The sequence below is a fragment of the Ranitomeya imitator genome, chromosome 10, assembly GCF_032444005.1.
Source record: "Ranitomeya imitator isolate aRanImi1 chromosome 10, aRanImi1.pri, whole genome shotgun sequence".
Taxonomy (NCBI): domain Eukaryota; kingdom Metazoa; phylum Chordata; class Amphibia; order Anura; family Dendrobatidae; genus Ranitomeya; species Ranitomeya imitator.
This window is the reverse complement of record NC_091291.1, coordinates 21,740,758-21,812,846: the sequence shown is the minus strand read 5'-3', so window position 1 is coordinate 21,812,846 and position 72,089 is coordinate 21,740,758. Positions and strand designations below refer to the sequence as shown.

The window sequence follows — 72,089 nt, the reverse complement described above, 5'->3', positions numbered from 1 at the left end:
TACAGTATTATAGTAGTTATATTCTTGTACATAGGAGCAGTATTATAGTAGTTATATTCTTGTACATAGGGGGCAGTATTATAGTAGTTATATTCTTGTACATAGGGGCAGTATTATAGTAGTTATATTCTTGTACATAGGAGCAGTATTATAGTAGTTATGTTCTTGTACATGGGGCAGTATGATAGTAGTTATATTCTTGTACATAGGGGCAGTATTATAGTAGTTATATTCTTGTACATGGGGCAGTATTATAGTAGTTATATTCTTGTACATAGGGGCAGTATTATAGTAGTTATATTCTTGTACATGGGGCAGTATTATAGTAGTTATATTCTTGTACATAGGAGCAGTATTATTGTAGTTATATTCTTGTATATAGGTACAGTATTATAGTAGTTATATTCTTGTACATAGGGAGCAGTATAATAGTAGTTATATTCTTGTACATAGGGGCAGTATTATAGTAGTTATATTATTGTATATAGGGGCAGTATTATAGTAGTTATATTCTTGTACATAGGGAGCAGTATTATAGTAGTTATATTCTTGTACATAGGGAGCAGTATTATAGTAGTTATATTCTTGTACATAGGGGCAGTATTATAGTAGTTATATTCTTGTACATAGGGTCAGTATTATAGCAGTTATATTCTTGTACATAGGGGGCAGTATTATAGTAGTTATATTCTTGTACATAGGGGCAGTATTATAGTAGTTATATTATTGTATATCGGGGCAGTATTATAGTAGTTATATTCTTGTACATAGGGAGCAGTATAATAGTAGTTATATTCTTGTACATAGGGTCAGTATTATAGTAGTTATATTCTTGTACATAGGGGAGTATTATAGTAGTTATATTCTTGTACATAGGGGCAGTATTATAGTAGTTATATTCTTGTACATAGGGGGCAGTATTATAGTAGTTATATTCTTGTACATAGGGGCAGTATTATAGTAGTTATATTATTGTATATAGGGGCAGTATTATAGTAGTTATATTCTTGTACATAGGGAGCAGTATTATAGTAGTTATATTCTTGTACATAGGGGCAGTATTATAGTAGTTATATTATTGTATATAGGGGCAGTATTATAGTAGTTATATTCTTGTACATATGGGCAGTATTATAGCAGTTATATTCTTGTACATAGGGGGCAGTATTATAGTAGTTATATTATTGTATATAGGGGCAGTATTATAGTAGTTATATTCTGTACATAGGGAGCAGTATTATAGTACTTATATTCTTGTACATAGGGGCAGTATTATAGTAGTTATATTCTTGTACATAGGGTCATTATTATAGTAGTTATATTCTTGTACATAGGGGAGTATTATAGTAGTTATATTCTTGTACATAGGGGCAGTATTATAACAGTTATATTCCTGTACATAGGAGCAGTATTATATTAGTTATATTCTTGTACATAGGGGCAGTATTATAGTAGTTATATTCTTGTACATAGTAGTAGTATTATAGTAGTTATATTCTTGTACATAGGAGCAATATTATAGTAGTTATATTCTTGTACATAGGGGCAGTATCATAGTAATTATATTCTTGTACATAGGGGCAGTATTATAGTAGTTATATTCTTGTACATAGGAGCAATATTATAGTAGTTATATTCTTGTACATAGGGGCAGTATTATAGAAGTTATATTCCTGTACGTAGGAGCAGTATTATAGTAGTTATATTCTTGTACATAGTGGCATCGAACCATTTTAAGGGTGCACTGGAGAAAGAACATTTATTTAAAAAAAAACAGGAAAGGATGGGGCTAAAGTTTGCCTATTTTGGGGGTGTCCAGTTGGTGGTTATTTTTATGAGCCATTAAATACTCCTCTGGAAATTATAATTTGCAAAGAACCTTAGTAAGGGGACTTGGACCCTTTTGCCACTTATTGCAATATTGACCCTTTAAAAAAGCCTTTTCAACATGCCTCAGTATAGAAATCAAAGCCAGATGCTCTATTTGTAGACTATTTGTTTAGGGGATTTTGACCCTCGTTAGTGCCAAACAGTAAAACGTATTATTAAATAGCCTAAAGGAATAGCAATAGCAATAAAGGAATTTAATTGTGTTGCCGTTTCATGGCCTTTTAGTCTCCTTCCAAGGTTGGCACTCTCAATAAGGAGAAACATTCTTCTTGGGCCCCTGTCGGATGACTCTCACCCATCCAAATCAGCTTTGCATTGACGAGGGACAAACACCCCCAAACACTTGTGTGTAAAGGCACTTTATGGTTTCGTATCCTATCCTATGACCTGTGGCAAGGCTCGTTAAAGGGTGAAAAGTGACTTTTAACATTGTTACCCCAATAGGTGTTGTTAGAATTTAATTCCTCTTTTTCTTCAAAGAGATTATTTATATGGTGAAATTCCAGGAGGATCATTGCACGGCCTAAAAGTCTCCTTACGAAGGAGAAAAGTTCCCCTTTAAACCCCGTGTTAAGAAGGACAGAATTGAGAAGGAAAAGGAAGACAATGAAAAAAATATAGAGAGGAAGTGCAGTAAGTGAATGATCGGATCGATAAAATGCAGCTCTTTTACTTGCATTAAGGTACCATGAAATAGAAATGAATATTAAGTAGAACGCTTTGTGCACTTAGCACATGGTAAGTACAATGCGAAAACACAATAAGTAACCGTATCCTCTTCAGTCTCCGCTCCGCGCTCAATGGACCTGAACATTCCTCATCGTGTTATTATGGCGATACCGTAGGATGAGAGATGTACAGAGTCTGACCCTTCCTGCCAATGTCTCTATAGCCGAAGTCAGGAAAGTCCGTTCACATTCCTATTGTGCAGCCATTGCCTTGTATAAGGGAAATAAAGCCCCATAATAGAAAAAATGGCTGGTAACAATTGTCATAAATCTATTTAATTAGGTTGCGTAGAAATCTATTTATTAACATAAAGGAGAACACTGACACAGCAGACGCTCTCCTGAAGATAATTAATGTAGAATTGTTCAAAGAAAATATGTTGGGAAATAAGAGCCATAAAAAAAAAGTTTATGTTAAAGGGATGGTTCGGTTTAAAAAAAGCCATGTTCAAATACCTTTTTAGAAAATTTGGATTCCGAGATACAAGAAGGTTACTAAAGAGAACACCGACAGTCTATCAATTGAATTAGGAAATGTGTAATACTCCATCTCTCCTGTGGAGGCAGTGCAGGAGAAATGAACCCTTGTAAACTGTGTTCAGAGATGATCAATGAGGATCGACTCTTTGTGGCCGGTTTTCCGTTAGTTTTGAAAGCCAAAAGGTACATTTTTCCACTGTTTCTTGGTATATGGAAATGCTGTATACAACATGCTGTGCTCCCAGACTTTTCCAAAAGGGCTGACTGGGGGTCAATCAATAGATTTTCACATGATCCTTGAGTTGTCTATTCACTCACTATCAGTGATTCTAAATGTTTTTTTTTTTATTGATTTTAGGACTCCATTTTTGGAACAACTTACCTTATCTTTTAAGGGGAGTTTATGGAGTTTCTGGAACTTTTAAAAGGACCCTCATAGACATGCTTGGCATGAACTACCAATCTTAGCCAGGACCAGGGAATGCTTAGGTCTCTTATCACTCTGCACTTTCAGCCCTATACATTGATGTGATTTTTTCTGCAAAGGCCCCTTGGTTGTGTCCACGGAGTGGCTACTGCTTAGTGGATGTATTAGCAGGAGTAGTCTACTGACAAGATCAATCTCAGGGTTGTGTCCACGGAGTGGCTACTGCTTAGTGGATGTATTAGCAGGAGTAGTCTACTGACAAGATCAATCTCAGCCCCTTGGTTGTGTCCACGGAGTGGCTACTGCTTAGTGGATGTATTAGCAGGAGTAGTCTACTGACAGGATCAATCTCAGCCCCTTGGTAGTGTCCACAGAGTAGCTACTGCTCAGCGGATGCATTAACAGGAGTAGTCTACTGACAAGATCAATCTCAGCCCCTTGGTTGTGTCCACAGAGTAGCTACTGCTCAGCGGATGCATTAACAGGAGTAGTCTACTGACAAGATCAATCTCAGCCCCTTGGTTGTGTCCACAGAGTAGCTACTGCTCAGCGGATGCATTAACAGGAGTAGTCTACTGACAAGATCAATCTCAGCCCCTTGGTTGTGTCCACAGAGTAGCTACTGCTCAGCGGATGCATTAACAGGAGTAGTCTACTGACAAGATCAATCTCAGCCCCTTGGTTGTGTCCACAGAGTAGCTACTGCTCAGTGGATGCATTAACAGGAGTAGTCTACTGACAAGATCAATCTCAGCCCCTTGGTTGTGTCCACAGAGTAGCTACTGCTCAGTGGATGCATTAACAGGAGTAGTCTACTGACTGAGTCAATTCCAGCCTCTTGGTTGTGCCCACAGAGTAGCTACCACTCAGTGGATGTATTAACAGAAATAGTCTACTGACAAGATCAATCTCAGCCCCTTGGTTGTGCCCACAGAGTAGCTACTGCTCAGTTAATGCATTAACAGGAGAGCATAAACCTGTTGGAGACCGACTGGTGTGGTGCACATAAAAGATGAGGCTGGCACCATTCTGGCCTCGCTCTGGTTCTCATAGACTTACATTGAGTTGTGATTTCCGGATCAACCAGCAAACACTGGAGAGCATAGCCTGTTGGAGTCCGACAGGAGCGGTGCGCATAAAAGATGAATATGACACCATTCTGGCCTCACTCTCGATCTCATAGACTTACATTGAGTTGTGATTTCCGGATCAACCAGGAAGCACTGGAGAGCATAACCTGTTGGAGTCCGACTGGTGTGGTGCAAAAAAAAGATGCAGATGGCACCATTCTTGCCTCGTTCTGGATCTCATAGACTTACAATGAGTTGTAATTTCCGCATCATCCAGGAAACACTGGAGAGCATAAGCTGTTGGAGTCCAACATGAGTGGTGCACATAAAATATAAGGATGGCGCCATTCTGACCTCGTTCTGGCTCACGTAGACTTACATCGAGTTGTGACTTCTGGATCACCCAACAAATACTGGAGTGATTCGCCAGGGTCAACCTGAAGAAGGACAAGCGGTGGCTGATAAGTGTAATCCCTAGGGGCTGGGGACTTAGATTAGTAGCACCACTCCAGTGCTGCAATAAAAGGATCCACTGGTGTAATGCTTTAAGTAGTGATCTAGGATTACAAAACATGGCATCTTTCTATCCAAACAGCACCACATCTGCTCAACGGGTTCTCACAAGTAAGGCAACAATTCAGCATGGAACTGAAGTGAATGGGACTGAGTTACAATCTCTGGGCAGGTGTGGCAACATTTTTGGAAGAAAACAGATGTGCTTTTTTTTAGATCCTGGACAACTTTCGGAGCTGAAAGTCAACAATTTCGACCATTGCTCAATCTTCGCCATCCAGGCTGCAGGTTCTCTTCTAAACGAAGACAGAATAATGACCTCCAACATGCTAAACTCAAAATTATGTTTGAATCAACATCTTCTAACATATGTAGAGCTACAGGTTTTTGTGAATCCAGCTTTGGAGATAAAGCAATGAAATATGATAAAGTCTTTCGAGTCTCGGTACGTAACCCGAACAGCAGTCTTTAAGGCCACTCAACCCATGGAGTTTACAAATTAACAAATGCATTTGCACGCACACTGTCCTCATTTACATACAGATTAGTTATTCATTGGTAATAAAAAGAATTGGGTTAAAAAACCCTGAAGGAGGTTACAGACTGCTTACTGTTTCAAGGCTCTTCACTTCACAAACCGCAGAAACCAGGAGAGCCCTGATCTGTATCCAACTCCATCTTTGGCGGGAGGAAGAAGACCACTCCGTTGAGTTGTCTATCGGAGATTTTGTGATGTGTCTAGTTCTATAATATGGGGAGAAATTTGGGTTTTAATTAATGAACGCCTTAATCATTTCAAGGGGTAAAAATACTCTGAGTGTCCGTATGTCATCAACAAGTATTCTAAGACCATGATGGGTTCTCCATCCAATAGAAGGAAAAACCATGAGATGTCTTCGAGGCCACTTTTCGACTATGGTTTGTGTCCCTTTTTTTTACTTTGTTCTTCTTCCTCCCAAGAATTGTCAGGGCATAACTGTTCTGTATCCAACTCCATCTTTGAGTTGAGTTGTCTATCGGAGATTTTGTGATGTGTCTAGTTCTACAATATCAGGGTCAGTGAAGGCGGTCACAAGGGAGTGCTAAGAAAGTATCCCAAGGAAGGAGAAAAGGAGGAAAGGTTGTCGAGCACCACCGCAGCTCCAGCCGAACACCTCCAAGGGAGGATAGGAGCAGATACCAGGAAAAAAGATCGGTCTCAGGAGTGCTGAAGGAAGCTCAAAAAACATGTAATGTTTAACCACAACGTGTTTCAACGGAAACAAACTCCCACCTGAGGAAGATGGTGTTCCCATCGAAACGCGTTGTGGTTAAACATTACATGTTGCTTGAGTTTCCTTCAGCGCTCCTGCGACCAATCTTTTTTCCTGGTATCTAGTTCTACAATATGGTGGAGAAATTTGGGTTCTTAAATAATAAACACCTCAATCAGTTCAAGCGATAAAAATACTCCAAGTGTCCCTATGTCATCATCAAGTATTCGAAGACCATGAAGAGTCCTCCACCCAATAGAAGAAAAAAACAACGAGACGTCTTGAAGTCCACTTTTCGACTTGGCTTGTGTTTCTTTTTTTACTTTGTTCTTCTTCTTTCCAAGGATTGTCAGGGCATAACTTTTCTTGGCCATTTTTGGCCGTTTGCAATCAACAAAAGAATTGCAACCTTGCCAAAGATTGTAAGAAAAATTATACCCTTCAGGTGCATTGTATCAAAGAGTCTAATCAGTAACGGCTTGTACTCGGGGAGGAAAATCACCGCTAAGACTTTTTTCATAGACAAGAGAGTATTCTCTTGCATGAAAGACATTTTCCCCATTGCCTTATTGCTCATTTCTATGACTTGTTACTTTTTTTTTTTAAAGGGGCACATCAGTGACTGTGTGTGCTGGCGAAACCCAAGCCACCATTATGTTTTATGACTATTCAGACAGTCATATATAAAACTCGTGGAAATGCCTTAATTTCCACTTGTAAAGTCATCGGGGCAGTCGTTCTCCCGCTTCCGTCCCGCACGTATTGTACACACCGATAAATGTTATAACCCAATTTTTTTCTTAAAGCTACGGATACATTTGTGTTTTATATTTAATAATAATAACATTTAATGCCTCCATTGTGAATGGACTCCAGCTGGGTTACACAACACTTATAGGCGCCATAAACAGAAAGTGAGCAACATTTCACTTAAAGAACTATTAACTTTATTGGGTTTTATCTTCTCATTGCTTTTGATTATTTGGGATGAGGATGAATTCGCCTGTTTACTGTTTGTTTCATAGGATTCTCATGCATACATTAAAGGCAAAATATCATATAGTCCCAGGCTACTCCATTGTTTCTCTTCTGCAAGGCAAATGTGAATGCCAACTAGAATGGCTTACCATTAAGGAGTCTGGGAAAGATGGGTAATAAAGTTTTAAAGGCAACACTGTGATAATCAGACCGAAAGTATTCCAGGGATATGTATAACGAATGAAGAAGACGAGGATGATTCAGTCTTTATACTTCACCAATAAAGTCGTCTCATACCTTGAAATACATCTATTATATAAATACATGTGCAACAAAATATCAAATTAGACAAATTGGTAAATTATAAGAGGCAGGTGTCTGAGCAGCACTCTCTGAGTTACATCCTGAATTATACTCCAGAGCTGCACTCACTATTCTGCTGGTGCAGTCACTGTGTACATACATTATATTACTGATCCTGAGTTACCTCCTGTATTATACTCCAGAGCTGCCCTCACTATTCTGCTGGTGCAGTCACTGTGTACATACATTACATTACTGATCCTGAGTTACCTCCTGTATTATACTCCAGAGCTGTACTCACTATTCTGCTGGTGCAGTCACTGTGTATATACATTACATTACTGATCCTGAGTTACCTCCTGTATTATTCTCCAGAGCTGCCCTCACTATTCTGCTGGTGCAGTCACTGTGTACATACATTACATTACTGATCCTGAGTTTCATCCTGTATTATACTCCAGAGCTGCACTCACTATTCTGCTGGTGCAGTCACTGTGTACATACATTACATTACTGATCCTGAGTTACCTCCTGTATTATACTCCAGAGCTGCCCTCACTATTCTGCTGGTGCAGTCACTGTATACATACATTACATTACTGATCCTGAGTTACCTCCTGTATTATACTCCAGAGCTGCCCTCACTATTCTGCTGGTGCAGTCACTGTGTACATACATTACATTACTGATCCTGAGTTACATCCTGTATTATACTCCAGAGCTGCACTCACTATTCTGCTGGTGCAGTCACTGTGTACATACATTACATTACTGATCCTGAGTTACATCCTGTATTATACCCCAGAGCTGCACTCACTATTCTGCTGGTGCAGTCACTGTGTACATACATTACATTACTGATCCTGAGTTACATCCTGTATTATACTCCAGAGCTGTACTCACTATTCTGCTGGTGCAGTCACTGTGTACATACATTACATTACTGGTCCTGAGTTACATCCTGTATTATACCCCAGAGCTGCACTCACTATTCTGCTGGTGCAGTCACTGTGTACATACATTACATTACTGATCCTGAGTTACATCCAGTATTATATACCAGAGCTGCACTCACTATTCTGCTGGTGCAGTCACTGTGTACATACATTACATTACTGATCCTGGGTTACATCCAATATTATACCCCAGAGCTGCACTCGCTATTCTGCTGATGCAGTCACTGTGTACATACATTACATTACTGATCCTGAGTTACATCCTGTATTATACTCCAGAGCTGCACTCACTATTCTGCTGGTGCAGTCACTGTGTACATACATTACATTACTGATCCTGAGTTACATCCTGTATTATACTCCAGAGCTGCACTCACTATTCTGCTTGTGAAGTCACTGTGTAAATACATTACAATGAGTGCAGCTCTGGAATATGATGAAGGAGGTAACTAAGGATCTGTACTTGATCAGTAATGTAATGTATATACACAGTGACTGCACCAGCAGAATAGTGAGTGCAGCTCTGTAGAATAATACAGGATGTAACTCAAGAGCAGTAATGCAATGCATGTACACAGTGACTGCACCAGCAGAATAGTGAGTGCAGCTCTGGGGTATAATACAGGATGTAATTCAGGATCAGTAATATAATGTATGTACACAGTGACCGCACCAGCAGAATACTGAGTACACCTCTGGGGTATAATACAGGATGTAACTCAGGATCAGTAATGTAATGTATGTACACAGTGACTGCACCAGCAGAATAGTGAGTGCAGCTCTGGAGTATAATACAGGATGTAACTCAGGATCAGTAATGTAATGTATGTACACAGTGACTGCACCAGCAGAATAGGGAGTACAGCTCTGGAGTATAATACCGGATGTAACTCAGGATCAGCAATGTAATGTATGTACACAGTGACTGCACCAGCAGAATAGTGAGTGCAGCTCTGGGGTATAATACAGGATGTAACTCAGGATCAGTAATGTAATGTATGTACACAGTGACTGCACCAGCAGAATAGTGAGTGCAGCTCTGGAGTATAATACAGGATGTAACTCAGGATCAGTAATGTAATGTATGTACACAGTGATTGCACCAGCAGAATAGTGAGTGCAGGTCTGGGGTATAATACAGGATGTAACTCAGGATCAGTAATGTAATGTATGTACACAGTGACTGCACCAGCAGAATAGTGAGTGCAGCTCTGGGGTATAATACAGGAGGTAACTCAGGATCAATAATGTAATGTATGTACACAGTGACTGCATCAGCAGAATAGTGAGTGCAGCTCTGGGGTATAATACAGGAGGTAACTCAGGATCAATAATGTAATGTATGTACACAGTGACTGCACCAGCAGAATAGTGAGTGCAGCTCTGGAGTATAATACAGGATGTAACTCAGGATCAGTAATGTAATCTATGTACACAGTGACTGCACCAGCAGAATAGTGAGTGCAGCTCTGGAGTATAATACAGGATGTAACTCAGGATCAGTAATGTAATGTATGTACACAGTGACTGCATCAGCAGAATAGTGAGTGCAGCTCTGGAGTATAATACAGGATGTAACTCAGGATCAGTAATGTAATGTATGTACACAGTGACAGCACCAGCAGAATAGTGAGTGCAGCTCTGGGATATAATACAGGATGTAACTCAGGATCAGTAATGTAATGTATGCACACAGTGACTGCACCAGCAGAATAGTGAGTGCAGCTCTGGAGTATAGTACATGAGGCAACTCAGGATCAGTAATGTAATGTATGTACACAGTGACAGCACCAGCAGAATAGTGAGTGCAGCTCTGGGGTATAATACAGGATGCAACTCAGGATCAGTAATGTAATGTATGTACACAGTGACTGCACCAGCAGAATAGTGAGTGCAGCTCTGGGGTATAATACAGGATGCAACTCAGGATCAGTAATGTAATGTATGTACACAGTGACTGCACCAGCAGAATAGTGAGTGCAGCTCTGGGGTATAATACAGGATGTAACTCAGGATCAGTAATGTAATGTATGTACACAGTGACTGCACCAGCAGAATAGTGAGTGCAGCTCTGGAGGATAATACAGGATGTAACTCAGGATCAGTAATGTAATGTATGTACACAGTGACTGCACCAGCAGAATAGTGAGTGCAGCTCTGGGGTATAATACAGAATATAGTAATCCACAGGGTAGGCACAAAGACAGCTAAAACACTCCTTTAGTGTGAATATCTCAGCAGACAGCGCCTCCTATCCTCCCAGCTTCTCTGTAATACGGGAGATTTGGATCGGGGGAGATATTAAGCTGAACTACTGTGACATCTCTAAATTTGTTTTATTGTTCAGTTTGCAGTAAATGGTTGATCGTTCCTACACGACTGCTTGAAATAACTTCACACTGACACAATTTGACACCCCCTCTGCTGCGTGATCCCCCAGCATTAAGTATCACGGGCAGAAAATACAACCAGTCTATCAAATGTCAATCTAAAAAGAAAGAAAAAAATCCAATTTCTGTTTTTTCTTCTTTTTCACGTCATTTTGAAGCTGAATTCCTTTTCCGCCGACGTTCCCCCTGAAATGAATAGAGTTGAAAGTTGGAGGGGATGTTATCTACAAATTGCTATTATAGGTACATCTAGCGTTAATAGACCACCAGGAGACGTCATTAGAATGTGAAGCGCGTTGGCAGCCTCAAAGGTCTGATTTATGTGCACACGGAGCTTTGAAGACCTCACGCGTTTTCCATTCTACAAGAACAGAGCTTTCCGCCATTCTCAGGGCCGGGCGTTCTGTCCATAAAATACGACGATATTCAAATGAATGTATATTATCAAAGACGCAAAGAGCTAATAAATGATTAATATTATTATATGGCTGGATGAAAAGATAAACTAAAATGAGGAGCTTACATAGATATACTCCATGTATGTATCTATAAGGAAGCCAGGTGATCAGTCAACCAGTCCTGCTTCCATAGGGGTAGCCGCAACAATTTCCTACATTCCGGAGCAGCATTCTTCTAAGTTTGTTTCTTCCCTGTTCCTCATGGGCGGAGCTAGTTTCTATATGGTTCCGCCTTTGCACACATATTGAAAGACGAGTAAATGGCCTATAGCTCTTTAAAGGGCTTTGAAAGCAAAAAGGAAAACAAATACCGGTCTCAGATGGCCCTGGTAATATGGTAATCTGACAAGTGGCAAAACTGTAAAAAGCAGATAAACCCCTTGAAGGAACATTATAGGCGAAACGGATCCATTGTAGCAATGATTCCAAACTCTCTTGAAAAGAAGAGACCTTCTGGACTTTCAGAAGAGTCGGCAAATTTATTGGGGAGCCACAAAGCTTCTAGGAAAGCAGGGCTCCCTGAAATTTTTCTCAAACACACATTCAAGGGCCAATAAATAGGTGCGTGAAGGAGTGTGACCTATAAAAGTCTGGTATTGCTAAAGGGGGAAAAGGTTGGCAGTCTTCACTCAAGAGGCTTCCATAAGAGAGTTTAAAAAATATGTTTTTTGTTTTGAGGAGGAGGAGTAGAGGACAAAGAATGTCTCCGCCCCCATAAAAAATTATTATGTTTCGCCCTCTCAAGTCATACATCAAAGGCATTGTCATCCTTTATGAAATCTTTGTCTCCTGGTGCAGTTGGTTTAGGTGATTATTAAAGGTCTGGGGGTCATCAGTTTTTCCTCAGGGAATGTCTTTTAGCCAAAAATGTTAAGAGCAGATAAACCTTTCGGAGAGCAGACAAACCCTTTGAAGGAACATTATAGGCGAAACTGATACATTGTAAGAATAAAACCCTTTGAGGGAACGTCTCAGATGAAACTGATACATTGTCAGAATAAAATCCCTTTGAGGGAACATCTCAGGTGTAACTGAGGAACGTCTCAGGTGAAACTGATACATTGTAAGAATAAAACCCTTTGAGGGAACGTCTCAGGTGAAACTGATACATTGTAAGAATAAAACCTTTTGAGGGAACGTCTCAGGTGAAACTGATACATTGTAAGAATAAAACCCTTTGAGGGAACGTCTCAGGCGAAACTGATACATTGTAAGAATAAAACCCTTTGAGGGAACGTCTCAGGTGAAACTGATACATTGTAAGAATAAAACCCTTTGAGGGAACGTCTCAGGTGAAACTGATACATTGTAGGAATAAAACCCTTTGAGGGAACGTCTCAGGCGAAACTGATACATTGTAAGAATAAAACCCTTTGAGGGAACGTCTCAGGTGAAACTGATACATTGGAAGAATAATTACAATCGTTCCTGAAAAAATAAGACACCTTCCAGACCAAGAGAAGAGCTGGCAAATCTCTTGAGGGCCACAAAGCCTTTAGGAACATCAACGACTGGAGTGAAATAGGTTAAATCTGTGCTGCTGAAGAAAGAGTGATGAGAAGGAGTCAGGAATCCAGAAATGTGGTTTATTAGTCAATACGTTTCGAAATGTCACACTTCTTCATCAGGAGAAACCATGGGTCTATGGTTTGCCCTGATGAAGCAGTGTGACACTGCGAAACGCATTGACTAATAAAACACATTGCTGGACTCCTGACTCCTTCTCATCACTCTTCCTCCGGCAACGCAGATTTAACCCATTTCACTCCAATCTCTGAGGCTCTCATAGGCGTGGGTCTTCAGCAGCCTACGCCTTTTTAGTGGTTGTGATCACACAACACTACCAGGTGACCACGTTTGCCCACATTCTAGTATTTTTATAACCAGATAAGACCTTGCGTTTATTGTCCTTCCAGCTCTGTCTCCTAAAACCTCTGGGAAAGCAGAGATCCCTGAAAGGTTTCCTGTGCCAAAAAACACATTTAAGGGTCAAGAAATGATACCCGAAGGGGGTGTGACCTCTACAAACAGGTTGGTATGGTTATAGGTGGGTAAAATGTCGGCAGTCTCAACTCCAGAGGCATCCATTAGACAAAAAAAAATATGGTTATGCTTAGCGCAGGAGCTGAAGGGCGGAGCATGACAAAGAGAGCCTTCCCCAAAATCCCTATGTTTCGCCCTCTCAAGTCCTAAATTAAAGTAATTGTCACCTTTCAGGAAAACTTTGTTATAGGTGAACACTGAAGGTCTGGGGGTTATCAGCTTATCCTCAGGGGATATCGTTCAACAAAAAATTGTAAGAACGGACAAACCCCCTGAAGGCACATTATAGGCGAAACGGATACTTTCTACCAATTGTTCCTATCTTTCTTGAAAAAAGGAAGAAACCTTCCAGCCTCACAGAAGAGTTGGGAGCCACAAAGCCTGTAGGGAAGCAGGTCTCCCTTAAAGGGTTCCTGTCCTGACGCTGACCCTTCACCCATAAATATTTTACAAGTTTTCCCTTTTAAATGTAACTTTAGGAAGAGAACTAAACTTTTTTTTCAACTTTTTTTCAACTTTTAGATGAGAGCAGGTGTTGGAATTCGGAATTCATCGTGACCTTGGCCTTTAGAAAAGTCGTACCGTTTCCCGGGGCGGAGATTAATTCTTTTTGATCTTGGCTGATTTACATGATCAGGTGAGATGGTGCCACATGGTCTTCAGGGTGACCGCCATCTGAGGAACCAAACACTGAAATTGGAAGCTCATCAGTAGAACTGACTCATTTTTTGGGGGTAATTTTGAAATAAACCAACGTCGATCCCATTAAGGGTCGGATGCTTTGATTTGGGTTTGGTCTCTTTCTTTCCACCCTTGGAAATGGATTGTGAGCAGAGGTGAGTCACGCAGGCTGGGACTTCTCAGCTGCCGATACGTCAGGCCGGAGTGATGTATGGCTGGGGCATTGATCGCAGCTCTTTGTGGCGTGTGCTGAAAGCATTATTTTAGGCTGCCATGTTTATTTATGGACAGAGGAGAAGCATTAAAAGCTCAGAGGTTAAAGGGGATCTATAGCCTTCCCCAAAATTATTAACACTCTCCATCCCACAGGGGGGACATTTCCTCCAGACGTCTTATTAAATGCATGACGGATACAGTAAATTTCTGTGCAAGCAGAAGAACATACACCATGGCCGCGTCTCACTGCACTCGAAAAGTCAGAAACAGCCGCCTACAGATGGCGGCTAAGTCACAGGTTTTGTTCTCTCCTATAGGTGGCGCTAAAGAGACACTTCTCTTCCTGTTTTAGACAGCTAATTTGCATAATATTTGCATCGCCCTCCGGAAACGCGTTTTAGGACGAGCCATTACGTATAACGAGGCAGACGGGGGGTCACTTTGGGCATCATCTGGCCCCCCGTTCATGACCACATGGGAGTTAACAAAACTTTCTGCTCATAGGAGATCAGAAGAAGGCAGAGAAGGGTTACAACAACCTCTCCTGTCTGACCGAGCTCACTAATGGATTCTCAGTTAACTCACTCTGCAGCCAGCTGTATAGATAATGCAACACGGGGGCTACAAGAGGCAAGTGGGGGGCATTGTTTGAATGAAACTCAATTGCTGTGATTAATTTTAATAAAAAAATTAATGCATTTAAATAAAAATAAAAACCTGTCTCTTACAGTCTTTGTATCCTACATAGAAATGTATCCAAAAAGCCACCTAAAAAAATATAAGAAAAATAGGAATGCTCCAGCGGTGAAAGGGTAGAAAACTGCAAATTTATTGGATTGATTTAATAAGTTGTCACTGACAAATCACAGAGGTGAGGGCCGACCGATGCGCTTCAGTGTTCAAGACTCAGATCTATCATCTATCTATTATCTATCTATCTATCTATTATCTATCATCTATCTATCTATCTATTATCTATTATCCTATTATCTATCTATCTATCTATCTATCTATCTATCTATATATCTATCTATTATCTATCTATCATCTATCTATCTATTATCTATCTATCTATTATCTATCATCTATCTATCTATCTATTATCTATTATCCTATTATCTATCTATCTATCTATCTATCTATCTAATCTATCTATCTATATATCTATCTATTATCTATCTATCATCTATCTATCATCTATCTATCTATTATCTATCTATCTATTATCTATCTATCATCTATCTATCTATTATCTATCTATCTATTATCTATCATCTATCTATTATCTATCATCTATTATCTATCTATTATCTATCTATCTATCTATCTCTATCTATCTATTATCTATCCATCTATCTATTATCTATCTATCTATCCATCTATCTATTATCTATCTATTATCTATCTATCTATCTATCTATGTATTATCTATTATCAATCATCTATCATCTATCATCTATTATCTATCTATTATCTATCTCTATCTCTATCTATCTATTATCTATCCATCCATCTATTATCTATCTATCTATTATCTATCTATCTATCTATCTATCTATCTATCTATTATCTATCATCTATCTATCTATCTATCTATCTATTATCTATTATCCTATTATCTATCTATCTATATATCTATCTATTATCTATCTATCATCTATCTATCTATTATCTATCTATCTATCTATCTATCATCTATCTATTATCTATCATCTATTATCTATCTATCTATCTATCTATCTATCTATCTATCTATCTATCTATCTCTATCTATCTATTATCTATCCATCTATCTATTATCTATCTATCTATCTATCTATCTATCTATCTATCCATCTATCTATTATCTATCTATTATCTATCTATCTATCTATCTATCTATCTATCTATCTATCTATGTATTATCTATTATCAATCATCTATCATCTATCATCTATTATCTATCTATTATCTATCTCTATCTCTATCTATCTATTATCTATCCATCTATCTATTATCTATCTATGTATTATCTATCTATCTATCTATCTATCTATCTATCTATCTATCTACCTATCTATCTATCTATCTATTATCTATTATCAATCATCTATCTATTATCTATCTATCTATCTATCTATCTATCTATCTATCTATTATCTATCTATCTATTATCTATCTATCTATTATCTATCTATCTATCTATCTATCTATCTATCTATCTATCTATCTATATATCATCTATCTATCTATCTATTATCTATTTATTATCTATTATCTATCAATCTATCTTTATATTATCTCTCCATTATCTATCTATCTATCTATCTATCTATCTATCTATCTATCTATCTATCTATCTATCTATCTATCTATCATCTATCTATCACCTATCTATCTATCTATCTATCTATCTATCTATCTATCTATCTATCTATTATCTATCAAACTGGGAACCTCTGTCCGAGACGATGTTCTCCGGAATGCCATGTAAACGAACCACATGCTTGAAGAACAATGGCACCAAATCAGAGGAAGAAGGCAATTTAGACAAAGGTACCAAATGGACCATCTTAGAAAAGCGATCACAAACTACCCAAATGACCGACATTTTTTGAGAGACGGGGAGAACCGAAATAAAATCCATAGAGATATGCGTCCAGGGCCTCTTTGGGACCGGCAAGGGCAAAAGCAACCCACTGGCACGAGAACAGCAGTGCTTAGCCCGAGCACAAATCCCACAGGACTGCACAAAAGCACGCACATCCCGCGACAGAGATGGCCACCAAAAGGATCTAGCCACCAACTCTCTGGTACCAAAGATTCCAGGATGACCAGCCAACACCGAACAATGAACCTCAGAGATAACTTTATTCATCCATCTATCAGGGACAAACAGTTTCTCCGCTGGGCAACGGTCAGGTCTATCAGCCTGAAATTTTTGCAGCACCCGCCGCAAATCAGGGGAGATGGCAGACAAAATTACCCCCTCTTTGAGAATACCCGCCGGCTCCGGAACACCCGGAGAGTCGGGCACAAAACTCCTTGACAGGGCATCCGCCTTCACATTCTTAGAGCCCGGAAGGTACGAAACCACAAAATCAAAACAGGAGAAAAATAACGACCATCGAGCCTGTCTCGGATTCAACCGTTTGGCAGACTCAAGATAAGTCAAATTCTTGTGATCTGTCAAGACCACCACGCGATGCTTGGCTCCTTCAAGCCAATGACGCCACTCCTCGAATGCCCACTTCATGGCCAACAACTCTCGATTACCAACATCATAATTGCGCTCAGCAGGCGAAAACTTCCTGGAAAAGAAGGCGCATGGTTTCATCACCGAGCAATCAGAACTTCTTTGCGACAAAACAGCCCCAGCTCCAATTTCAGAAGCATCAACCTCAACCTGAAACGGGAGCGAAACATCTGGCTGGCACAACACAGGGGCAAAAGAAAAACGACGCTTCAACTCCTAAAAAGCTTCCACAGCCGCAGAAGACCAATTGACCACATCAGCACCCTTCTTGGTCAAATCAGTCAACGGTTTAGCAACAGTAGAAAAATTAGCGATGAAGCGCCGATAAAAATTAGCAAAGCCCAGGAACTTTTGCAGGCTCTTCACAGATGTCGGCTGAGTCCAATCGTAAATGGCCTGAACTTTAACAGGGTCCATCTCGATAGTAGAAGGGGAAAAAAATGAACCCCAAAAATGAAACCTTCTGAACTCCAAAGAGACACTTTGACCCCTTCACAAACAAGGAATTCGCACGAAGGACCTGGAACACCATTCTGACCTGCTTCACATGAGACTCCCAATCATCCGAAAAGACCAAAATATCATCCAAATACACAATCAGGAATTTATCCAGGTACTCTCGGAAGATGTCATGCATAAAGGACTGAAATACCGGTGGAGCATTGGAAAGCCCGAATGGCATAACTAGGTACTCAAAATGGCCCTCGGGCGTATTAAATGCTGTTTTCCATTCATCGCCCCGTTTAATACGCACAAGATTATACGCCCCTCGAAGATCTATCTTGGTGAACCAACTAGCCCCTTTAATACGAGCAAACAACTCAGACAGCAGCGGCAAAGGATACTGAAATTTGACTGTAATTTTATTAAGAAGGCGGTAATCAATACAAGGTCTCAACGAACCATCCTTCTTGGCCACAAAAAAGAACCCTGCTTCTAACGGTGATGACGACGGGCGAATATGACCTTTCTCCAAGGATTCCTTTATATAACTCCGCATAGCGGCGTGTTCGGGCACAGATAAATTGAACAATCGGCCCTTAGGAAACTTACTACCAGGAATCAAATTAATTGCACAATCGCAATCCCTATGAGGAGGTAGGGCACTGGCTTTGGGCTCATCAAATACATCCCGATAATCCGACAAAAACTCTGGAACTTCAGAAGGAGTGGAAGACGAAATAGACAGAAATGGAACATCACCATGCACCCCCTGGCAACCCCAGCTGGACACAGACATAGATTTCCAGTCCAATACTGGATTATGAACCTGTAGCCATGGCAACCCCAAAACGACCACATCATGCAGATTATGCAACACCAAAAAGCGGATATCCTCCTGATGTGCAGGAGCCATGCACATGGTCAGCTGGGTCCAGTATTGAGGCTTATTCTTGGCCAAAGGCGTAGCATCAATTCCTCTCAATGGAATAGGATACTGCAAGGGCTCCAAGAAAAACCCACAGCGCCTAGCATACTCCAAGTCCATCAAATTCAGGGCAGCGCCTGAATCCACAAATGCCATAACAGAATAGGATGACAAAGAGCAAATCAGAGTAACGGACAATAGAAATTTTGACTGTACCGTACCAATGGTGGCAGACCTAGCAAACCGCTTAGTGCGCTTAGGACAATCGGAGATAGCATGAGTAGAATCACCACAGTAAAAACACAGGCCATTCCGACGTCTGTGTTCTTGCCGTTCAGCTCTGGTCAAAGTCCTATCACATTGCATAGGCTCAGGCCCATGCTCAGATAGTACAGCCAAATGGTGCACAGCTTTACGCTCACGCAAGCGTCGATCGATCTGAATGGCCAAAGACATAGACTCATTCAGACCAGCAGGCATGGGAAATCCCACCATGACATCCTTAAGGGCTTTAGAGAGACCCTTTCTGAAGATTGCTGCCAGGGCACATTCATTCCACTGAGTGAGCACGGACCACTTTCTAAACTTCTGACAATATATCTCCGCTTCATCCTGACCCTGACACAGAGCCAACAAGATTTTCTCTGCCTGATCCACTGAATTAGGTTCATCATAAAGCAACCCCAGCGCCAGAAAAAACGCATCAACATCACGCAATGTCGGATCTCCTGGCGCAAGGGAAAATGCCCAGTCTTGAGGGTCACCACGTAACAAAGAAATAATGATCTTTACTTGTTGAACAGGGTCACCTGAGGAGCGAGGTTTCAAGGCAAGAAACAATTTACAATTATTTTTGAAATTCAAGAACTTAGATCTATCACCAAAAAACATCAGGAATTGGAATCCTAGGCTCTGACATCGGATTCTGAACCACAAAATCTTGAATGTTTTGTATCCTTGTAGTGAGATTATCCATCCAAGAGGACAGACCTTGAATGTCCATATCTACACCTGTATCCTGAACCACCCAGAGGTAAAGGGGAAAAGAGAGACAAAACACACTGCAAAGAAAAAAAAATGGTCTCAGAACTTCTCTTATCGCTCTATTGGGATGCATTAATACTTTGGGCCAGCTGTACTGTTATGACCTGGTGGTTAGGACAATAATGGACCTAATGATTAAGAGCACCCGGAAAGACCTGATAGCTACAAAAACACAGGACAAGCTCTGGGAAGTGGAAACTCTGCTGACCGCAATCCCCAATCCTATCGCACACACTAGAAATAGCCGTGGATTGCTCCTAACGCTCCCTATGCAACTCGTCACAGCCTCAGAACTAGCTAGCCCTAAGAAAGGAAAATAAAGCCTACCTTGCCTCAGAGAAATTCCCCAAAGGAAAAGGCAGCCCCCCACATATATTGACTGTGAGTTAAGATGAAATCACAAACACGGAGATGAAATAGATTTAGCAAAGAGAGGCCCGACTTACTGAACAGACAGAGGATAGGAAAGGTAACTTTGCGGTCAGCACAAAAACCTACAAAAAGCCACACAGAGTGTGCAGGGAAAAAAAAAACCTTCCGCACCGACTCACGGTGCGGAGGCGCCACACTGTGTCCCAGAGCTTCCAGCAAGCAAGGCAATATTCACAATAGCAAGCTGGACAGAAAAAATAGCAAACAGGAAAATAGCAAAGAGGAACTTAGCTTCTGCTGGAGTAAACAGGTAACAGAACGATCCAGGAGCGAACTAGACCAATAGTACAACATTGACAGCTGGCATGGGGCAAAGATCTAAGTGGAGTCAAATAGAGCAGCCCACTAACGAATTAGCCTCGTCACCTGTGGAAGGAAACTCAGAAACACCCACAGCCACCAGAGGAAATCCATGGACAGAACCAGCCGAAGTACCATTCATGACCACAGGAGGGAGCTCCACAACAGAATTCACAACACTTCAGAGACCGGCAGGACACCTAATTGTAGGTTACCTGTCCGCGCCTACACTCAGGAGGCACGGTGACACCCCACAGAGTCGGGTTATCTAAGAGACCCTATAAACAGGCTCAAGTCACCAGTCATACGGGTATTGTCCTATCCTATATGGGGGACAGAGAGAACGGAACACCACATCTGTGAGGACCTTATTTGAAGCTTATGCAGTAAGGGACTACACCACCACAGCGCAAGGGAAGGCTACTGATTTCCACCTGGATAAGGGGACTCTGGATTTGCCTCCAAACCGGCCGGACTCTGCCTGCCCTGTGATCTGGTGCTCTGGATTGAGGATCCTGAAGTCTTCAGTAAAGGTAAAGAGACTGTAACCTTGTGTCCTCGTTCTTCTCTGCGCCATTCACCATATTACCATCTACATACTGGGAAGCCCTCGGGATATACTTCACCTGTCATAACATCACCCCTTAAAGCAGCGTCGGTCACCCTGACCGAATACCACAGGTGGCGTGACGAACATAAACTTTATCCCTATAAAGACCTTTTCCTTTTATACGGACATCCCAGGGCCACGGACCGGGTCAGCCACCGTGACATCCCCCTTTGAGCCGACCGGACCCGGTATGAGCTTATGACGTCCCTGCCATGCGCTCCCGGTCACGTGCACACCGACGTCAGCAGCTGGCCCCTGATTGGCCAGCAGCATATATCGCTGCTCATGGACCCAGAAACGTCGAAAGACACTTCAACTGGATGTGCATCTGAGCATGCACATCCTGTTGAAGTTTGCGCTGGTTTCAGCAGGCACATCTCCCGCATCGGTCCGGTGGCGGTCGCGACCTCTGTGCCCCTGGGTAAAGGTCCATGGATGACCCATTGCCCTATAATCCTGTATATATGCACATTCGCATGCACTTCTAAAAGTCTTATGAGGATTTTTCCTGCAAGATGTTGCAAGATTTACAAATAGAAGCGTTAACTATTGTGGAATGATAATGAGTGCAGAATAATGCACATATCCGCGGCGGTGCGCTGAGATCAATAGTGGAGCTCAATAATGATAACCTTAGGGGAAATACGGCCTATGACATAAAGGTATCAGCTAAGGTAACAAGGCCCTTACACCTCCCATGTATAATGTTAGGGAGTGAGGTCACCTTAGAGAGGGCGAATACGGGAAAAGGGGGATTTTCAGCCCCCTGCGCCCCACAATCTGCCCGGAACAGCCATCTCTGCTTACAAATACCTTATAAATGATGCTTAAAATCCAATCCTACATGATGGAGGAGGGGAAGCTCGCCGCGGCTATGTGCAAACTCCGGGATACGGGACCCCGGGGAACGCCAACGAAAACTATTTTCTGATCGATAGTACAGTTGATGCATTGAGCGGCGTCTCCATAGATTTACCTGAGGCTAATGCAATAAAAATATATAAAAAAATTTGTCTGCGGATAGAACAAGTCTAACAATACAAAAAATACCCAGAGCAGGCGGACGATGGGAGAAGAACACAGGAAAAGTAAAAAAAAATATATATATATTTTAAATAAAAAAATCAAATATTATTATTATTATTAAAAAAAAAAATTCTTAGCTGACAAAATAAATGAAGCAGACTGGCTAACTGGGGAAGCAAATGAGAGAGGAATGGAAGTTTAAAATTTGGGGGTGTAAAAAGTTGGAGAATGGAAAAGGATTTGGGTGTATTTGAAACTGAATGGAAGCACTCAATGCCAATCTGCTGCCCCTAAAGCTGAAAAGGTAATGACAGATATACAGCATTGAGGGCATCTGGAACTAGGGTAATGTTACACACCTGTCCCGGGTCCGGGTTCTGCTCCCTTCACTCAGGTCCACTAAACTTTCTTGTGCTCACATGACGTCAGGCTTTGCATGTAGCTCGGTGTGCTCCCGTGTAATCATCTACCTAGGCCTATATAAGGCTCAGCGAGGCACACACCTGGGTCTTGGTATTAAGACTATTAGCTTGTCTGTGAATCACGACCTGCTCAGTAACTGACTGTAGTCTCCAGGATCTCTGCTACCTGTCTGCGGTGTCCAGTATCACTACTACCTGTCTGCAGTCTCCAGGATCTCTGCTACCTGTCTGCGGTGTCCAGGACCTCTGCTACCTGTCTGCGGTGTCCAGGACCTCTAGTACCTGTCTGCGGTGTCCAGGACCTCTGCTACCTGTCTGCGGTGTCCAGGACCTCTGCTACCTGTCTGCAGTGTCCAGGATCTCTGCTACCTGTCTGCAGTGTCCAAGACCTCTGCTACCTGTCTGCAGTGTCCAAGACCTCTGCTACCTGTCTGCAGTGTCCAGGATCTCTGTTACCTGTCATGGTATCCGGGACCTCTGCTACCTGTCTGCAGTGTCCAAGACCTCTGCTACCTGTCTGCGGTGTCCAGGATCTCTGCTACCTGTCTGCGGTGTCCAGGATCTCTGCTACCTGTCTGCGGTGTCCGGGACCTCTGCTAATTGTCTGTGATCTCCAGGACCTCTGACACCTGTGTGCAGTCTCCAGGACTTCTGCTGCCTGTCTGTGATCTCCAGTATCTCTGCTACCTGTCTATGGTCTTCAGGATCTCTGCTATCTGTCTGTGATCTTCAGGACCTCTGCTACCTGTCTGCTTTCTCCAGGACCACTGCTACCTGGCTGCAGTGTCCAAGCCCTCTGATACTTCTCTGTGGTGTCCAGGACCTCTTCTACCTGTCTGTGGTCTCCAGGACCTCTTCTACCTGTATGCGGTTTCCAGTACCTCTGCTACCTGTCTGCGGTCTCTAGGAGCTCTGCTACCTGTCTGCAGTTTCCAGGCCCTCTGTTACCTGTCTGTGGTGTCCAGAACCTTTGCTGCCTGTCTGTGATCTCCAGGACCTCAGCTGCTTGTCTGCTGTCTCTAGGACCTCTGCTACCCGAAACGCCTAAAAGACCACAGGCAAGCAGATGTGATGCTGCAAACCAATGACAGGCAGGAAATGTTCAGGAGACCACAGGCAGGCAGGAGACGTCCAAGGGACGACAGCAAAGCAAGAGGAATGCTGGAAACCACTGGCAGGTGAGAGACGTCCAGGAGACAACAGGAAAGCAGGTGGGATGCTGAAAACCGCTGGTAGTTCAACCATGGATTTATGTGATGTTTTTTAGGGGCATCTGATTGAAGGAACTTTCTGGCCATTAAAGTCAGGAATTAAGTTTTACAATCTTTTGGGAATGTTTTTTGGCTGCCGCGATCCTCAGAGGTTAGACCTTGATGGTCCTGGGTCTTTTTTCCACTGCGCACCCACAGTATATAGATTCAAGATTCAAAGAAGCTTTATTGGCAGGACCAAATACACATCAGTTTTGCCAAAGCAAGTGTATAGAGGCAATAGGGATAGGGACTGTGGGGATGTTGGGTAGGAGCGGTGGGGGAGGTGGATGGGGCAGGTCCAGGGTGGGGGCTATAGTCCATGGCATAGGGGAGGTGGATGGGGCAGGTCCATTGTGGGGGCTATAGTCCATGGCATAGGGGAGGTGGATGGGGCAGATCCAGGGTGGGGGCTATAGCCCATGGCATAGGGGAGGTGGATGGGGCAGATCCAGGGTGGGGGCTATAGTCCATGGCATAGGGGAGGTGGATGGGGCAGGTCCAGGTTGGGGGCTATAGTCCATGGCATCATAGTTCTCTTTCTCGTAGTCTATGACATTCGCTCACATACCGCGCTGCTATCTCCACTGCGCTCTCTTCTTCTCCCAGCAAGATATATGTTTTCTCTTCCTCCTTCATGGTGATGAAGTCTGGGAAGAGATGTGAGAGTCTCCTGAAGTGAGTGTCCCTCACTGCTGAGTATTTGGAGCAGTGTAGCAGGAAGTGGGTTTCGTCCTCTATGGCCTCCTGATCACAGTGTTGGCACAGTCTTTCCTCCCTGGGCTTGTAGCTCTGCCTGTGTCGGCCACATTCGATGGCCAGACTGTGGGCACTGAGTCTATATCGGCTCAGGATCTGGCGGTTTCTGGGGTCCGGGAGTTTTTGTATATACAACAAAAAATACTTCAGATATTGTGTCTCCGTCTTTGGCAGGGATCCGACTGTGTTTTTTTCATATTTGTTTATAATATAATATAATTTTATGATTTTTTTATGATGATTATAAAATTATGTGACGGTTTTATGGAAGAGCGGGCGCCATTAAAGTAAAGCTCAGAGCGCATTTGTGGATTTTTGTCCAATTCTCTGTAACTAAAGCTTCATCATTAAAATTCTTGCATCTTTCTAATATACCTTTTCTTTGTATTTCTCCTCACTTTCAAGATCTCTGCTTGCTGTCAGTGAATGAGACCATTCTCTAAATTCACTAGAGGCTGAGAAAAAACCCCGCAGACCGAGCTCGTTGCGGAAATCTTCAAACTGTTTCTTTTCCTTAGTGATATAGCGCCATCACATTACAAGTATTCCGCAGATGTTTGTTACAATGTATCACTTTAAGATATTTTAGTAAAGTCTTAGCCTAGAGGCAACGGCTCAGAATGTCTCAGTTTGTTGCATTGGCCTGAAACTTTACCAAAGGCAGAATAGCCTTGGGTATACACATGGGTATATATGCTTCAATTCATACCAGAGATACATCCCTGACTATCGCTATGATTACTATTAGTTTGGTGAGAAATCATGAGGATCGTAAGTAGGGAAGGTGCAGAGCTTGTAGTCAGTGCCGAAACTAGAGTCCAATGGGTCCCGGTACAAAATTGGGATCTGCATGTTGGTCAGATGTATTGGCCCTTGTAGCACTCCAAATCTCCCCCAAATGTCCTCAATCATGTAGTAATGTTACCTATCCTGGGACCCTTCCTGGTATATATGTTCCCCCTCCTAGTATATAAGTCTCCCATCCAGGTACGTATGTCCTCAATCCTGGGCCTATCCTGGTATGTACTGTATATCCTCCATCCTAAGCCAAGCTAGTATAAATCTCCCATCTTGGGTCCACCCTGCTACATAAGCCTCCCATCCTGAGTCCATCCTGGTATATATGTCCCCCATCCTGGGCCTCATCCTGGTATATATGTCTCCAATCCTGGTATACATGTCTCCCATCCTGGTATATATGTCTCCCATCCTGGGCCTCATCCTGGTATATATGTCTCCCATTCTGGTATATATGTCCCCTGTCCCCCATCATGGTATATATGTCTCCCATCCTGGTATATATGTCTCCCATCCTGGTATATATGTCCCCCATCCTGGTATATATGTCCCCCATCCTGGTATATATGTCCCCCATCCTGGTATATATGTCTCCCATCCTGGTATATATGTCCCCCATCCTAGTATATATGTTTCCCATCCTGGTATATATGTCTCCTTTCCTGGTATATACAGTGGGGCAAAAAAGTATTTAGTCAGTCAGCAATAGTGCAAGTTCCACCACTTAAAAAGATGAGAGGCGTCTGTAATTTACATCATAGGTAGACCTCAACTATGGGAGACAAACTGAGAAAAAAAAATCCAGAAAATCACATTGTCTGTTTTTTTAACATTTTATTTGCATATTATGGTGGAAAATAAGTATTTGGTCAGAAACAAAATTTCATCTCAATACTTTGTAATATATCCTTTGTTGGCAATGACAGAGGTCAAACGTTTTCTGTAAGTCTTCACAAGGTTGCCACACACTGTTGTTGGTATGTTGGCCCATTCCTCCATGCAGATCTCCTCTAGAGCAGTGATGTTTTTGGCTTTTCGCTTGGCAACACGGACTTTCAACTCCCTCCAAAGGTTTTCTATAGGGTTGAGATCTGGAGACTGGCTAGGCCACTCCAGGACCTTGAAATGCTTCTTACGAAGCCACTCCTTCGTTGCCCTGGCGGTGTGCTTTGGATCATTGTCATGTTGAAAGACCCAGCCACGTTTCATCTTCAATGCCCTTGCTGATGGAAGGAGGTTTGCACTCAAAATCTCACGATACATGGCCCCATTCATTCTTTCATGTACCCGGATCAGTCGTCCTGGCCCCTTTGCAGAGAAACAGCCCAAAAGCATGATGTTTCCACCACCATGCTTTACAGTAGGTATGGTGTTTGATGGATGCAACTCAGTATTCTTTTTCCTCCAAACACGACAAGTTGTGTTTCTACCAAACAGTTCCAGTTTGGTTTCATCAGACCATAGGACATTCTCCCAAAACTCCTCTGGATCATCCAAATGCTCTCTAGCAAACTTCAGACGGGCCCGGACATGTACTGGCTTAAGCAGTGGGACACGTCTGGCACTGCAGGATCTGAGTCCATGGTGGCGTAGTGTGTTACTTATGGTAGGCCTTGTTACATTGGTCCCAGCTCTCTGCAGTTCATTCACTAGGTCCCCCCGCGTGGTTCTGGGATTTTTGCTCACCGTTCTTGTGATCATTCTGACCCCACGGGGTGGGATTTTGCGTGGAGCCCCAGATCGAGGGAGATCATCAGTGGTCTTGTATGTCTTCCATTTTCTAATTATTGCTCCCACTGTTGATTTCTTCACTCCAAGCTGGTTGGCTATTGCAGATTCAGTCTTCCCAGCCTGGTGCAGGGCTACAATTTTGTTTCTGGTGTCCTTTGACAGCTCTTTGGTCTTCACCATAGTGGAGTTTGGAGTCAGACTGTTTGAGGGTGTGCACAGGTGTCTTTTTATACTGATAACAAGTTTAAACAGGTGCCATTACTACAGGTAATGAGTGGAGGAAAGAGGAGACTCTTAAAGAAGAAGTTACAGGTCTGTGAGAGCCAGAAATCTTGATTGTTTGTTTCTGACCAAATACTTATTTTCCACCATAAAATGCAAAAAAAATGATAAAAAAACAGACAATGTGATTTTCTGGATTTTTTTTTCTCAGTTTGTCTCCCATAGTTGAGGTCTACCTATGATGTAAATTACAGACGCCTCTCATCTTTTTAAGTGGTGGAACTTGCACTATTGCTGACTGACTAAATACTTTTTTGCCCCACTGTATGTCTCCCATCCTGGTATATATGTCCCCCATCCTGGTATATATGTCCCCCATCCTGGTATATATGTCCCCCATCCTGGTATATGTCTCCCATCCTGGTACATATGTCTCCCATCCTGGTATATATGTCCCCCATCCTGGTATATCTGTTCCTCATCCTGGTATATATGTCCCCCATCCTGGTATATATGTCTCCCATCCTGGTATATGTCTACCATCCTGGTATATATGTCCCCCATCCTGGTATATATGTCTCCCATCCTGGTATATGTCTCCCATCCTGGTATATATGTCTTCTATCCTGGTATATATGTCTCCCCATCCTGGTATATATGTCCCCCATCCTGGTATATATGTCCCCCATCCTGGTATATGTCTCCCATCCTGGTACATATGTCTCCCATCCTGGTATATATGTCCCCCATCCTGGTATATCTGTTCCTCATCCTGGTATATATGTCCCCCATCCTGGTATATATGTCTCCCATCCTGGTATATGTCTACCATCCTGGTATATATGTCCCCCATCCTGGTATATATGTCTCCCATCCTGGTATATATGTTTCCCATCCTGGTATATATGTCTCCCCATCCTGGTATATATGTCCCCCATCTTGGTATATATGTCTCCCATCCTGGTATATATGTCTCCCATCCTGGTATTTTTGTCCCCATCCTCGTATATATGTCCCCCATCCTGGTATATATGTCTCCCATCCTGGTATATATGTCTCCCATCCTGGTATATGTCTCCTATCCTGGTATATATGTCCCCCATCCTGGTATATATGTCCACCATCCTGGTATATATGTCTCCCATTCTGGTATATATGTCTCCCATCCTGGTATATGTCTCCCATCCTGGTACATATGTCTCCCATCCTGGTATATATGTCCCCCATCCTGGTATATCTGTTCCTCATCCTGGTATATATGTCCCCCATCCTGGTATATATGTCTCCCATCCTGGTATATGTCTCCCATCCTGGTATATATGTCCCCCATCCTGGTATATATGTCTCCCATCCTGGTATATATGTTTCCCATCCTGGTATATATGTCTCCCCATCCTGGTATATATGTCCCCCATCTTGGTATATATGTCTCCCATCCTGGTATATATGTCTCCCATCCTGGTATTTTTGTCCCCATCCTCGTATATATGTCCCCCATCCTGGTATATATGTCTCCCATCCTGGTATATATGTCTCCCATCCTGGTATATGTCTCCTATCCTGGTATATTTGTCCCCCATCCTGGTATATATGTCTCCTATCCTGGTATCTATGTCCTCCATCCTGGTATATATGTCACCCATACTGGTATATATGTCCCCCACCCTGGTATATAGGTCCCCCATCCTGGTATATATGTCCCCCATCCTGGTATATTTGTCCCCCATCCTGGTATATATGTTCCTCTTCCTGGTATATATGTCCCCCATCCTGGTATATATGTCCCCATCCTGGTATATATGTCTCCCATCCTGGTATATATGTCTCCCATCCTGGTATATATGTCCCCCATCCTGGTATATATGTCCCCCATCCTGGTATATATGTCCCCCATCCTGGTATATATGTCCCTCTTCCTGGTATATATGTCCCCCATCCTGGTATATATGTCTCCCATCCTGGTATATATGTCCCCCATCCTGGTATATATGTCTCCCATCCCGGTATTTATGTCTCCCATCCTGGTATATATGTCCCCCATCCTGGTATATATGCTCCTCATCCTGGTATATATGTCCCCCATCCTGGTATATATGTCCCCCATCCTGGTATATATGTCTCCCATCCCGGTATATATGTCCCCCATCCTGGTATATATGCTCCTCATCCTGGTATATATGTCCCTCATCCTGGTATATATGTCCCCCATCCTGGTATATATGTCCCCCATCCTGGTATATATGTCCCTCTTCCTGGTATATATGTCCCCCATCCTGGTATATATGTCTCCCATCCCGGTATTTATGTCTCCCATCCTGGTATATATGTCCCCCATCCTGGTATATATGCTCCTCATCCTGGTATATATGTCCCCCATCCTGGTATATATGTCCCCCATCCTGGTATATATGTCTCCCATCCCGGTATATATGTCTCCCATCCTGGTATATATGTCCCCCATCCTGGTATATATGTCCCCCATCCTGGTATATATGTCCCCCATCCTGGTATATATGTCCCTCTTCCTGGTATATATGTCCCCCATCCTGGTATATATGTCCCCATCCTGGTATATATGTCTCCCATCCTGCTATATATGTCCCCCATCCTAGTATATGTCCCCCATCCTGGTATATATGTCCCTCTTCCTGGTATATATGTCCCCCATCCTGGTATATATGTCTCACATCCCGGTATATATGTCTCCCATCCTGGTATATATGTCCCCCATCCTGGTATATATGCTCCTCATACTGGTATATATGTCCCCCATCCTGGTATATATGTCTCCCATCTTGGTATATATGTCTCCCATCCTGGTATATGTCCCCCATCCTGGTATATATGTCCCCCATCCTGGTATATATGTCCCCCATCCTGGTATATATGTCGCCCATCCTGGTATATATGTCTCCCATCCTTGTATATATGTTTCCCATCCTGGTATATATGTCCTCCATCCTGGTATATATGTCTCCCATCCTGGTATATATGTCTCCCATCCTGGTATATATGTCCTCCATCCTGGTATATATGTCCTCCATCCTGGTATATATGTTTCCCCTCCTGGTATATATGTCTCCCATCCTGGTATATATGTCTCCTATGCTGAGTCCATCCTTGTATAAATTTCTCCCATCCTGGTATATATGTCCCCCATCCTGGTATATATGTCTCCTATGCTGAGTCCATCCTGGTATATACAGTTAGGTCCATATATTCTTGGACAGAGACATTTTTCTAATTTTGGTTATAGACATTGCCACAATGAATTTTAAACAAAACAATTCAGATGCAGTTGAAGTTCTCACTTTCAGCTTTCATTTGAGGGCATCCACATTAAAATTGGATGAAGGGTTTAGGAGTTTCAGCTCCTTAACATGTGCCACCCTGTTTTTAAAGGGACCAAAAGTAATTGGACAGATTCAATAATTTTAAATAAAATGTTCATTTTTAGTACTTGGTTGAAAACCCTTTGTTGGCAATGACTGCCTTAAGTCTTGAACTCATGGACATCACCAGATGCTGTTTCCTCCTATTTGAAGCTCTGCCAGGCCTTCACTGCGGTGGTTTTCAGTTGCTGTTTGTTTGTGGCCTTTCTGTCTGAAGTTTAGTCTTTAACAAGTGAAATGCTGCTCAATTGGGTTGAGATCAGGTGACTGACTTGGCCATTCAAGAATATTCCACTTCTTTGCTTTAATAAACTCCTGGGTTTCTTTGGCTTTATGTTTTGGGTCATTGTCCATCTGTAGTATGAAATGACGACCAATCAGTTTGGCTGCATTTGGCTGGATCTGAGCACACAGTATGGCGGCTCTGAATACCTCAGAATTCATTCCTGTGTCCCATCATCCATAAACACTAGTGACCCAGTGCCACTGGCAGCCATGCATGCCCAAGCCATCACACTGCCTCCGCCGTGTTTTACAGATGATGTGGTATGCTTTGGATCATGAGCTGTACCACGCCTTCGCCATACTTTTCTCTTTCCATCATTCTGGTAGAGGTTGATGTTGGTTTCATCTGTCCATAGAATGTTCTTCCAGAACTGTGCGGCTTTTTTAGATGTTTTTTTTAGTAAAGTCCAGCCTAGCCTTTTTATTCTTGATTCTTATGAGTGGCTGCACCGTGCAGTGAACCCTCTGGATTTACTTTCATGCAGTCTTCTCTTTATGGTAGATTTGGATATTGATACGCCGACCTCCTGGAGAGTGTTGGTCACTTGGTCGGCTGTTGTGAAGGGGTTTCTCTTCACCATGGAGATTATTCTGTGATCATCCATCACTGTTGTCTTCCGTGGGCGCCCAGGTCTATTTGCATTGATGAGTTCACCAGTGCTTTCTTTCTTTCTCAGGATGTATCAAACTGTAGATTTTGCCACTCCTAATATTGTAGCAATTTCTCGGAAGGGTTTTTTCTGTTTTCGCAGCTTAAGGATGGCTTGTTTCTACCCGCATAGAGAGCTCCTTTACCGCATGTTTACTTCACAGCAAAACCTTCCAAATACAAGCACCACACCTCAAATCAACTCCAGGCCTTTTATCTGCTTAATTGAGAATGACATAATGAAGGGATTGCCCACACCTGTCCATGAAATAGCATTGGAGTCAATTGTCCAATTACTTTTGGTCCTTTTAAAAACAGGGTGGCACATGTTAAGGAGCTGAAACTCCTAAACCCTTCATCCAATTTTAATGTGGATACCGTCAAATGAAAGCTGAAAGTCTGAACTTCAACTGCATCTGAGTTGTTTTGTTTAAAATTCATTGTGGTAATGTCTATAGCCAAAATTAGAAAAATGTTGTCTCTGTCCAAATATATATGGACCTAACTGTATGTCTCCCATCCTGGTATATATGTCCCCATCCTGGTTTATATGTCTCCCATCCTGGTATATATCCCGCATCCTGGTATATATGTCTCCCATCCTGGTATATATGTCCCCATCCTGGTTTATATGTCTCCCATCCTGGTATATATGTCCCGCATCCTGGTATATATGTCTCCCATCCTGGTATATATGTCTTCCATCCTGGTATATATGTCTCCCATCCTGGTATATATGTCTCCCATCCTGGTATATATGTTCCTCATCCTGGTATATATGTCCCCCATCCTGGTATATATGTCTCCCATCCTGGTATATATGTCTCCCATCCTGGTATATATGTCCCCCATCCTGGTATATATGTCCCCCAACCTGGTATATATGTCCCCCATCCTGGTATATGTCCTCCATCATGGTATATAAGTCTCCCATCCTGGTATATATGTCTCCCATCCTGGTATATATGTCCCCCATCCTGGTATATATGTCTCCCATCCTGGTATATATGTCTCCCATCCTTGTATATATGTCTCCAATCCTGGTATATATGTCTCCCATCCTGGTATATATGTCCTCCATCCTGGTATATATGTCTCCCATCCTGGTATATATGTCTCCCATCCTGGTATATATGTCCTCCATCCTGGTATATATGTCTCCCATCCTGGTATATATGTCTCCCATCCTGTTATATATGTCCCCATCCTGGTATATATGTCCTCCATCCTGGTATATATGTCTCCTATGCTGAGTCCATCCTGGTATAAATTTCTCCCATCCTGGTATATATGTCCCCCATCCTTGTATATATGTCTCCTATGCTGAGTCCATCCTGGTATATATGTCTCCCATCCTGGTATACATGTCCCCATCCTGGTATATATAGTCCCCATCCTGGTATATATATTCCTCATCCTGGTATATATGTCCCCCATCCTGGTATATATGTCTCCCCTCCTGGTATATATGTCTCCCATCCTGGTATATATGCCCCCATCCTGGTATATATGTCCTCCATCCTGGTATATATGTCCCCATCCTCGTATATATGTCCTCCTTCCTGGTATATATGTCTCCTATGCTGAGTCCATCCTGGTATATATGTCCCCATCCTGGTTTATATGTCCTCCATCCTGGTATATATGTCTCCCATCCTGGTATATATGTCCCCATCCTGGTTTATATGTCTCCCATCCTGGTATATATGTCCCGCATCCTGGTATATATGTCTCCGGTCCTGGTATATATGTCCCCATCCTGGTTTATATGTCTCCCATCCTGGTATATATGTCCCGCATCCTGGTATATATGTCTCCCATCCTGGTATATATGTCTCCCATCCTGGTATATATGTCTCCCATCCTGGTATATATGTCTCCCATCCTGGTATATATACTCCATCCTGGTATATATATCTCCCATCCTGGTATATATGTCCTCCATCCTGGTATATATGTCTCCCATCCTGGTATATATGTCTCCCATCCTGGTATATATACTCCATCCTGGTATATATGTCTCCCATCCTGGTATGTATGTCCTCCATCCTGGTATATATATGCCCCATCCTGGTATATATGTCTCCCATCCTGGTATATATGTCTCATATCCTGGTATATATGTCTCCTATCCTGGTATATATGTCCCCCATCCTGGTATATATGTCTCCCATCCTGGTATATATTTCTCATATCCTGGTATATATGTCCTTCATCCTGGTATATATGTCCCTATGCTGAGTCCATCCTGGAATAAATTTCTCCCATCCTGGTATATATGTCTCCCATCCTGGTATATATGTCTCCCATCCTGGTATATATGTCTCCCATCCTGGTATATATGTCCCCATCCTGGTATATATGTCCTCCATCCTGGTATATATGTCTCCATCCTGGTATATATGTCCCCATCCTGGTATATATGTCCTCCATCCTGGTATATATGTCTCCTATGCTGAGTCCATCCTGATATAAATTTCTCCCATCCTGGTATATGTGTCCCGCATCCTGGTATATATGTCCTCCATCCTGGTATATATGTCTCCCATCCTGGTATATGTCTCCCATCCTGGTATATATGTCTTCTATCCTGGTATATATGTCTCCCCATCCTGGTATATCTGTTCCTCATCCTGGTATATATGTCCCCCATCCTGGTATATATGTCCCCCATCCTGGTATATGTCTCCCATCCTGGTACATATGTCTCCCATCCTGGTATATCTGTTCCTCATCCTGGTATATATGTCCCCCATCCTGGTATAGATGTCCCCCATCCTGGTATATATGTCCTCCATCCTGGTATATATGTCTCCCATCCTGGTATATATGTCTCCTATCCTGGTATATATGTCTCCCATCCTGGTATATATGTCCTCCATCCTGGTATACATGTCTCCTACGCTGAGTCCATCCTGGTATATATGTCTCCCATCCTGGTATATGTCCCTCATCCTGAGTCCATCCTGGTATATATGTCCCCCATCCTGGGCCCATACTGGTATATACTGTATATCCTCCTTCCGGCTCTCACGTGGGGCGGCGTCCTCGTCTATAGCGAGAGCGGAGGGATGTTCTCCTTTGCTCCTTTTCATTTTACCCCATGCGCCGACCCGATCTGTGTGCAGGTCAGAACATAACACCATCGGTCAGATTAGGGGAACATAAACTTTATTTTTTGAAGTTGAAACAAAGGCGGCGTTATAACTTTTGGGGAGGGGGCGGCATGCCAGGTATGATCGTTACTTTTTCACTGGACACTAATACTTTTCTAGAGGCATCTAGGCGGCGTCACTTGTTTTCAGGGGGCATTATTACCAGACTAGGGGCACAATACCTGCCTCGCACTCCCCCAAATGTCATGTCTGAGGACAATTCTTGGACCTGATGCTTTTATCGTTTCCGGTGGAGACGTCTCTTGCGCGTTCTCTGCTCTTCATTTTGCTTTCACCTTGAGGACGTCTCGGAGAAGGAGTCAGACAATTAGGCCGGTCCCGGAGTCTCTTGCCGCCCCTCTAATAGCAATCCGCAATCTGCCGGCTCGGCCCGTCTACCGGTTTCCACACCGGACCCCCGAGCTGCTGAAATTCACTTCACTATTGGAATCAATTGAATTAGTCACAGATCAATGGACTCGTAAATCTGCGCTCCGCCGCCGCACGTGATCTCATTTCCATGGACGGGGGGAAATTAGCGAAACAAGATGAGATTCCAAATCTAATTTACCCCGAGGCGATATAGTAACAGTGTTTATTAGTGTACGAGGCGTAGCGGGGGCTGACAACCGGCACAATGCACCTAAAAAAAGGCACAATGCACCAAATAAATGTCATAATGCACCAAAAAAGGCACAACGCACCAAAAAATGGCACAATGGAGCAAAAAAAGGCACAACGCACCAAATAAATGTCATAATGCACCAAAAAAGGCACAACGCACCAAAAAATGGCACAATGGAGCAAAAAAAGGCACAACGCACCAAATAAATGTCATAATGCACCAAAAAAGGCACAACGCACCAAAAAATGGCACAATGGAGCAAAAAAAGGCACAACGCACCAAAAAATGGCACAATGGAGCAAAAAAAGGCACAATGCACCAAATAAATGTCATAATGCACCAAAAAAGGAACAACGCACCAAAAAATGGCACAATGGAGCAAAAAAAGGCACAACGCACCAAATAAATGTCATAATGCACCAAAAAAGGCACAACGCACCAAAAAATGGCACAATGGAGCAAAAAAAGGCACAACGCACCAAAAAATGGCACAATGGAGCAAAAAAAGGCACAATGCACCAAATAAATATCATAATGCACCAAAAAGGCACAATGCACCAAAAAGTGGCACAATGCACCAAATACATGTCATAATGCAAAAAAATATGGCACAATGCACCAAAAAAGGCATAATGCACCAAAAAATGGCACAATGTACCAAAAAAAGGCACAATGCACCAAAAAAAGGCATAATGGACCAAAAAAATGGCACAATGCACCAAAAAAGGCATAATGCACCAAAAAAGACACAACCCACCAAAAAAATGCACAGTTCACCAAAAAGTGGCACAATGCACCAAAATAAATGTCATAATGCAAAAAAACATGGCACAATGCACCAAAAAAGGCATAATGCACCAAAAAAGACACAACCCACCAAAAAAAGGCACAATTCACCAAAAAGTGGCACAATGCACCAAATAAATGCCATAATGCACCAAATAAATGCCATAAAGCACCAAAAAAGGCACAATGCACCAAAAAAAGGCATAATGCACAAAAAATGGCACAATGCACCAAAAAATGGCACAATGCACCAAAAAAGGCACAATGCACCAAAAAGTGGCACAATGCATCAAATAAATGCCATAATGCACCAAAAAAATGGCGCAATGCACCAAAAAAGGCACAATGCACCAAAAAAGGCACAATGTACAATAAAATGGCACAATGCACCAAAAAATTGCACAATGCACCAAATAAAAGCCATAATGCACCAAAAAATGGCACAATGCACTAAAAACAATGGAACAATGCACCCAAACATGGTCCAACTCACCTCTCCTTCCATCTATGCGGCCACAAATGCTTAAGCTTTCTTTATAAAATCTGCATTTTTACGGTGCATAACAGCCCATAGTGTTATCCCCCTCCACTACCTGTATGGGGGGCACAGTGCAGTCAGGGGGTAACGTCCTCCTGCAATCACCAAACCCAGACTCCTCCATCAGACACAGATAGAGCAGGGCGATCCGTCACTGCACAGAACACGTCTCCTCCAGAGTCCAGTGGCGGCGGCTTTACATCACTCCATCCGCCGCTCGACATTGTGCTTGGTGATGTACGGCTGCATGAAGCTCCCGGTTGGGGCGCATTGTTTGCGCTGATACCAGAGGAGGTCTGGAGTCTAGATGCCCCATTGGGGACAGTGATGATGATGTCTGTAAAGCGCTGCGGAAAAAGATAATGCTATATAAGAAAAGCATAATACTCTATGTTCTGTAACAATTGTGTGTGGCCCCTTTAAGAAGATTTAAAAAATAAAATAAAATTCTCATTAGACTATTAATGAAACTGCATCGGGATTTATCTCTCTGTCTTTTCGGACGCTGTATGGATAGAAAACATTTCTATTATTTTGTCATCTAACAGGGAGACATGATATATTACATCCAATTAATGCACTCCAATGGAATCTAATTAACGGGTGCTGGGGAAGGGATGGTAAAATGAGACAATAAAACACTAGCCCATGTATACCGGGCGGACGAAGAGCTGATTGCTTGCAAAATACATTTCGCAGTTGGGTGCGATGACCCTTTGAGTCAAACCCATTACCTAAAAGAAACGAAGAATAATCCCTGCAATACCAACGATCACCACTAGGTTCCGAAAGCAAAACTGCAGGAAAAAGTTACAAAATCCGCAAATTAAAGGGATTTTAGAGAACGGAAAGTTGTAAAATTGTGATGTTCTCTTATTAGCATCCAGTCCAATAGTAAAGTACGACTGTACACAAAAAAAAAATCGGAAATATAAGGGGGAGGGGAGGGATTTGACTTTACGCATGAGATTATTGTGCTAATTATTTTTCCTCTAAAATCTTCATAACTGCAGACTAACGGCTGACGTTGAGTTAGGTGATCTACTTTTCAGGAATTTTTTGGGTTCCTCAACCCCCATCCGGTCCAACCACCTATAGACATTGATATGGCAGCCATTGGTGGAGCTGTTGGGGGGGGGAGGGTCATTGACATTTACCAAAAAGCATGTTTGGCCAACAGCTGTGTTCCCCGAATGTCACACACATAGGTGAGCTCGGCTCATCTGCTGTCATCTGCGTGAACAAAATGATCAGACATGTTGAAATCCATCTGCCCGATCCTCCTTTGCCCCAATGTCTGTACAATCGGTGCACATTATATGTTTAAAATGGTCTTTACAAGGCGATGAAGCAGCTCGCGGGATCCTCGGGGGCGTGTCTTTAGACTTATTTGCATAATTAAGACACGCCTTCTGGAAAAAAAACATCATCAAAAATAATCATTTAAAAGGCCCATATTTCTAGAACCGTATGGCGGATAAAAAAAAAATCTCTGTACCATGCGCACAGCAAGACAGCCGGACCTGAATTCCCACATGCGCAGCTTTGATGTCGGCCACAGACACCGTGCACAGACTTTCCTGTAATAAAGCGAGGCGGAACTAGGAGTTAATATTGTATTAACGCTTTGATGTGGTCTCTGCTCATAAATCAGGTGAGAGGAGTTCAGAAAAAAGTGATTAAAGAGTCGCAAACTCTTCTATCAAAGCGTTAGGATGAGCTCGCTGATGGATCCTCAGTTCACTCGTTCTGCAGCCAGCAACACACACTTATACTGGCCTTTTGTTTCTCTGCTCATTCAACTTTGATGTGGTCTGTGCTCATAAATCAGAAGAAAGGAGCTAAAAAAAGTGATAAAAGAGTTGATAACTCTTCCATCATAGCGATCGAAAGAGCTCACTAATGGATTCTCAGTTCACTCGTTCTGCAGCCAGCAACACACACTTATACAGGCCTTTTGTTTCTCTGCTCATTCAACTTTGATGTGGTCTGTCAACATAAATCAGGTGAAAGGAGTTCAGAAAAAAGTGATAAAAGAGTTGCAAACTTTTCTGCCAAAGCATTAGGAAGAGCTCGCTGAAGGATCCCCAGTCCACTCATTCTGCAGCCAGCAACACACACTTATACAGGCCTTTTGTTTCCCTTTACAATCAACTTTGATGTGGTCTGTGCTCATAAATCAGAAAAAAAGAGCTAAAAAAAGTGATATAAGATCATAGCGATCGAAAGAGCTCACTAGTGGATTCTCAGTTAACTCATTCTGCAGCCAGCAAAACACAGCTGCAAAAAAGAAAACGGCGCAACATTTTTAATGAAACACAATTGCAAAAATGACTTTTCGCTCCGATTACATGCATTTAAATAAACAAAAATCGGACAACTCCGATAGGTCGTAGAGTTGATGTAAGAGTCTATGGAAAAGTCATGGAATCTTGGCCTTAATACTCATAATTCTCATAGGCATATTTAATTGATTGGCAATAAATATCTTATCCCCCCAATGGCTTGTTCCACTTTATCCCATAGTTGTCCATCGTTAGGGGGGACAGATGAGCAGAGCTTATCGACCTGTCCATGAAGCCGTTCCGGGACAGCTTTCATCTGGTGGGACCGGTCATTATCCCACTGAAGGAGATCAATTCACAGATGTAGTCAGTGAAGCGATGACGGAATTACCAATGATACATTATCGCACGGAGATGCCAATACTGTAAGATCAAGAGCTCCAATGGGGTCATAGAAAACCACCGCATCACTGTCGAAAACCCGAAGGAAAGCGCCAGGGGTGGATGACGTTCCCGTGAATCATTAGGACCCGAGATCGATCGGAGGATTATATTCAATACTTCATTGGTCTAACCATTAGGTAGTGTGTTAGCGAGGGAGGAAGTCACTTTTTTTTTAATAGTACCCAATTTATCATTATATTATTTTTTGTTCTTTCAGGTTAAATTTCTTCAAAATTTGGCGAAAAATTTTAAAAATTTTGTAAAAATTTGCAATTGAAGAATCAGCCAAAATCCGCTGCAAACCCCAAATTCTAATGAAAAAAAATAAACAAAAAAAGGAGAAGATATAAACTCGACTGTAAAGGGTAAATTAAAAGAATGAAAAATAATAAACAACAAAAATGAAGGAAGTGGAATAAAGAATCGTCACTAAATCTAGAAATTAATGTTAAATTTTAAGAAAAACTGTAGGATGATCCTTGAACCAGTTCTGTATTGACCCTGCAGAAAACACAAGGGTTAATGTCTTTCTGATCTGTTATGTTTACAAACAAGTGGATGGGATGCGACAATATTTATACAGAGTGGAGGGGAGAGGCTCCTGCTGCAGTCAGTTGTCTTACAGCCAAACACAAGACAGCACAGAGGAAGAGGAGGAGACATAGCTGACGATCTGAGACTCGCTGAGATGATTTTTCAGTTTTAATTCTAATGATGAAAAAAGGGATCAAAGGGAGGAGGAGCAGGAGAATTAGGGGGAGAAGAAGGCTGAGAAGGAGGAGAAGAAAAACGGTAAGTAGGAGGAGAAAGAGAAGGGCAAGAAGGAGACGAAGTAGCAGGAAAAGGATGAGGAGAAGAAGGAGGAGGAGAAGGAGGAAAATAAGTAGGAGAAGAAGTAGGATAATTAAGAGGATGAGAACTAGAAGGAGGAGAAGAAGGATAAGTAGGAGGAGAAAGAGAAGGACAAGGAGGAGACGAAGTAGCAGGAAAAGGATGAGGAGAAGAAGGAGGAGGAGAAGGAGGAAAATAAGTAGGAGAAGAAGTAGGATAATTAAGAGGATGAGAACTAGAAGGAGGAGAAGGAGAAGAAGAAGGAGGGGGAAAAGGAGGAGAAGTAGGAGGAGAAGGAGGATGAAGAGAAGGAGGAAAAGAAGGAGGCGAAGATAGAGAATAAGGAGGAGAAGCAGGAGGAGGACAAGGAGGAGAAGAAGAAGGATAAGTTGGAGGATAAGGAGAAGGAGAAGTAGTAGGAGAAGAAGGAGGAGGAGAAGTAGGAGAAGAAGGAGGAGGAGAAGGAGAAGGAGAAAAAGGATAATTAGTAGGATAAGGAGAAGGAGAAGAAGTAGGAGAAGGAGAAGAAAAAGGATAAGTAGGAGGAGCAGGAGGAGGACAAGGAGGAGAAGAATAAGTAGGAGGATAAGGAGAAGGAGAAGAAGTAGGAGAAGAAGGAGGAGGAGAAGTAGGAGAAAGAGCAGGAGGAGAAGATGTAGGAGAAGAAGAAATAGGAGAAGGAAGAGAAGGAGAAGATAGATAAGTCACTACTGATCTGCTGACTCCATAACTGCAGAGTCCAGACCTCCTCTGTTATAACATCAGCACAAACACTGCGCCCCCGCCGGGAGCTTCATGGCCAAGCAGCTGCATGCAGCCGTACATCACTAAGCACAACGCCAAGAGTGAAATGGAGTGGTATAAAGCCGCCACCACTGGGCTCTGGAGGAGACATGTTCTGTGCAGTGGTGGATCGCACTTCTCTATTTGGTGTCTGATGGAGGAGTCTGGGTTTGCGGATTCCAGGAGGATGTTACCCCCTGACTGCATTGTGCCTGCTGTACAGTTTGGTGGAGGTTAGATAATAATTTGGGGTTGGTTTCCAGGAATCTTTCTCTCAGTCCATTAGTTCTCACATACCAGACATTGTAGACAATTGTATCTTCAGCTTTGTAGGAACAGTTTGGAGAAGACCCTTATCTGCCCCCCATGACTGTGCCCAGTGCACAAGCTCCATACAGACATGGAAGGTGAGTTTGGCGGAAGAACAGGACCGGCCGCACAAAACTCGGACCTCCACCCCATACAGAAATTAGAAAGGTGATTGTGAGCTCGGCCTCTCCCCCAACATCAGGGTCTGACCTCACAAATGATCTTTTGGATGAATGGTCAAATATTCAAGCAGATGCCTCCACAATCTTGTAGCAGGACTTCCCAGTGTCATGATCCAGACCGGATTTTGAGTCCTGTCTTCCCTTTTCCCGGTCTGATCATCTCTAGGGGTTAACTTTTTTCAGCCTCAGTCTGGTTTCAGGTTGTGCTATTTATCCCCTCTGTGTCCTGCAGACCATGTCAGTTATAGTTCTGCCTACGGCACGTGTAGCTGACTCTGGTATATCCTGATTTGTCCTGCTGCGTTAGCTGCCTGAACCTGTGTCTCTGTTTCCCCTATCCCGGTCTTGACTCAGTATTTCCCTTTTATGTGTTTACTCCCTGGTTTTGACTCAGCTTCTATCCTGACCTGCTTCTGTCTTTGACTTATCCACTCCTGGCTGTTATTGACCTTTTGGCTTGTCTCTGACTCTGTGTTTTGTCTATTCCATTGGTGCTGCGCTACTGACTATATCTATTTTACTTTCTTGTTGTCACCTAGTGGTAGCTTCGCTGCTGCATGACAGGCCTGCTTCGTCTAGGCAGAGCCTCCTTTCCACTCTTTAGCCATCTAGGGGAGCTTGCACCTACCTGCATTGCAGCAGCGTGACACCCAGAAGAGCTGGAGTTGTTACATCTTCAGAAGGTTGACTCCATATTAATGTCTATGGATATACTGTAGAATGGGAGATCAGAAAAGCTCCTGTAGATCTATGTGGCGGAGGCACATACTTTTCTCAATATAGTGTAACATGGAGTAAACTAAGTCCGTAGCTGAGGATCCAGTGAAGGTTTGAAGTTGCCGTAAGTGGACTTCCCGTCGTTTCCTTCACCAGGGTCAGACGGGCGTACGATGCCATATGCATTAGTGACGTTAGCATCAGAGATCTGGTTGAACCTTACAAAGTTTGGGGACCTCACATCTAACCCTACAACCAAAGCCCTCCATCCCATCCCGTATGTAAGGTCGTTTGTGCGCTTATTAACATTTTCTATCCTTTAAAAGAAAAACACAAGTGGTGAATAATGAAACACATTTAGAAGTTGTGTGCAATTACCGCTGACCTATTTGCACTCTGCGGAGCTCGCTCGCGAATATGCAGACAGTAATTTTATGCAGTCTTTAAATTGAGATATCGGGAAAAAAAATGTTTATTTTTTTTTATTTTTTTTCCTGTAGTTATCTCATTTGGTAATAAATAGATTTAAGCGCCAGTCATGTGCTGCTGGGGTTTAGGCCAGAGGGGCCTCGCGATGGAAACCCCTAGATTGTGTATGATGGAGTCAGCTTTGGGTGGATGTGACCACAGTGCCCCCTGGTGGCTGCGTTGGAGGTTAACCCTGGCGTAGAACGCTCTTGTCGTTCATTGTGCAGTGTAAATATATACAAATGCTAAACGGATATGTCACAAATGTGACACCAGCACTGATATATAAGGCATGGAGTGAAGGAAAAGACTGATGTATCAGAGCCGGGATTGTCAACTTGTTATTAATCTCAAAAGGCGCTGTCTGATAGTTTTACATAGGACTGCAAATGAGCCATAGGGTAATTTCAAGTGGTCAACTATCAGTTTAGGATGCCCTCTATTACAAGGAGTCTGTGATGGGCTCTCTTGGTGAGCTTGATTTGCTAAGCCATTGTCAGAATGAACAGCACGGAACAGAAGCGCCGATGCAGCAGAGTTCAATAAGTCGGATGACATATGGAACAGCGAGGATCGGTAGAGCTGTATATGCAGGATGGCAGGTGGCTAAGCAGAGCTAATGGTACATAGTCAGGCACTTAGGCACTGAAGGGCCGAGTTTCCTGACAGCGCTTTTGAACAGTAGAGTCGAGTAGACAGAAAGGTACTTGGATGCAGCAGAGCCGAGTGTGCAGACAAGTAAAAGAGGAGCTGAGATGCTAAACAGGCACAGAAGGGCCGAGCGTCCTGACAGCGCTTTTGAACAGTAGAGTCAAGTAGACAGAAAGGTACTTGGATGCAACAGAGCCGAGTGCGCAGACAAGTAAAAGAGGAGCTGAGATGCTAGACAGGCACAGAAGGGCCGAGTGTCCTGACAGCTCTTTTGAACAGTAGAGTCGAGTAGACAGAAAGGTACTTGGATGCAACAGAGCCGAGTGTGCAGACAAGTAAAAGAGGAGCTGATATGCTAAACAGGCACAGAAGGGCCGAGTGTCCTGACAGCTCTTTTGAACAGTAGAGTCAAGTAGACAGAAAGGTACTTGGATGCAGCAGAGCCGAGTGTGCGGACAAGTAAAAGAGGAGCTGAGATGCTAAACAGGCACAGAAGGGCCGAGTGTCCTGACAGCGCTTTTGAACAGTAGAGTCAAGTAGACAGAAAGGTACTTGGATGCAACAGAGCCGAGTGTGCGGACAAGTAAAAGAGGAGCTGAGATGCTAAACAGGCACAGAAGGGCCGAGTGTCCTGACAGCGCTTTTGAACAGTAGAGTCAAGTAGACAGAAAGGTACTTGGATGCAACAGAGCCGAGTGTGCAGACAAGTAAAAGAGGAGCTGAGATGCTAAACAGGCACAGAAGGGCCGAGTGTCCTGACAGCGCTTTTGAACAGTAGAGTCGAGTAGACAGAAAGGTACTTGGATGCAGCAGAGCTGAGTGTGCGGACAAGTAAAAGAGGAGCTGATATGCTAAACAGGCACAGAAGGGCCGAGTGTCCTGACAGCGCTTTTGAACAGTAGAGTCGAGTAGACAGAAAGGTACTTGGATGCAACAGAGCCGAGTGTGCAGACAAGTAAAAGAGGAGCTGAGATGCTAAACAGGCACAGAAGGGCCGAGTGTCCTGACAGCGCTTTTGAACAGTAGAGTCGAGTAGACAGAAAGGTACTTGGATGCAACAGAGCCGAGTGTGCGGACAAGTAAAAGAGGAGCTGAGATGCTAAACAGGCACAGAAGGGCCGAGTGTCCTGACAGCGCTTTTGAACAGTAGAGTCGAGTAGACAGAAAGGTACTTGGATGCAACAGAGCCGAGTGTGCAGACAAGTAAAAGAGGAGCTGAGATGCTAAACAGGCACAGAAGGGCCGAGTGTCCTGACAGCGCTTTTGAACAGTAGAGTCGAGTAGACAGAAAGGTACTTGGATGCAACAGAGCCGAGTGTGCAGACAAGTAAAAGAGGAGCTGAGATGCTAAACAGGCACAGAAGGGCCGAGTGTCCTGACAGCGCTTTTGAACAGTAGAGTCGAGTAGACAGAAAGGTACTTGGATGCAACAGAGCCGAGTGTGCAGACAAGTAAAAGAGGAGCTGAGATGCTAAACAGGCACAGAAGGGCCGAGTGTCCTGACAGCGCTTTTGAACAGTAGAGTCGAGTAGACAGAAAGGTACTTGGATGCAACAGAGCCGAGTGTGCAGACAAGTAAAAGAGGAGCTGAGATGCTAAACAGGCACAGAAGGGCCAAGAGTCCTGACAGCGCTTTTGAACAGTAGAGTCGAGTAGACAGAAAGGTACTTGGATGCAACAGAGCCGAGTGTGCAGACAAGTAAAAGAGGAGCTGAGATGCTAAACAGGCACAGAAGGGCCGAGTGTCCTGACAGCGCTTTTGAACAGTAGAGTCGAGTAGACAGAAAGGTACTTGGATGCAACAGAGCCGAGTGTGCAGACAAGTAAAAGAGGAGCTGAGATGCTAAACAGGCACAGAAGGGCCGAGTGTCCTGACAGCGCTTTTGAACAGTAGAGTCGAGTAGACAGAAAGGTACTTGGATGCAACAGAGCCGAGTGTGCAGACAAGTAAAAGAGGAGCTGAGATGCTAAACAGGCACAGAAGGGCCGAGTGTCCTGACAGCGCTTTTGAACAGTAGAGTCGAGTAGACAGAAAGGTACTTGGATGCAACAGAGCCGAGTGTGCGGACAAGTAAAAGAGGAGCTGAGATGCTAAACAGGCACAGAAGGGCCGAGTGTCCTGACAGCGCTTTTGAACAGTAGAGTCGAGTAGACAGAAAGGTACTTGGATGCAACAGAGCCGAGTGTGCAGACAAGTAAAAGAGGAGCTGAGATGCTAAACAGGCACAGAAGGGCCGAGTGTCCTGACAGCGCTTTTGAACAGTAGAGTCGAGTAGACAGAAAGGTACTTGGATGCAACAGAGCCGAGTGTGCAGACAAGTAAAAGAGGAGCTGAGATGCTAAACAGGCACAGAAGGGCCGAGTGTCCTGACAGCGCTTTTGAACAGTAGAGTCGAGTAGACAGAAAGGTACTTGGATGCAACAGAGCCGAGTGTGCAGACAAGTAAAAGAGGAGCTGAGATGCTAAACAGGCACAGAAGGGCCGAGTGTCCTGACAGCGCTTTTGAACAGTAGAGTCGAGTAGACAGAAAGGTACTTGGATGCAACAGAGCCGAGTGTGCAGACAAGTAAAAGAGGAGCTGAGATGCTAAACAGGCACAGAAGGGCCAAGAGTCCTGACAGCGCTTTTGAACAGTAGAGTCGAGTAGACAGAAAGGTACTTGGATGCAACAGAGCCGAGTGTGCGGACAAGTAAAAGAGGAGCTGAGATGCTAAACAGGCACAGAAGGGCCGAGTGTCCTGACAGCGCTTTTGAACAGTAGAGTCGAGTAGACAGAAAGGTACTTGGATGCAACAGAGCCGAGTGTGCAGACAAGTAAAAGAGGAGCTGAGATGCTAAACAGGCACAGAAGGGCCGAGTGTCCTGACAGCGCTTTTGAACAGTAGAGTCGAGTAGACAGAAAGGTACTTGGATGCAACAGAGCCGAGTGTGCGGACAAGTAAAAGAGGAGCTGAGATGCTAAACAGGCACAGAAGGGCCGAGTGTCCTGACAGCGCTTTTGAACAGTAGAGTCGAGTAGACAGAAAGGTACTTGGATGCAACAGAGCCGAGTGTGCAGACAAGTAAAAGAGGAGCTGAGATGCTAAACAGGCACAGAAGGGCCAAGAGTCCTGACAGCGCTTTTGAACAGTAGAGTCGAGTAGACAGAAAGGTACTTGGATGCAACAGAGCTGAGTGTGCAGACAAGTAAAAGAGGAGCTGAGATGCTAAACAGGCACAGAAGGGCCGAGTGTCCTGACAGCGCTTTTGAACAGTAGAGTCGAGTAGACAGAAAGGTACTTGGATGCAGCAGAGCCGAGTGTGCAGACAAGTAAAAGAGGAGCTGAGATGCTAAACAGGCACAGAAGGGCCGAGCGTCCTGACAGCGCTTTTGAACAGTAGAGTCGAGTAGACAGAAAGGTACTTGGATGCAGCAGAGCCGAGTGTGCAGACAAGTAAAAGAGGAGCTGAGATGCTAAACAGGCACAGAAGGGCCGAGTGTCCTGACAGCGCTTTTGAACAGTAGAGTCGAGTAGACAGAAAGGTACTTGGATGCAACAGAGCCGAGTGTGCGGACAAGTAAAAGAGGAGCTGAGATGCTAAACAGGCACAGAAGGGCCGAGTGTCCTGACAGCGCTTTTGAACAGTAGAGTCGAGTAGACAGAAAGGTACTTGGATGCAACAGAGCCGAGTGTGCAGACAAGTAAAAGAGGAGCTGAGATGCTAAACAGGCACAGAAGGGCCGAGTGTCCTGACAGCGCTTTTGAACAGTAGAGTCGAGTAGACAGAAAGGTACTTGGATGCAGCAGAGCCGAGTGTGCAGACAAGTAAAAGAGGAGCTGAGATGCTAAACAGGCACAGAAGGGCCGAGCGTCCTGACAGCGCTTTTGAACAGTAGAGTCAAGTAGACAGAAAGGTACTTGGATGCAACAGAGCCGAGTGTGCGGACAAGTAAAAGAGGAGCTGAGATGCTAAACAGGCACAGAAGGGCCGAGTGTCCTGACAGCGCTTTTGAACAGTAGAGTCAAGTAGACAGAAAGGTACTTGGATGCAACAGAGCCGAGTGTGCGGACAAGTAAAAGAGGAGCTGAGATGCTAAACAGGCACAGAAGGGCCGAGTGTCCTGACAGCGCTTTTGAACAGTAGAGTCGAGTAGACAGAAAGGTACTTGGATGCAACAGAGCCGAGTGTGCAGACAAGTAAAAGAGGAGCTGAGATGCTAAACAGGCACAGAAGGGCCGAGTGTCCTGACAGCGCTTTTGAACAGTAGAGTCGAGTAGACAGAAAGGTACTTGGATGCAACAGAGCCGAGTGTGCAGACAAGTAAAAGAGGAGCTGAGATGCTAAACAGGCACAGAAGGGCCGAGTGTCCTGACAGCGCTTTTGAACAGTAGAGTCGAGTAGACAGAAAGGTACTTGGATGCAACAGAGCCGAGTGTGCGGACAAGTAAAAGAGGAGCTGAGATGCTAATCAGGCACAGAAGGGCCGAGTGTCCTGACAGCGCTTTTGAACAGTAGAGTCGAGTAGACAGAAAGGTACTTGGATGCAACAGAGCTGAGTGTGCAGACAAGTAAAAGAGGAGCTGAGATGCTAAACAGGCACAGAAGGGCCAAGAGTCCTGACAGCGCTTTTGAACAGTAGAGTCGAGTAGACAGAAAGGTACTTGGATGCAACAGAGCTGAGTGTGCGGACAAGTAAAAGAGGAGCTGAGATGCTAAACAGGCACAGAAGGGCCGAGTGTCCTGACAGCGCTTTTGAACAGTAGAGTCGAGTAGACAGAAAGGTACTTGGATGCAACAGAGCCGAGTGTGCGGACAAGTAAAAGAGGAGCTGAGATGCTAAACAGGCACAGAAGGGCCGAGTGTCCTGACAGCGCTTTTGAACAGTAGAGTCGAGTAGACAGAAAGGTACTTGGATGCAGCAGAGCCGAGTGTGCAGACAAGGAAAAGAGGAGCAGAGATGCTAAACAGGCACAGAAGGGCCGAGTGTCCTGACAGCGCTTTTGAACAGTAGAGTCGAGTAGACAGAAAGGTACTTGGATGCAACAGAGCCGAGTGTGCGGACAAGTAAAAGAGGAGCTGAGATGCTAGACAGGCACAGAAGGGCCGAGTGTCCTGACAGCGCTTTTGAACAGTAGAGTCGAGTAGACAGAAAGGTACTTGGATGCAGCAGAGCCGAGTGTGCGGACAAGTAAAAGAGGAGCTGAGATGCTAAACAGGCACAGAAGGGCCGAGTGTCCTGACAGCGCTTTTGAACAGTAGAGTCAAGTAGACGAAGACAGAGAGGTACTTAGATGCAACAGAGCCGAGTGTGAGGACAGCATCTTGTAAAAGAGGAGCTGAGATGCTAGACAGGCACCTTTATGTAGCAGAGCCAAGTGTGCAGGCGGTACTCTGCAACATGGGAACTAAAATGGCAGACAAGTACCATCCGAACTGCACAGATGAGTCGACAGTCAAGTACTTTGATGTCACAGCGCCATTGGTTAGCACTGGTATTTGAGCACTATATGACACTATGTTTTGGTTTTTTTTGGCACTGTTTTGCCAGTTAGGGCATTGAATAGATCTTTTGTTTAGGGGTTGCACGTTGGTGGCAACTAGGCACTGTATGGCATTATTATGTGTACATTATACAACAGAAGGTGCTGGATATTTCATTATCCAATCGTACAATATGGTACTGTATAGCACTAAATATTTCTGATACATGGGTATTGTAGAGGGCATGGATAAGCAGAGACAAGGATACGTAGTCAGGCGCTTTGGCACAGCAGGGACGAGTGTGCAGACAGCCCTTTTGAACAGCAGAGTCGAGTAGACTAATCAGATCCTTCTAAATGCCCTAAAAACCAGTGAGCTCTGATATATACCATAAATGTATATGTTATAGCAAAGCAGCACATAATACGGGCGCAAAACACCAATAAAAACCTAAAATAAACTGCGTACAAGCCCTCGTATTGTTCTTACATCTAACGAGGGGCAAAGCTTTGTATATAAACCGAGCGTTTAGCTCGTGTTCTCGATCAATGGCAGCTAATGTTCCCAATCCATTTGCGGAGACCAATTAGGCAAAATGTCAGTGCAGAGCTCAAGTGCGGAATTATGTACTAGAGAGTGACCTTCAGCCGTCACTCCGAGCCTTAAATAATACCGCACACCCCCCATTTACACTTCTCACCAATGATTCCTCTACCTGGACCCCATCCAATCCTCATAACCACGGCACAAAAGAAGAACAGAAAGTAACATAGTAACATATAGTAACATAATAACATAGTTAGTAAGGCCGAAAAAAGACATTTGTCCATCCAGTTCAGCCTATATTCCATCATAATAAATCCCCAGATCTACGTCCTTCTACAGAACCTAATAATTGTATGATACAATATTGTTCTGCTCCAGGAAGACATCCAGGCCTCTCTTGAACCCCTCGACTGAGTTCGCCATCACCACCTCCTCAGGCAAGCAATTCCAGATTCTCACTGCCCTAACAGTAAAGAATCCTCTTCTATGTTGGTGGAAAAACCTTCTCTCCTCCAGACGCAAAGAATGCCCCCTTGTGCCCGTCACCTTCCTTGGTATAAACAGATCCTCAGCGAGATATTTGTATTGTCCCCTTATATACTTATACATGGTTATTAGATCGCCCCTCAGTCGTCTTTTTTCTAGACTAAATAATCCTAATTTCGCTAATGTATCTGGGTATTGTAGTTCTCCCATCCCCTTTATTAATTTTGTTGCCCTCCTTTGTACTCTCTCTAGTTCCATTATATCCTTCCTGAGCACCGGTGCCCAAAACTGGACACAGTACTCCATGTGCGGTCTAACTAGGGATTTGTACAGAGGCAGTATAATGCTCTCATCATGTGTATCCAGACCTCTTTTAATGCACCCCATGATCCTGTTTGCCTTGGCAGCTGCTGCCTGGCACTGGCTGCTCCAGGTAAGTTTATCATTAACTAGGATCCCCAAGTCCTTCTCCCTGTCAGATTTACCCAGTGGTTTCCCGTTCAGTGTGTAATGGTGATATTGATTCCTTCTTCCCATGTGTATAACCTTACATTTATCATTGTTAAACCTCATCTGCCACCTTGCAGCCCAAGTTTCCAACTTATCCAGATCCATCTGTAGCAGAATACTATCTTCTCTTGTATTAACTGCTTTACATAGTTTTGTATCATCTGCAAATATCGATATTTTACTGTGTAAACCTTCTACCAGATCATTAATGAATATGTTGAAGAGAACAGGTCCCAATACTGACCCCTGCGGTACCCCACTGGTCACAGCGACCCAGTTAGAGACTATACCATTTATAACCACCCTCTGCTTTCTATCACTAAGCCAGTTACTAACCCATTTACACACATTTTCCCCCAGACCAAGCATTCTCATTTTGTGTACCAACCTCTTGTGCGGCACGGTATCAAACGCTTTGGAAAAATCGAGATATACCACGTCCAATGACTCACCGTGGTCCAGTCTATAGCTTACCTCTTCATAAAAACTGATTAGATTGGTTTGACAGGAGCGATTTCTCATAAACCCATGCTGATATGGAGTTAAACAGTTATTCTCATTGAGATAATCCAGAATAACATCCCTCAGAAACCCTTCAAATATTTTACCAACAATAGAGGTTAGACTTACTGGCCTATAATTTCCAGGTTCACTTTTAGAGCCCTTTTTGAATATTGGCACCACATTTGCTATGCGCCAGTCCTGCGGAACAGACCCTGTCGCTATAGAGTCACTAAAAATAAGAAATAATGGTTTATCTATTACATTACTTAGTTCTCTTAGTACTCGTGGGTGTATGCCATCCGGACCCGGAGATTTATCTATTTTAATCTTATTTAGCCGGTTTCGCACCTCTTCTTGGGTTAGATTGGTGACCCTTAATATAGGGTTTTCATTGTTTCTTGGGATTTCACCTAGCATTTCATTTTCCACCGTGAATACCGTGGAGAAGAAGGTGTTTAATATGTTAGCTTTTTCCTCGTCATCTACAACCATTCTTTCCTCACTATTTTTTAAGGGGCCTACATTTTCAGTTTTTACTCTTTTACTATTGATATAGTTGAAGAACAGTTTGGGATTAGTTTTACTCTCCTTAGCAATGTGCTTCTCTGTTTCCTTTTTGGCAGCTTTAATTAGTTTTTTAGATAAAGTATTTTTCTCCCTATAGTTTTTTAGAGCTTCAATGGTGCCATCCTGCTTTAGTAGTGCAAATGCTTTCTTTTTACTGTTAATTGCCTGTCTTACTTCTTTGTTTAGCCACATTGGGTTTTTCCTATTTCTAGTCCTTTTATTCCCACAAGGTATAAACCGCTTTATACTCGCTACCGCTTTATGACTCGCTACTAACGACCGGCGGATATCAGACTCGAGTGATACTTGTGATTGAAAGAAACTCAAATCCCAATCGTCTAGGGCTCTCCAAAATATTTCCGAGCTGACCCCTGCTAGGTATGTATGTGGCACCATTCCTGCAGTGATGGCTGCCTTTTAGTGCAGATTAGGACTCATCAGTGATGAGCGAACACACTCGGAGGCCGCGGGGACTCGAACATGGTTTGTGAGCACGCAGAAGACACTGGGTTAGCACCCGAGCATGCTCAGATAACACCTTCCCGATCACGATCGCTCATCACTAGTACTTATCCGTCACTGGTGACTGCAGCTTAGCAGCGTTGTCTATTGGAATCTATGGTGGTCTGGAATGTGTCTCTTGTATCACTAGATCCATTATTATACAGCTATGGAGAGTGACTCAGATTCAGCGGCATTGTCTGTTGGAGCCTGAGGTGGTCTGGAATCTCCTGTATCACTAGATCCATTATCATACAGCTATGGAGAGTGACTCAGATTCAGCTGCATTGTCTGTTGGAGTCTGAGGTGGTCTGGAATCTCCTGTTTCACTAGATCCATTATCATACAGCTATGGAGAGTGACTCAGATTCAGCGGCATTGTCTGTTGGAGTCTGAGGTGGTCTGGAATCTCCTGTTTCACTAGATTCATTATCATACAGCTATGGAGAGTGACTCAGATTCAGCGGCATTGTCTGTTGGAGTCTGAGGTGGTCTGGAATCTCCTGTTTCACTAGATCCATTATCATACAGCTATGGAGAGTGATGTTATGTTTGCTAATGACAGGTGTTATGAAGGCAATCCAGAAACACAGTGTGCTTAGCGATCAGAGCGCACACAGTGATCTGACAAATACCCAAAAATACAAGAACGAGCTCTGAGACGTGGAAACTCTGTAGACTGCACACCTGATCCTATCCTAAACACAACTAAAAGCGGCTGTGGATTGCGCCTAACAACTACCTAGGCAACTCGGCACAGCCTAAGAAACTAGCTAGCCTGAAGATAGAAAAATAGGCCTGACTTGCCCCAGAGAAATTCCCCAAAGGAAAAGGCAGCCCCCCACATATAATGACTGTGAGTAAGATGAAAAGACAAAACGTAGGGATGAAATAGATTCAGCAAAGTGGGGCCCGATATTCTAGGACAGAGCGAGGACAGTAAAGCGAACTTTGCAGTCTACAAAAAACCCTAAAGCAAAACCACGCAAAGGGGGCAAAAAAAACCCACCGTGCCGAACTAACGGCACGGCGGTACACCCTTTGCGTCTCAGAGCTTCCAGCAAAACAAAAGACAAGCTGGACAGAAAAAAAGCAACAAAAAAGCAAAAGGCACTTAGCTATACAGAGCAGCAGGTCACAGGAACAATCAGGAGAAGCTCAGATCCAACACTGAAACATTGACAAGGAGCAAGGATAGCAGCATCAGGCGGAGTTAAGTAATGAAGCAGTTAACGAGCTCACCAGAACACCTGAGGGAGGAAGCTCAGAAGCTGCAGTACCACTTGTGACCACAGGAGTGAATTCAGCCACAGAATTCACAACAGTTTCCCCCCCTTGAGGAGGGGTCACCGAACCCTCACCAGAGCCCCCAGGCCGACCAGGATGAGCCGCATGAAAGGCACGAACAAGATCGGAAGCATGAACATCAGAGGCAAAAACCCAGGAATTATCCTCCTGAGCATAACCCTTCCATGTAACCAGATACTGGAGTTTCCGTCTAGAAACACGAGAATCCAAAATCTTCTCCACAATATACTCCAATTCCCCCTCCACCAAAACAGGGGCAGGAGGCTCAACAGATGGAACCATAGGTGCCACGTATCTCCGCAACAACGACCTATGGAATACATTATGTATGGAAAAGGAATCTGGGAGGGTCAAACGAAAAGACACAGGATTGAGAACCTCAGAAATCCTATACGGACCAATAAAACGAGGTTTAAATTTAGGAGAGGAAACCTTCATAGGAATATGACGAGAAGATAACCAAACCAGATCCCCAACACGAAGTCGGGGACCCACACGGCGTCTGCGATTAGCGAAAAGTTGAGCTTTCTCCTGGGACAAGATCAAATTGTCCACTACCTGAGTCCAGATCTGCTGCAACCTATCCACCACAGAATCCACACCAGGACAGTCCGAAGACTCAACCTGTCCTGAAGAGAAACGAGGATGGAACCCAGAATTGCAAAAAAATGGAGAAACCAAGGTAGCCGAGCTGGCCCGATTATTAAGGGCGAACTCAGCCAACGGCAAAAAGGACACCCAATCATCCTGGTCTGCAGAAACAAAACATCTCAGATATGTTTCCAAGGTCTGATTGGTTCGTTCGGTCTGGCCATTAGTCTGAGGATGGAAAGCCGAGGAAAAGGATAGGTCAATGCCCATCCTACCACAAAAGGCTCGCCAAAACCTTGAAACAAACTGGGAACCTCTGTCAGAAACAATATTCTCAGGAATGCCATGCAACCGAACCACATGCTGAAAGAACAAAGGTACCAAATCAGAGGAGGAAGGCAATTTAGCCAAGGGCACCAGATGGACCATTTTAGAAAAGCGATCACAGACCACCCAAATGACTGACATCTTTTGAGAAACGGGAAGGTCAGAAATGAAATCCATCAAAATATGTGTCCAAGGCCTCTTTGGGACCGGCAAGGGCAAAAGCAACCCACTGGCACGAGAACAGCAGGGCTTAGCCCTAGCACAAATCCCACAGGACTGCACAAAAGTACGTACATCCCGTGACAGAGATGGCCACCAGAAGGATCTAGCCACTAACTCTCTGGTACCAAAGATTCCAGGATGACCAGCCAACACCGAACAATGAAGTTCAGAGATAAGTTTATTAGTCCACCTATCAGGGACGAACAGTTTCTCTGCTGGACAACGATCAGGTTTATTCGCCTGAAATTTTTGCAGCACCCGCCGCAAATCAGGGGAGATGGCAGACACAATGACTCCTTCCTTGAGGATACCCGCCGGCTCAGATAAACCCGGAGAGTCGGGCACAAAACTCCTAGACAGAGCATCCGCCTTCACATTTTTAGAGCCCGGAAGGTACGAAATCACAAAGTCGAAGCGGGCAAAAAATAACGACCAACGGGCCTGTCTAGGATTCAAGCGCTTGGCAGACTCGAGATAAGTCAAGTTCTTATGATCAGTCAATACCACCACGCGATGCTTAGCTCCTTCAAGCCAATGACGCCACTCCTCGAATGCCCACTTCATGGCCAGCAACTCTCGATTGCCCACATCATAATTACGCTCAGCGGGCGAAAACTTCCTGGAAAAGAAAGCACATGGTTTCATCACTGAGCAATCAGAACCTCTCTGTGACAAAACCGCCCCTGCTCCAATCTCAGAAGCATCAACCTCGACCTGGAACGGAAGAGAAACATCTGGCTGACACAACACAGGGGCAGAACAAAAACGACGCTTCAACTCCTGAAAAGCTTCCACAGCAGCAGAAGACCAATTAACCAAATCAGCACCCTTCTTGGTCAAATCGGTCAATGGTTTGGCAATGCTAGAAAAATTACAGATGAAGCGACGATAAAAATTAGCAAAGCCCAGGAACTTTTGCAGACTTTTCAGAGATGTCGGCTGAATCCAATCCTGGATGGCTTGGACCTTAACTGGATCCATCTCGATAGTAGAAGGGGTAAAGATGAACCCTAAAAATGAAACTTTCTGCACACCGAAGAGACACTTTGATCCCTTCACAAACAAAGAGTTAGCACGCAGGACCTGAAAAACCATTCTGACCTGCTTCACATGAGACTCCCAATCATCTGAGAAGATCAAAATGTCATCCAAGTAAACAATCAGGAATTTATCCAGATACTCACGGAAGATGTCATGCATAAAAGACTGAAACACAGATGGAGCATTGGCAAGTCCGAACGGCATCACTAGATACTCAAAATGACCCTCGGGCGTATTGAATGCAGTTTTCCATTCATCTCCTTGCCTGATTCTCACCAGATTATACGCACCACGAAGATCTATCTTAGTGAACCAACTAGCCCCCTTAATCCGAGCAAACAAGTCAGATAACAATGGCAAGGGATACTGAAATTTAACAGTGATCTTATTAAGAAGGCGGTAATCAATACACGGTCTCAGCGAACCATCCTTCTTGGCTACAAAGAAGAACCCTGCTCCCAGTGGTGATGACGATGGGCGAATATGTCCCTTCTCCAGGGATTCCTTCACATAACTGCGCATAGCGGCGTGTTCGGGCACGGATAAATTAAATAATCGACCTTTAGGGAATTTACTACCAGGAATCAAATTGATAGCACAATCACAATCCCTATGCGGAGGTAGAGCATCGGACTTGGGCTCTTCAAATACATCCTGATAATCAGACAAGAACTCTGGGACCTCAGAAGGGCTGGATGACGAAATCGACAAAAATGGAACATCACCATGTACCCCCTGACAACCCCAGCTGGATACCGACATAGAGTTCCAATCCAATACTGGATTATGGGTTTGTAGCCATGGCAACCCCAACACGACCACATCATGCAGATTATGCAACACCAGAAAGCGAATAACTTCCTGATGTGCAGGAGCCATGCACATGGTCAGCTGGGCCCAGTATTGAGGTTTATTCTTGGCCAAAGGTGTAGCATCAATTCCTCTCAATGGAATAGGACACCGCAAAGGCTCCAAGAAAAACCCACAACGTTTAGCATAATCCAAATCCATCAGATTCAGGGCAGCGCCCGAATCCACAAACGCCATGACAGAAAACGACGACAAAGAGCATATCAAGGTAATGGACAGAAGGAATTTGGACTGTACAGTACCAATGACGGCAGACCTAGCGGACCGCTTAGTGCGCTTAGGACAATCAGAAATAGCATGAGTGGAATCACCACAGTAGAAACACAGACCATTCAGACGTCTGTATTCCTGCCGTTCAACTCTAGTCATAGTCCTATCGCACTGCATAGGCTCAGGTTTAACCTCAGGCAGCACCGCCAAATGGTGCACAGATTTACGCTCGCGCAAGCATCGACCGATCTGAATGGCCAAAGACAAAGACTCATTCAAACCAGCAGGCATAGGAAATCCCACCATGACATCCTTAAGAGCCTCAGAGAGACCCTTTCTGAACAAAGCTGCCAGCGCAGATTCATTCCACTGAGTGAGTACTGACCATTTCCTAAATTTCTGACAATATACTTCTATATCATCCTGACCCTGGCACAAAGCCAGCAAATTTTTCTCAGCCTGATCCACTGAATTAGGCTCATCGTAAAGCAATCCAAGCGCCAGGAAAAACGCATCGACACTACTCAATGCAGGGTCTCCTGGCGCAAGAGAAAATGCCCAGTCTTGAGGGTCGCCGCGCAAAAAAGAAATAATAATCAAAACCTGTTGAATAGGATTACCAGAAGAATGAGGTTTCAAGGCCAGAAATAGCTTACAATTATTTTTGAAACTTAGAAACTTAGTTCTATCTCCAAAAAACAAATCAGGAATAGGAATTCTTGGTTCTAACATAGATTTCTGATCAATAGTATCTTGAATTTTTTGTACATTTATAACGAGATTATCCATTGAAGAGCACAGACCCTGAATATCCATGTCCACACCTGTGTCCAGAATCACCCAAATGTCTAGGGGAAAAAAAAAGTGAACACAGAGCAGAAAAAAAAAAAAATGATGTCAGAACTTTTTCTTTCCCTCTATTGAGAATCATTAGTTTGGCTCCTTGTACTGTTATGTTTGCTAATGACAGGTGTTATGAAGGCAATCCAGAAACACAATGTGCTTAGCGATCAGAGCGCACACAGTGATCTGACAAATACCCAAAAACAAAAGAACGAGCTCTGAGACGTGGAAACTCTGTAGACTGCACACCTGATCCTATCCTAAACACAACTAAAAGCGGCTGTGGATTGCGCCTAACAACTACCTAGGCAACTCGGCACAGCCTAAGAAACTAGCTAGCCTGAAGATAGAAAAATAGGCCTGACTTGCCCCAGAGAAATTCCCCAAAGGAAAAGGCAGCCCCCCACATATAATGACTGTGAGTAAGATGAAAAGACAAAACGTAGGGATGAAATAGATTCAGCAAAGTGGGGCCCGATATTCTAGGACAGAGCGAGGACAGTAAAGCGAACTTTGCAGTCTACAAAAAACCCTAAAGCAAAACCACGCAAAGGGGGCAAAAAAAACCCACCGTGCCGAACTAACGGCACGGCGGTACACCCTTTGCGTCTCAGAGCTTCCAGCAAAACAAAAGACAAGCTGGACAGAAAAAAAAGCAACAAAAAAGCAAAAAGCACTTAGCTATACAGAGCAGCAGGTCACAGGAACAATCAGGAGAAGCTCAGATCCAACACTGAAACATTGACAAGGAGCAAGGATAGCAGCATCAGGCGGAGTTAAGTAATGAAGCAGTTAACGAGCTCACCAGAACACCTGAGGGAGGAAGCTCAGAAGCTGCAGTACCACTTGTGACCACAGGAGTGAATTCAGCCACAGAATTCACAACAGAGTGACTCAGATTCAGCGGCATTGTCTGTTGGAGTCTGAGGTGGTCTGGAATCTCCTGTTTCACTAGATCCATTATCATACAGCTACGGAGAGTGACTCAGATTCAGCTGCATTGTCTGTTGGAATCTATGGTGGTCTGGAATCTCCTGTTTCATTAGATCCATTATCATACAGCTATGGAGAGTGACTCAGACTCAGCTGCATTGTCTGTTGGAGTCTGAGGTGGTCTGGAATCTCCTGTTTCACTAGATCCATTATCATACAGCTATGGAGAGTGACTCAGATTCAGCTGCATTGTCTGTTGGAGTCTGAGGTGGTCTGGAATCTCCTGTTTCACTAGATCCATTATCATACAGCTATGGAGAGTGACTCAGATTCAGCGGCATTGTCTGTTGGAGTCTGAGGTGGTCTGGAATCTCCTGTATCACTAGATCCATTATCATACAGCTATGGAGAGTGACTCAGATTCAGCTGCATTGTCTGTTGGAGTCTGAGGTGGTCTGGAATCTCCTGTTTCACTAGATCCATTATCATACAGCTATGGAGAGTGACTCAGATTCAGCTGCATTGTCTGTTGGAGCCTGAGGTGGTCTGGAATCTCCTGTTTCACTAGATCCATTATCATACAGCTATGGAGAGTGACTCAGATTCAGCGGCATTGTCTGTTGGAGTCTGAGGTGGTCTGGAATCTCCTGTTTCACTAGATCCATTATCATACAGCTATGGAGAGTGACTCAGATTCAGCTGCATTGTCTGTTGGAGCCTGAGGTGGTCTGGAATCTCCTGTTTCATTAGATCCATCATCATACAGCTATGGAGAGTGACTCAGACTCAGCTGCATTGTCTGTTGGAGCCTGAGGTGGTCTGGAATCTCCTGTTTCACTAGATCCATTATCATACAGCTATGGAGAGTGACTCAGATTCAGCGGCATTGTCTGTTGGAGTCTGAGGTGGTCTGGAATCTCCCGTTTCACTAGATCCATTATCATACAGCTATGGAGAGTGACTCAGATTCAGCTGCATTGTCTATTGGAGCCTGAGGTGGTCTGGAATCTCTTGTTTCACTAGATCCATTATCATACAGCTATGGAGAGTGACTCAGATTCAGCTGCATTGTCTGTTGGAGCCTGAGGTGGTCTGGATCTCCTGTTTCACTAGATCCATTATCATACAGCTATGGAGAGTGACTCAGATTCAGCTGCATTGTCTGTTGGAGCCTGAGGTGGTCTGGATCTCCTGTTTCACTAGATCCATTATCATACAGCTATGGAGAGTGACTCAGATTCAGCTGCATTGTCTGTTGGAGTCTGAGGTGGTCTGGAATCTCCTGTTTCATTAGATCCATTATCATACAGCTATGGAGAGTGACTCAGACTCAGCTACATTGTCTGTTGGAGCCTGAGGTGGTCTGGATCTCCTGTTTCACTAGATCCATTATCATACAGCTATGGAGAGTGACTCAGATTCAGCTGCATTGTCTGTTGGAGTCTGAGGTGGTCTGGAATCTCCTGTTTCACTAGATCCATTATCATACAGCTATGGAGAGTGACTCAGATTCAGCTGCATTGTCTGTTGGAGTCTGAGGTGGTCTGGAATCTCCTGTTTCATTAGATCCATTATCATACAGCTATGGAGAGTGACTCAGATTCAGCTGCATTGTCTGTTGGAGCCTGAGGTGGTCTGGAATCTCCTGTTTCATTAGATCCATCATCATACAGCTATGGAGAGTGACTCAGACTCAGCTGCATTGTCTGTTGGAGCCTGAGGTGGTCTGGAATCTCCTGTTTCACTAGATCCATTATCATACAGCTATGGAGAGTGACTCAGATTCAGCGGCATTGTCTGTTGGAGTCTGAGGTGGTCTGGAATCTCCCGTTTCACTAGATCCATTATCATACAGCTATGGAGAGTGACTCAGATTCAGCTGCATTGTCTATTGGAGCCTGAGGTGGTCTGGAATCTCTTGTTTCACTAGATCCATTATCATACAGCTATGGAGAGTGACTCAGATTCAGCTGCATTGTCTGTTGGAGCCTGAGGTGGTCTGGATCTCCTGTTTCACTAGATCCATTATCATACAGCTATGGAGAGTGACTCAGATTCAGCTGCATTGTCTGTTGGAGCCTGAGGTGGTCTGGATCTCCTGTTTCACTAGATCCATTATCATACAGCTATGGAGAGTGACTCAGATTCAGCTGCATTGTCTGTTGGAGTCTGAGGTGGTCTGGAATCTCCTGTTTCATTAGATCCATTATCATACAGCTATGGAGAGTGACTCAGACTCAGCTACATTGTCTGTTGGAGCCTGAGGTGGTCTGGATCTCCTGTTTCACTAGATCCATTATCATACAGCTATGGAGAGTGACTCAGATTCAGCTGCATTGTCTGTTGGAGTCTGAGGTGGTCTGGAATCTCCTGTATCAATAGATCCATTATCATACAGCTATGGTCACCGAATCAGGCTCAGATGCACTGTCTATTGGAGTCAGAAGTAGTCTGGAGAACATCTCCTGCGTCACTAGCTTCATTGTGATTCAGCTCAGCTCATTGTCCTTTGGAGCTTGGGTTGGTCTGGAATACATCTTTGCTTTCTTTATCTTCATTATGGGACAGCTCAGACTTAGCGGAAATGTCTGTTGGAGTCTTAGGTCATCTGGATTACGTCTCCTGTTTCACTAGCTCCATTATAATATATCACGTGCTTCTTTGTGGAACCACTGGGCCACAGTCTCGGGAGAGCCTGGAGGGGCGTAACTAACTGGTTCTTTACTAGAGCCCCTGGTGGTGTGGTTAGACTTAAACCCAGGTGGACGCCAATTACCACTCCAGGACAAACCCCAGAGCCCCAAAGGGGTTCAGGGAAGCAAGGATGGACTCGGAGCATCAGGAAGGCCAGGAAGTCTATAGCTAAAGGATGGAAACTGCATGGCTGGTTAACAGAAGGGTACTGGAACACAGGACAGGTGCAGGTTCAGACTGGATGTAGCGATCCGGGAAGAACTAGAGTGGACCCTCTGGACCGTGGGGAGACCTACCCCTGGGCGAGCGACCTAAGATAGAGAACGACCCCTATACAGGGACCGCTAGGGGCAGGCCCAGAGGTCACTTACACACGGTGAAGATACCAGAAGGGACGGCTCAGGAAGATGGGAAGGAGAAGGCTGGAAGAACCGGAACACTGGAAGCTGAGACGAAGAGGAAGCTAAGGAACAAAACAAAAGAACAAGAAGGGTTAAACAACAAGGCGAGAGACCAGCAAACAAAAGGGGCAAAAACCAAAAGAGGGCAGGAACGGAGGGAAGGCGAGTCTACGGACAAAAACGGAGAGCACGAAGCAAGGGAAACCTGGGAGAGCCAAAGGCAATAGCAAAAGAGCTAAAACAATCTGGCACCAGAGAACCGGAGAGCTTGCCTCTTATAGTAGAGGCAAGAACAGGATTGGACAATAGCGAAAACTGACCTATGGACCTCAGGAAGAGGTCATGGAGACCCAGCGCCTGCGTCCATGAGAAAAGCTAGGGCGCCTGCGCAAAGAGAGCGCACCAGCCGAGGACCCAGACACCGGAAATGCCGAAGGAGCACAGGAGCGCGCAGACCCGGAAGTAGAACGCCGGGGGCGCGCTGCGACAGAGAAGGATCCGGCGCTATGAGGAGCAAGAGTCGGCCGGACAGGAGGAGACCCGGGGACAGAGCGAGGAGGGCCGCGGCGCCCGGACCGAGGATCGGAGGAGCGACGACGCCGAGAAGCGGCGTAGGTAACACTGGACAGGGAAGGGTAGAGGTGTAGGTGGGGACAAGGTGGTCAGGATCAGAACTTGGTAAAGACAGGACAAAATCAGGAACAGGTTCAGACAGATCAGACAGACTCAGAATCAGGAGGATGGACAGGAACAGATACAGGTAGAGTGCACTGAAAAAAGATCAGGGAGCACGGACCTACATCTAGGCTCACTTGTGACTAACTAGAGGCTGAATTTGCTAAGACACCTCCCAATAGGGGAGGGTGCCTTAAATACATGATGTCTCTCAACCATTGGCTGTAGACCGTTCCATAAGCGAGCCCTTTTAAGAGGCAGGGAGCGCTCGCTTGACCTAATGATGCTACTAAGAAACCAGCATGCCATGGGCAGGTCCTGGGAGGAAGTAGACACTACTGGGACTGGACAGGTGAAGGAGCACACCGGCGTCCCTGCTGAGAGGAGGCAGGGAAATGTTGGAGGGGTGCCGGAGCTGATCTAACACAATGCAACTATGGTCGAGTACTCAGACTTGGCTGCATTGTCTGTTGGAGTCTGAGGTGGTCTGTGATCTCATGTCTTGCTAGCTCCAGCATAATACAGTTATGGTGACGGACAGCAGTATTGCCAAGGTGTTACATTGTAGGGGAAGCATTACCTAGTGGCCATTAAAAGGAAGAAATCAGTTCTCATGTTTTTGGGGTTCCTAAGCCTTACCTTATAATTCACATGGACAAGGATTGTCTACATCAACTACCCCTTCAAATCTCATGAAAAGTGATCAAACGTATGCAACTAAAGGAGGATAAGGCATCATTCACACCTAGTTCTGCTGGTTGAGTAGTCCCAATTTGGTTATCTACTAATTCAAGGTGTTGTCCTCAAGATAGGTGACGACTCGATTGCTGAAAGCCTCACCACTAGTGATGGGCAAACGTGCTCGAATAAGGCATTATCCATGCTTGTGTGCTAACCGAGTGTCTACGGTGTGCTCGAAAAATATGTTCGAGTCCCCGTGGTTGTTTGACATCTGCAACACATGTGGGGATTGCCTAATTGTTTGGCCTTCATTCCATCGAGCAGAACCGGAGGACCAGTAGGCAGGACACGTGCAGAAGAGAGGACGACGGCCATTTCGCACTGCAACCAGTCCTTCTACGGGTCCAACTACGGGATCGGGGTGTCCCTACTTCATGAAATATCCTTTAAAATTGATTAAAACATAGTTTGTTTGCTCAGTAGGAGACGTCTGCGCATGTTGTGCACGGCCATTAACAATCGGCAAAAAATTTTACTGAAATTTTAAAATCCTGTTTGAAAGATATTTTGGTTTCCGACGTGTAAGAACCTTCCCTTCCCATAGTTATACCATCACTCCTAACAGCGATACTTGAGGAATAGAGGACAATGACCCAACTACTAAGCGGGGTTACTGGGTCCTCCGCGGTCACTCCTCATCTATGGTGTTGTCTTCTGATGTTATCGGAAACTATTGATTTAGGCGAAGATCTTTCCACCCTTCCACCCCCCATTGTATGACGTTACATCCGTCAACTAGAATGGACTATTATGACATCAGCCGATGGATCGGTACATTAATGATTTATATCTGGCTGCAGAGACATCTCCTTGTCCAAATAGTCACACATTTGGGTGGTCTCATGAGGACAACCCCTTGGCCATGTGCCTCGTAGACGAAGTAGGTGACCCCATTGCATCCAACTCCCAACCCGGCTCACCAACCCTACCTACCTATATCATTTTCTCCATGTATTCGAGGTGATTTCCCCTTTAAGTACAGTCTTTAGCACACTAATGATTGCAGAAAGTAGTCCAATCATCCAAACAGCAGCGTAATTGTAGGGTTTCCCTGAAGACCATAATTTAGCTCCCTGAAACGGATCGCCGGTGACTTTGTCATTATGCTCTACACACTTGAGCCTATGTTTTACTCTTAATGTCCACCTGTGACAAGTATTAAGTCGAAATTGTTCTTGCTGTAATATAATATATTTTCATTTTAGGCCGGGATCTGTTTTTCCTACACAGAGTTCCAAATCTCCTGCTAAATATTAATTATTTTGTCATGCTCCGGCCTCCACTAGAGGGAGCTCAAGAGCTTAATACAAAACGTAATACATTTAATGCATTAAATTAACTGTATGCGTCAGGCTCCCCCTAGTGGTGGCTTCAGGCTTGCATCATTTAGTTCTGTCCAGAAAAAGAATCTCTGCCATTGATAAAGATGTATTATAAAATGAATCCATGCAGACAACTGAAAATAAATAAAGGTGGAGATTCAGTTCTGGCCTTAATGCATAAGATGGACTGCAGAGCTAGCAATCTAAAAATGCTATAGGGATGTCATATCGTATAGAAGGGAGGCTGCGTGTGCCGCTTCTCTGCATTATAGTCTATGGAAGACAAGGAGAAAGTCAAACTTGCTCACTTACCGGCTGTAGAATTAAAGGGATATTTCTATATCATATAGTGATAGTATATACCTATGATGTGCTGTAATGTTATATTGTTGGGGGTTCAACTAGTTCCAGGACATGGCACCACTTTATGATTAGTGGGGGTCCAACTATTGCTAGGATATGGCACCACTTTATGATTAGTGGAGGTCCAAATATTGTTGGGATATGGCACCACTTTATGATTAGCGGAGGTCCAAATATTGCTGGGATATGGCACCACTTCATGATTAGTGAAGGTCCAAATATTGTTGGGATATGGCACCACTTCATGATTTGTGGAGGTCCACCTATTGCTGGGATATGGCACCACTTTCTGATTAGTGGGGGTCCAACTATTGTTCGGAGGTGGCACCACTTTATGATTAGTGGAGGTCCAACTATTGCTGGGATATGGCACCACTTCATGATTAGTGGAGGTCCAAATATTGCTTGGAGGTGGCACCACTTTATAATCAGTTTAAGTCCAACAATTGGTGGGATGTGGCACTTCTTTATGATTAATGGGATCCAATTATTTCTTTGACATGTGATCACTTTATGAACTGTGAGATCTCACTACTGCTTAGATATGGCACCCCTTAATTACCGGTGGTGATCTAACCATTGTTAGTATATGGCACCACTTTATAATTGATGGCAGTCCAACTGTTTCTAGGATAAGACATCACTTTTTCATTAATTGACGTACAAGTATTGCTAAGATATGGCACCAATTGATGATCATCACTGGTGCTTGAACTTTACCTACTAGAATGTTTCACCACTTGATAATCAGTGGTAGTCTAACTATTGATGAGTCCATTCTCTTGTGAAAAAGAGACCACTATGCTGACTCGTCGTTGAGCCCCCTTCACTACTTTACTTGAAATGGGTCGGCATATTGTATCCTAGTTAGAAATACCCAAGCGTTGTCCATTAATGCACATGTAGTCAATCATTGTCTAAAACCAGGAGACCATGCACCCCAGTCCTCAGCGTTGAAGGGCTTTCCAACACGTTGACCTCCGCCTATCAGACCTTTCTTCTCCACCCTTAGCCATGGATTTTACTCTTCTCGATAAAATTTGGGTTCTTGAAGGCAACGAGACCTCAATTCTACATATTCTCCCGCCTGCAGTGTTCGAGAAGAGTCTTCCTAACAGACAACGTTGTCCTCTTCCTCAAGGTTGCGCGCAGTAAAGCTTTCTTCCTTCTTGTCACTTGAGTTCTCCTTCCGACTGCTGACAGCTTTGATTCTTTAGTGGCTCCTTCTCCGGGGCTTGCTGCAGCCTAGGTCAGTCCTTGGTGGAAGCCAAGTGCTGCTGATGCAGATAAGTGCTGCTACATTGCGCACACGTCCTGTATGGAGCACTCTGATCCATTAACTGGATTCCGCTATCTCACTGCAGAGCTCTCACCTGCTCGCGTCCCCTGGGATCATGGAGTATTCCTGATTTATTACACCTGACTTTTCTTCATGGTCCCATTCCTCCTGACTCGTCATCATTACGAGGGGGGATCAAATCCGAGAGCACCTTAAAGCCTTTAGATATTTATAGCCCGGATCCATCACCTGCATTCACTGCATTGCGTCGTACAAATTTGCTGACGCATTTCGGTTAATAGAGGATATCATGCAGCAGTGCCCGGCGTGCTGTGACCAGGAATTAATAAGTTGCCATCAAGTTGGCTTCAACTACTGGCAACCATGTCTAAGGATTCTCAAGGACATATTGTCTTCTTGTTGAGCTTCTCATGATCTCTTTAGGATTGTGACTACTCCCTTTCATCTTCCTCTCGTGTTTTTTGCTCTTCCATGGACTTTTCCAACGAGTTGGGTCATCTCACAATATCCTGGGCTTAGTCAGATCATTCTTGATGGTAGAACCAGAAAATGGTAAATTAAGAACTTTCAGCCAAAATTTGTGTGGAGGCTCCTATCCCATCATTGAGGAATCAGACTCCACCATTGATTTATAGCTAAACATTGATGTGATCATTACGTATGCTTCTGTAACCATAGTGTGAAGTCTGTGGTGCTTCAAAAAAGACAGTCATACTTCATCATCATCACAGATTATTTTCTGTACGAGCACTGAGACTATGGATTCTTTACAGCAACAGCAGTGAGGCCATGGATTATTTACAGTAAGAATAATGAGACTATGGATTTTTTTTTATAGTAAGAGCAATGAGACTATGGATTATTTGCAGTAAGAGCAGTGAGAGTATGGATTATTTGCAGTAAGAGTAGTGAGACTATGGATTCTTTACAGTAAGAGCAGTGAGACTATGGATTCTTTACAGCAAGAGCAGTCAGGCTATGGATTCTGTACAGTAAGAATAATGAGACTATGGATTCTTTACAGTAAGAATAATGAGACTGTGGATTCTTTATAGTAAGAGCAGTGAGACTATGGATTCTTTACTGTACGAGCAATGAGACTATGGGTTCTGTACAGTAAGAGCAATGAGACTATGGATTCTTTACAGTAAGAGCAATGAGACTATGGATTCTTTATAGTAAGAATAATGAGACTATGGCTTTTTTATAGTAAGAGCAGTGAGACTATGGATTCTTTGCAGTAAGAGCAGTGAGACGATGGATTCTTAACAGTAAGAGCAGTGAGACTGGATTCCTTACAGTAAGAATAATGAGACTACAGATTCTTTACAGTAAGAGCAGTGTGACTATGGATTATTTACAGTAACAGCAGTGAGACTATTCATTCTTTACAGTAAGAGCAATGAGACAATGGATTCTTTACAGTAAGAATATTGAAAGTATGGAGTCTTTATATTAAGAGCAGTGGGACTGGATTCTTTACAGTAAGAGCAATGCGACTATAGATTCTTTACAGTAATAGCAATGAGACTATATATTCTTTACAGTAAGAGCAGTGAGACCATGAATTTTTTACAGTAATAACACTAAGACTATGGATTCTTTACAGTTAGAGCAATAAGACTATGGATTATTTACAGTAAGAGCAATGAGAAAATAGATTATTTAGAGTAAGAATATTGAAACTATGGATTCTTTATAGTAAGAGCAACGAGACTGGATTCTTTACAGTAAGACCATGAATTCTTTACATTAAGAACACTAAGACTATGGATTCTTTACAGTTAGAGCAATGAGACTATGGATTATTTAAAGGAAAAGCAGTGAGACTACAGATTCTTTACAGTAAGAGCAGTGAGATCATGAATTCTTTACATTAGGAACACTAAAACTATGAATTCTTTACAGTATGAGCAATGAGACTATGGATTATTTACAGTAGGAACACTAAGACTATGGATTCTTTGCAGTTAGAGCAATGAAACTATAGACTCTTTACAGTAAGAGCAATGAGAATATAGATTCTTTACAGTAGGAACACTAAGACAATGGATTCTTTACAGTTAGAGCAATGAGACTATAGATTATTTACAGTATGAGCCATGAGACTATAGATTCTTTACAGTAAGAACAATGAGACAAAGGATTCTTTACAGTAAGAGCAGTGAGACTATGTATTATTTGCAGTAAGAACAATGAGACCATGGATTCTTTACAGTAAGAGCAGTGATACTATGTATTATTTGCAGTAAGAACAATGAGACCATGGATTCTTTACAGTAAGAGCCGTGAGACTATGTATTATTTGCAGTAAGAACAATGAGACAACGGATTCTTTACAATAAGAGCAATGAGACTATGGATTCACTGATATGTAACTTTTTTATTTACTGCAATTAATCTAAAACAGACAGCCTTTGTTAAACATTCCACTGGTTTGTGTACACAGCTCCCATGCAGAGCAATGCGATTAAAGCTGCTGATAGCGTTTTACGAACAATACCTTTATTTATCCCGAGTTACTTTCCTGGCCGGGAAAAACCTCCTTGTGAACAATGTGGAGGTTTCTGCGGTTGACGCCGATCAGGAATATTTACATACAGCAGTGACACATTCCCCAGGAAACTTCTAGATGTCTATTTTAAACCAAATCTTGTATTTGACATGTAAATGGAAGATGAGAAGGAAAGGACACAAAAGGCTGGAGATTGTATAAGAGCGAGGAAAATAAGAGAGAACACCCACTGAGCTCTGAACCTGCAGCTGCTAAAATCCAAAAGTTGGAAATAAAATCCTATGAAAATAAAAGAGAAAAAAAAAACATAAATATGCCAACGACAAAATAAAACATGACCCTTCGTAGAGAGATATGAATGTAGTCCATCGAGGTATGTATGGGTAGAGGGCTGCAGGTCACCATCTCAGCTCCAGTGGGCTTCACCACTGTCCGTTACATAGAGAAGAATGAACTTCACCCCCGGGGCTTCACATTCCATTTTTCGTAAGAATCTTTTAATACGGGATTCTCCTTCGTTTCATCATAGGAGTAAAGCAAGTGGAGCCGAATATAAATATGTCTCTTTCGACGTTCTGCTTGGTTAGGATGTATCCACCTCTTATAAATTGCCTTAAACAAAAAGATGTAAAAAGGGAATTGTCCCCGGGGGCCGAAGTGAATCCAGAGGAGCTGGCGGGAGGCCGGCGCTCGCGGGGTTATTGAGAAAAATGCCGCCTTTCAATGGCTCTGCTCCCCCGCTGCTCCGCGGCCCAATCAGGTGGCGTTTTACAGCAGATGGTGTGAATATTGATGAAGGAAACACAGAGGAAGAAGTAATAAAAGATTCACAACATGAGGAATAATATATGGGCAGCCATGCATGGGAAGCCTGGGTCACCATGGGGGGGACCAAGGAATGGGCCAAGGTGTGGGCCTTAAGAATAAAAGTTAGGGCAATTCTCATTCTATCACCGTGGACACACGGGGAGAATAATTCATTGTTACAAATGGATTTCAAGCGTTCCTTTCAAATCACAACTTGACATTGAAATTCATTGCTTCGGATCGGCTAAGATTGGACTTAATCTGGTTACAACTTTTTAGAAGTTATATTCTTGTACATAAGGGCAGTATTATAGTAGTTATATTCTTGTACATAGGAGCAGTATTATAGTAGTTATATTCTTGTACATAGGAGCAGTATTATAGTAGTTATATTCTTGTACATAGGAGCAGTATAATAGTAGTTATATTCTTGTACATAGGGAGCAGTATTATAGTAGTTATATTCTTGTACATAGGGGCAGTATTATAGTAGTTATATTCTTGTACATAGGAACAGTATTATAGTAGTTATATTCTTGTACATAGGGGCAGTATTATAGTAGTTATATTCTTGTACATAGGGGCAGTATTATAGTAGTTATATTCTTGTACATAGGAACAGTATTATAGTAGTTATATTCTTGTACATAGGGGCAGTATTATAGTAGTTATATTCTTGTACATAGGAGCAGTATAATAGTAGTTATATTCTTGTACATAGGGAGCAGTATTATAGTAGTTATATTCTTGTACATAGGGGCAGTATTATAGTAGTTATATTCTTGTACATAGGGGCAGTATTATAGTAGTTATATTCTTGTACATAGGAACAGTATTATAGTAGTTATATTCTTGTACATAGGGGCAGTATTATAGTAGTTATATTCTTGTACATAGGAGCAGTATTATAGTAGTTATATTCTTGTACATAGGAGCAGTATTATAGTAGTTATATTCTTGTACATAGGAGCAGTATTATAGTAGTTATATTCTTGTACATAGGGGCAGTATTATAGTAGTTATATTCTTGTACATAGGAACAGTATTATAGTAGTTATATTCTTGTACATAGGGGCAGTATTATAGTAGTTATATTCTTGTACATAGGAGCAGTATTATAGTAGTTATATTCTTGTACATAGGGGCAGTATTATAGTAGTTATATTCTTGTACATTGGAGCAGTATTATAGTAGTTATATTCTTGTACATAGGGGCAGTATTATAGTAGTTATATTCTTGTACATTGGAGCAGTATTATAGTAGTTATATTCTTGTACATAGGAGCAGTATTATAGTAGTTATATTCTTGTACATAGGAACAGTATCATAGTAGTTATATTCTTGTACATTGGAGCAGTATTATAGTAGTTATATTCTTGTACATAGGGGCAGTATTATAGTAGTTATATTCTTGTACATAGGAGCAGTATTATAGTAGTTATATTCTTGTACATTGGAGCAGTATTATAGTAGTTATATTCTTGTACATAGGGGCAGTATTATAGTAGTTATATTCTTGTACATAGGAGCAGTATTATAGTAGTTACATTCTTGTACATAGGAGCAGTATTATAGTAGTCATATTCTTGTACATAGGAGGCAGTATTATAGTAGTTATATTCTTGTACAGAGGGGCAGTATTATAGTAGTTATATTCTTGTACATAGGAGCAGTATTATAGTAGTTATATTCTTGTACATAGGAGCAGTATTATAGTAGTTATATTCTTGTACATATGGGCAGTATTATAGTAGTTATATTCTTGTACAGAGGGGCAGTATTATAGTAGTTATATTCTTGTACATAGGAGCAGTATTATAGTAGTTATATTCTTGTACATAGGGGGCAGTATTATAGTAGTTATATTCTTGTACATAGGAGGCAGTATTATAGTAGTCATATTCTTGTACATAGGAGGCAGTATTATAGTAGTTATATTCTTGTACAGAGGGGCAGTATTATAGTAGTTATATTCTTGTACATTGGAGCAGTATTATAGTAGTTATATTCTTGTACATAGGAGCAGTATTATAGTAGTTACATTCTTGTACATAGGAGCAGTATTATAGTAGTCATATTCTTGTACATAGGAGGCAGTATTATAGTAGTTATATTCTTGTACAGAGGGGCAGTATTATAGTAGTTATATTCTTGTACATAGGAGCAGTATTATAGTAGTTATATTCTTGTACATATGGGCAGTATTATAGTAGTTATATTCTTGTACAGAGGGGCAGTATTATAGTAGTTATATTCTTGTACATAGGAGCAGTATTATAGTAGTTATATTCTTGTACATAGGGGGCAGTATTATAGTAGTTATATTCTTGTACATAGGAGGCAGTATTATAGTAGTCATATTCTTGTACATAGGAGGCACTATTATAGTAGTTATATTCTTGTACATAGGGGACAGTATTATAGTAGTTATATTCTTGTACATAGGAGCAGTATTATAGTAGTTATATTCTTGTACATAGGGGCAGTATTATAGTAGTTATATTCTTGTACATAGGGGCAGTATTATAGTAGTTATATTCCTGTACATAGGGGCAGTATTATAGTAGTTATATTCTTGTACATTGGAGCAGTATTATAGTAGTTATATTCTTGTACATAGGAGCAGTATTATAGTAGTTACATTCTTGTACATAGGAGCAGTA

The 72,089-nt window shown here is 43.2% G+C and overlaps 1 protein-coding gene across 1 annotated transcript; it reads right to left on the bottom strand.

Moving 5' to 3' along the window:
- Positions 1-40,451: 40,451 nt before the first annotated feature.
- LOC138652172 (uncharacterized) lies at positions 40,452-66,262 on the bottom strand. Its single transcript, XM_069742940.1, has 2 exons — positions 66,177-66,262; positions 40,452-41,304 (listed from the first exon to the last, which is right to left on the bottom strand). The coding sequence occupies exons 1-2, from the start codon at positions 66,260-66,262 to the stop codon at positions 40,452-40,454; spliced, it is 939 nt and encodes a 312-aa protein (XP_069599041.1).
- Positions 66,263-72,089: the final 5,827 nt, after the last annotated feature.

What these genes read in the sequence shown, in the direction of transcription:
- LOC138652172 (XM_069742940.1), bottom strand. Translation starts at nt 66,262, where the DNA reads ATGACGAGTCAGGAGGAATGGGACCATGAAGAAAAGTCAGGTGTAATA. An exon ending in ATCCCAGGGGACGCGAGCAG is followed by an intron (nt 41,305 to 66,176) that starts GTGAGAGCTCTG and finishes TGGACTCTGCAG; the next exon opens with TTATGGAGTCAGCAGATCAG.